Below are 52956 nucleotides of genomic sequence, written 5' to 3'. Positions count from 1 at the left end.
TAGTGCTTGATCATTTCTCTCTGGAAAGTCATAAATTATAAATTATAAGTTACGTAGGTAGTCTGAGCAGTATACCCACTCTTTTTTTGTCTGTTATTGGCAATGAGCCCAAAGCACGAGGGAGAACAAAGTTAAAACTGTGTGATAGTCAAGGCTGATATCTTAGGCTACTGTAAATCATTTCCTTCTGGTTCTGCATCTCCCAGGGTATTTCTTACTGTAAGGACTGTCTTTCATGAGCAGACACAATTGAATCCATGCTGCACCAGATTATTTGCTGCTTTTGTCCTAAAGACAGTTCTGGTCACTTTTCAGGCTGACTTATGGCTGTTTCTTGCATGTTAAAATTCTTGCATAGGCCAAGAAGTCCTAGCTTTCAGTCTGGGCTCATGAAAAGGAAAACTGTAAAGTTTGTAAATATTTTCAGGTAATACACAAAAGAGTTGGCCTGCTTGATTCAAATCAGTTTACATTAGAACTGTGGTCAAGAATGTGTCTTCATGGAGATCTCCTCCATTAATGTTGCCGTTTCCTTTTGTTAAAAGTTATACCTGAAAGCATGAGGTTAAGTTTGGTTTCAGCTCACGTTTTTGTGTTTTTTGATTCTTAACAATTTTTTTTTATACTGTATGACATATGTGGCTTTTTTTTCCTGGTTTGTTTTCTTCATATTTTCTTTTAGTTGTAGATAGTAGTCTGGGGATTTGATTTTTACCTCTTTTTTTTTATAAAGAATCTGTCATCAGCCTTTAATACTGTTGAACAGAAGGTTTTTATGCATTTCTTTTCTTTCCATGACGAACACAGTGCATTGTTGGCTTTGCGTGTTGCCAAGTTATGTGTATTTTGTTGCCATATAAGTAGTATTCCATTGGTAATTTCCACTCAGGCTAAGTGTCTTGCTTATGTCTCGGCTCTGGTCTCTTGACTCTGACAGCAAAGTGTGTGTGCGTGTATCATGGAGATGATAATGATTTTGGTGACAATGTATTGGTGATGCATAGAACGGTTTTCTTGTGTTCAAGTGTTTGGTTTCCTGAGGAAAGGAGACAGCCTCGGACATTTGCTGCATGATGTAAAACTGGACATGAAGAGCTGTAGTGCTATCTGCAAAACACATGCCATAAAGCTACTGGAGTTGTACTGGACTCAGTATATTATTAGAACAGTAGGACCTTACAAGGATTATGTGGGTAACACTGTTACAGAAGTATGACTAAGCCAGGCTCCTTAGGAAACTTAGCCCTGCTTTTCACCAAACTTAGCTGGTTTGTTGTGAAGCTTCCCCAAAGGCTTTTTGCACACTAGAGCAGTGACTGCTGAGAGCTTACTGGCTGGAACCTGGAGCAGATAACAAGGATGCTAATGTGTTCTGGAGGCATTCTGTTCAGTGCTGACAATCTGATTGCATAAAATAGTTTGTCAGTCATTAATTCAAGAGGTTCCTAAAACTTTCTCCCTTTTTCAGAGTCGGAGGCCATATGCGTGTTTTTCTGCTCAGTCTGTGAAAGCAGATTTCACTCGCATGAGGAACTCTTCCCAGTTACACCCTGCTGCCTGCCTGCAAATGGGGATCAATGCAGTGTAGTTTTCAGTCCTGTCTACAAAGAAATTCCTTAAGCTTATGTTTTCCAGCAGTTGGTATCTTTTTTGTTGCTGGCATAACAGAGAGGTGCAGGATGTGCAAGGCTGGGATTAGTGCAGGCAGTTTTGCACTATTTTTTGAAGTTGGCTGTGCTGTCATCACATCTTTTACTGCATTCAGTGATTGTGTTACAAGTGAGGCCAAGTAGACTTACTCCCTAATGTTAAAAATTTGGGGGTTATCGTTCTGATCCCCTTGATGCAAAATACCTTTGGTACAGAAATTGGTAGCATAGACAGTTAGGAATCTGTTTAAAAGACATGCAGAAGGGAAATTTTACTGAGCTTTGAAGGGTAAAATATTGTTTATGGAGGAAAATAAATTCTTTACACTGTAATGAAATACAGGAAACTTCAACACAAATGCTAGTCACAGTTTTAAAAGAAGTATTAAGTATGTGTGGAAAAGAAATACTGTAAAGGCAAATTAATTTGGAAGGCCTGATGCAGAAAAAAAACATTTGGAAGCTTTTGAGTTTGTATTTCCACAGAACAGTGTTTATCTGTGCAGAAGGTAATTTGATACTACAGTGTCTGATAGTTTTGATTACTTTCTTTCTCTTTCAGGTAGGTTTACTAAGAGGAAAGTGGAGTACCAAGATTGATTTAGCTGATTGAATTGCTGGATTTTCTTGATGCCTCAGAGTTTTCTTATTAGAATGGGACTGACAGAGATTGTTACCTAGCATATGACAGAGGTAGTATTTACTCACTAAATACTACTTTTAAATATACCAGATATAAACTTGGTGGAAAAGCAGGATTGAGTAGCTGCAGGGAAAAAAGTAATGATTGAAAGTTTTGAGGATAATTTGGACTTGGATTCTTCTATTCCATTTTGCAAGAAGTATACATGTTACAGTAGCATCACTAATGCTAATGCAGAATAAGATCATGCATGCCGTTAAGTACAAGTATCTTTTACATACATCATAGTGTGATTTAGAGACTTGCAATTGTGTGGTATTTGTGGTTAACTTTCTTAGCCTCAGTGAGGGTGAAAGAAGAGAGGAAGGATAAATTTGTGGTTTAAGTATGAAATTGGAAAATAGGAGATCTGTTTCTGATTTGATGACAGATGATTTGTTTTGTGGGAAAATCCTTTTCTGTTCCTTAATTTCTGCTTATGTAAATGGGAGAGTTACAAAAAGTATTGCCTGATTCTGCTGAATAGGGGACTTAATTCATTAATATTTGTAATGTGTTTTAAGACCAGAGGGAGGAAGTTAACATCAAAAAAATTGGACTTGGAAGAAGTTATTTAATGCCTCTCTCAAAAGTTAAATGGCAGTAGATTGCCCTCACAGAAACATGTTTTACTGGTGTGATTATGTCCAATTCATAGGTACCTGTAATGATGAAGGTAAATTTATAGTTGTTTCTGGGGGATTTCTGTCATATCTGCCATATTTTATCATCTACCATCTCTACTATTATCTGCCAGCCTGGCATATCTGCCACTTGTATCTTTTCAGCTCTTTTTTTCCTTAATATTGCCTGTCCAGTTGATGCCAGGGAGTATTCCAGAAAGTGGTTTTTTTTTCTGTTGTCTTTTTCCCCACACGAATGGTTGTAGCCACAAAATGTATATTATAAACCTGTATTTAGCCCTGCAGGTCAAGTTTTAAATACTAAGACCACTGGGTACAGTCTACCGCAAGTGAAGTAAAGTATTACTGTTAAAGAGGAACAGATCCCATGCATACACAAAAGGTTTATTTCACTGGAGAAAACAAGTAAGCTTCATTTCAACAGAACTGGGTGTCCTGTTCTTTTCGTGCTTTTTTTAGTTGATGATACTTTTATCAACAGTTACATATGTTACTCATGATATTGGTTCTTTAATGGAGTTTAGCACTGCTCTGTATTGTTCTTTTGGAAAAATAAGAGTACTGTGCCAAGTGGTATGTTGAACCGAGCAGTATGGGGATGGAGAAGAGTAAATAAGCATAGTGGAAAGGGTCACTATGTTTGCATGAAATAAGCAACTTTTCAGGCAGAATTTACTTTCCTACCCGCAATTGCTGCGTGCTTTTTGACTTTCATACACAAGGGCACAGCATTTTCAAAATACTATGTCTTCCTCTGTGTTTCTGCTTCACTGTTGCTAATTTGCAGCTAAAAACCTGACTGTCGTGTCACGCTCAACCTGCTGTTTCACCAGTGTCTTTGAAAAAGTTTTCTTGGATGCTTGTTTTTTTTGCCCATGCTCCACTCCATGCTCTGCTTGGGAGCTGGGTACATGGTAGTCATTCATCCAAGTGCTTGATGCACAGCTGCTAGACTTTTATTACTAATGTCTTGCTGAACATCAGCTCAGCCCATGATGTGGCTTCAAAATGTGCCAGGTTCTCATACTGCTTCACAAAACATAAGGCACAAAAGTGCTTCTAGTAATGTTTCCAACAACTTCTCCATCTCTGTCTTCTATGTGTTACCTTGATGCATACCCCCACAACACTGGGGTATGGAAGACAGTTTTATACACATTTAACTTGTCAAGAGATCTGGTTCTTTGCCAGCTTACTCAGTAATCCTTCTAGTGTCCTGAGTATGAGAAACTACCTCATTTAGAAAACACTACTGGCATTGATAAATGTTGTTAAAATAACTGATTTCAGAAATGACTGGATGTTCAATCCCATAGATGAGCATGGAAGTGCAATACATGATCTTTCAATGGCTGGTTAACTGTTTTTTTCAGGCTGAATGTTCCAAAACAAATTGTAAAGGCAGAAGTTTAACCAAGAGCAGACAATCATAATTGGGGTAGGCACCACATCTAACCAGTGCACTAATATTAATGTACAAGAGTGCCAAACAGGCTGCTGAGGAAATCCTAAATACTGAGTGCAGCCTGGAGAGATTAAACAATCTTGCTATCATTTATAAGTGTAGATGTTTTAAAGGAGCAGTTTATGCTTTAAAGTTGCTGTGTGCGTAAGTACCACTGTGCAGCTTTGTGAAAGGGATTGATTTTATGACATGTCCTTTTGGACATCAGAGGGAGAGTGTCAGGTTGCCCTAGACCTTAATTCACAGTGATGTTCAAATGTTGCTTTTGGCACCTGTCCTGAACTTGGCAGTGGTATAATTTTTTCCTGCAAGCTGGGGAGATGCAGGCAGGTGCTGTTATCAGAAAGAAACCCCTGTGGTTATCACAAATAGTATTTCTCCCCTTTTGCCCATAAAATCTTGACAGCATTCTGCATGGTCTGTTATCCCACATCACACTTACCAATAGGAAAAAAGTGATTAATCAGTCAGGAGCTGGAAATTGGCTCTGTATTTCAGCAGGAATCTAACCTGAGCCAGGTGCTCTCCTGTCTTTCCCAAATGCCACTTCGTGGTTGTCTTCACCGTTTGGCTATCAGCTTCTCATGTGAATGAAGGGAGTCAGGTTTGGTCCTTGGTGCAAACCTCTGAGGGGGCTTGCTTGTTATCTAAGCATAGGTAACGAGTACCTTGCAGAATCAGCACCTTGTAGCTCTTAACAGTTGTTTTTTCTCTCTGTCTGAAAAGTGCTTGGTTGAGGCTGTGGACAGAAAGCTTGGGGAATTCATGGTTCTGAAAAGGTGACAAAAAGAGGGGAAGGAGTATTGAAAGGGTCTTTCTGCTGTAGAAAGTGGTAAAACCACTCTGGGAAAGGCTGTGATTTTTCAAAAGCCTGCTGGCACTATTTGTAGTTCCCTTTGAGTTGTGTTACTTGAATTATCTGTGAAGCATTTTGAAGGTGGAAGATGCTCTGTACAGAACTACCAGCTCAAATCTAAAGCCTGAAGTTGCGTTTGGCATCCAGATGCTCCCTCCCAAAGGCATTGGCTTTGTGTTACAGCACAACCCAGAAGATCTTTGTTTTCTGCTTCGAAGCTGCAGCTAGACCCTTGTAAGTACAGCTGGTGAGCTTTAGCCTTGATACAGGCACAAATCAAATGCAGTGCTCGTCCAAGTTGTGGCCCCATCTGTCTGTAATCAGAGGGATCTCAAAGCAGTTCTGACACTAAATTGGTGACAGGATGTTATTAGAAGTGTCCCTCAGTAAGTCCTGAGAGCTGTAGTTCATAGAAATAAAACAAAGGTAACTGCTGTATGTTTGCATGTTGAGTACAGATGTGGTTGTCACTATTGGCAGCAGCGTGAGGATTTCGTTACACATTGCGTGTAGGTCATGTTTAAACTTGTTGATTCTTTGTTCTGGACAGAGGCTTGGGACACCTTTTGTCACGCATCTGAGAGCTATTAATAGGAGTGTTTGAGCCAGAAAAAACACAACATACACCTTGTCATTATTTCGAAAAGCTTTTTTCTGGGGGAAGTTCGGTTGGCACAGGAAAGTCAGATCTTAATGCTCTTGGCTTTGGTTGTGGACTGCTCGCAGAGAGCAGTGGGTGGCCGCCCTACTTGATGAGAAGTCGCAGCTCGAAGTGCTTATAAGAACAAAGCCCACCCATCTTCGTGTCTTCAGACCGCAGGTCTGCTTCCCCGGCCAGTGTCGGCAGGAGCGGGAGCTCATCCCCACCACCTCCTGCCCCGGCAGCTCACCCGCGCCGCTGGGTGCCCCTCAGCGGGAAGGCGGGAGGCTCGACCGCGGGCGCCTCTGCTGGGGGCGGCCGGTGCTGCCGCTCCCTGTGCGGCGCCTCCTCAGCCCGGCAGCGCGGCGGGCGGGCAGAGGGACGGGAGCTCGCCGCCGCCGCCGCTTCGGAGCTGTGGCAGCGCAGCCGGACCCCACGGCCCGCCTTGAGGGCGGCGGTGGGGAGCGCCTCCGCTACCGGCCATGGAGCTCTCTCTGCGGCTGCTCCTGGCATCCTGCCTCTCCCTGGGGGTGGCTGGCGAGTTTGACAGGAGGTAGGCGCCGGCTTCCGCGGGCGCTGCTCGGGGCTGGACGCGCGCTTGGTGCTGCTTCGGGCAGGTTGGAGCCCCGCGGGGCGAGCGGAGGGAGCCCGGGATCACCCCCGGCGGGGCGAGGGGCGCCGTCGGTAGTAACGGCACGCGGGCTCCTGACCGCCGGGGAGTGAAATGGCGGCGGGGGGCTCGTTACAGGTCCCGGGACCCCAGTCCCCCCTCCCGGCCCAGGAGCGGTGCCCGCGGCCGGCTGGCTGAGGGGGCCCAGCCGCACGGCCAAACCGCCCCCGGCCAAGGTGGAGGCGCGGGTCCGGCGGGACCTGGAGCCGCTCCCGGGGCTCCCCGATGGGCTGTTTCGGCCCCGCGCCCTCCGGCCGGTCCTCCCCGCGCGTTACTCGGCAGCTCAAGTACGGGCTGAGGTACGGAGCGTTTATTACTCCGGTGGGGTGGCGTCCTGCAAGGATTAAAACCGAAGTACTTTGCGTGCTGTGAAAATAAAATCAGTTTATTGACGCCTCGAGGCACTGAAACAGAATACGGTGAAGATCACAACTCAAGTTTTAACATGAAGCGAGGTGAAAATGGATGCTCGGAGAGCGGGTGCCTCATGGGTCGTGCCGAGCGTGTCAGGTGTAGGGAGCGGCTGCGAGGCGGGCCGGGGAGCGAGCGGGAGAACCCCGCATGGTGCTGCGGGGAGCTGGCGCGGCGGTTCTGTGTGCGGACAGATCGGGCAGCGAGATCCCCCCTCAAGGATTCATTCCCTTTGGGCTTCGTTCAAAGGCAGTGGGTTTCAGCTTGTCGTTAAAAAACATTAACGATTTATGGCAATACTTTGTAATTGCTTGGGACCGTGGAGTCATTTCCTTGGAACAAGGGAAGACTCGGCTCTTCTGTTGTATTTAATTTCTGTTCAACAGTTCAGGAAACTTTTTGTTTTGCTTTTTTTTTCCCTTTAATGTTTCAGTGAGAAAAGTTGGCCGTGTGTTGCAAAATAAGCCAGTGCTGAAACTTTCTGATGATGGTTTATTCCAGTTTACAAATCCTTTCAGACTTCTGGAATTATTCAATACCAGCCTGGAAGCGGCAGCAGTGAGCACACTGCAGAGCACGTCGGTGATTTCAGGCTTTTTCTCTCTTTTGCCTATCGTCGTTTACATTTTCTACACTAAACTATTAACAATAGAAATATCATATGCTCAGCTTAAAGCAGTTTCTATTTTGTTTTTGTTTTTTTTTTAACTTTTATATGTCTCTATGCAGGAGAGGTTTTTGCTGCTGTTTGTCTTTTGTTTTTTTTTTTTTAAATCTAAAATAATTTTAGCTACTTTGAAAATGTTTCACTAGACTTTTGAACTGTCTCGCTCAGGTGGCCCAGGCAAATAGTCTCCTCCACAGGACTGTGTCGGTTTGGGAGTAGAATTGACTGCTGCTGGGGCTGGGCCCGGTTGTCCTGGGGACAATGCCAACGTGAGTATCACTGTTGCTGGGGCTTTTAGTCACTTGTAGAGAAGGCTTGTACACATCCCATCACCTCTTTCACGTGTTCACATACATCCTTGCAACACAGGGCTTAGGCTTTTCACGTCTGAGCCTGACTGACTTAGAAGGATGTTGTCATGTTAAAATTCTGTCTATGATTAACAGCAGTACTGAAAATCATTGTGTTTGAGTAAGGTAAACTTTAGCTGGGGCAATGAGAATTTGGGGATTTCTGTTTGGTTTCCGCTTCATTTCGTGCTCTGGTCTAGTAGCCTGACGTAACACTACACTGTGTCATGTTACAAGCACTGCAGGGCAAGAATACTTGTGTCCAAGAAGGAAACCAAGCTGTTGATATTTCACTGAGAAAGTCCATGGAAATGTTTCAGTTAGTATTAAGTTCAAGCATTCTTTCAGTAACCCTAAATTAAGGGAATAAATCCAACTGACAGCATCCTTTTACTGGGTCACACGTGAAGAGAAACATCTCTGAGATTCTCACATCTGTCTAGAACCCTTGATATGATTGCAGCATAACTAAGGAGATAAGTCTTCATCATTAACTATATCTTCAAAAGGTGTTCTGTGGTGGCAGCTAGCACTGTGTGGAACTTAAAGTTGTTAGGAGTGTCATAGAGAGCTCAGCTTGTTAAAATTATAGCCTTTGATATGGGAACACTTGCTCATGTGTTTAACAGTGCACATATGAGTGATATCCCCTAAATTTTTGCAGGAGTGAACCTATAAATACTGTTCTTTTTTATTTTATTGAGATGCAAATGTCTGAAAAGTAGATAATTTTCTGACAAGTCGTTTTTTAAATAAACCAGGTATTAAATACTGTCATTGCTTAATCTGCAGGGCAGTGACTGCAGGTGCCAAATATTAGGCAAAAGATAGAAATAGCATTGGCAATTCAACTGTGGACTCTCAGCAAAGGTTTTGTTCAAATCTGTAAACAGCAAGACTGGCTTTTTTCTTCCCAAGTGTGTTAAAAGCCTACAATGTTTAATAGGTATATCAGATGACTGCTAAAAAAAGCTATGTAAATAAAGTACTTCTGGAACATAACATACCTGATACTGTTTTTTGATGCAGAGTTCTCAGGTTGGTATCTCTCAGGCCATACCATGAATCGCTTTGATTTTTAGGGCTCTGATTGGTACCAAGTAGTTGGTTCCTTGGGCTGAATGATTATAGAGAAAGAAGGAGAATGTGAAGTAGGTTTATTGAGGCTGCTCCAGAGCTGATAGCATATATGTCCATCTTTTGTAATGCAGTTTTATTTGAAAATCATTGAGCATTTAAATGTTTGAGGCTACAAAAGCTTAATTGGCAAGTATCAAAAATTCACATTGTTTAAAAACAAGACCAAATCCTCAAAACATTAAAAGAGTCTCCCTGTGGCCCTTTTGTTACACAAGTCGTTGCCTGTGTTGTGACCATAAATTGCAGCTGGAAGTCAATTTCTCGCTATTACCAAGTCTGATTTGAGGTTGCATTTTTTATGATCTTGGGAGACAGCAACAGCAAAAGTGATGCAAGCAAAAGATTCATAATTAAAAGTTGAAAACAAGACAAGTAATACTACACAAAAAGTATATTTTATTCTTTGAATTTTGTCAATGGGGTCATTTCTAGTGCAAACTTTTTTAGGTATCATAAATGCTCTTTTTGTTTTTTAAGGTTAAAGCTGGGTGAATTCTCACCTCCTTCCACTGCATTTTAGTCCATTATTCACAGATTTGCTTTCTATGCACATTTCGAAGAATTGCAGAGACGGATTTTACATGGTCATCTCCAGTAGCTAAGACCAGACTTTCAAAAGAATATGGTTATCACTTAGGTGTCTGAATGCATTTTTTTCCTATCTTTTTTTTCCCATAATGGGTGCTGATCATTTTTGAATCACTAGCTCAGAAGAGTCTCAGATATTTGGGCAAAGACTTTATCAAAAACTTAGAAGCTCCTTCTAGTTTTCAGATGGCAGCCAAACTTGTCAAAATAAAGCAAGAAAATCTTCCCCAGTTGTGGGTGGTGAGAATTCCAGTCATATCACAGAGCGGGAGATTACACTAAATGAAAGTGAATCTCTTTAGTGCTTGAAATGAATCTTTCTAGTGCTTCCAGCCAAACAGAAAACCTGTAGTCAACTCTCCACCTTGGGAATGTGGCATTCAGTATAAAAGATTAACCTGGCACAGAACACAGCATTCCTGGCCTCAAAGGAAAACTCGAGTGCTTTTACAAAGGGCCAAGTACACAATTAGTTCTCCCATTTTCTCTATGGAGAAAGGCATACCTCCTAGTCCTGTCCCTGAATTGGTGACATAAATACACGTCAGACTTTCTTTACTAAATGTATCTTTTCTTTGCCATTTCTAGAGTAAACTGTACTTGCACAATGAAAACGTATAAAGTCAGGTCTAAATATTAGTGATGAGACTCAGTTTACAAGTGAGTCTAAAAGAGAAGCTGTAAATACTCAAGCAATAATGCTGAGCTCTTCATTAGTAAGCTTGAACTGCTTTTCTCAAACTAGTTTGAGCCATCCTTGGTATGCCTCCAAGTGCTACAGCACCTTTGGACTCTCACCTGCTTACTCAAGCATAATTTACTATGTAGGCACTAATTACCTCTGAATTTATCTTTCTGACAACAAATGTAAGGTAAGAGCCATGCTGGAGCCAGAGTGTAGCAAGAACACAGGCTCTGGTACGTGATAGGTTTGTCCCAGTTTAGAACCACAATGAGCCATGGGGTGGTGATTGTTAACATACCTGAATACAGACTCTGCTGTCCAGCTGAGCTGCTCCACTAAACATGTGTGGGCATGCCTTCTGCCCACCTTTATTGAGAAAAAGGTGTGTTAGTTTAAACCAACTGTGAGATTTAAGGTAAAATGTGACAGACGTTTAAGCCTGTATATGTCAGCTCTTCACAGGGTAGCAGTGTGGCACAGCTGACGTGGTAACTCATTAAACATTGGTAACTCATTGCTCCTCATCCTCCATCCATAATCCATCCATACAGTTGCAAATGGAAAATGAACCGTGTTATCTAAACTTGCTTTTGTGAAATGTGGAGCAATTCCTTCTGTGTCAGTTTGACTGACAAAGGAGTGCACATAGACCATAATCATGCTTACTGCTGCTTGGTAACGCAAGTCAGCATAACTCAGCTATCTTTTCACTCTTATAAACATGTAGGAAGAAGTTGAGATCAGGCTTCTCCTTTAATTTATGCTCTTCCTTTAAAACATTCTCTGTGTCCTGTTGATAAATTACACCAAGACCTGTACATGTAAGGAAGTGCATATAGGTCTGATCTGTCTGTAAACTGTCAGCGTCAGCTGTAACATCTCAGCTAGTACAAATATTCTCTCTTCTGCGAGATGAAATTGACTTCCCAAATGCCCTTTCCAGTTCCAGCAAATGCACTTAGGTGTCCTTCCAACTGAAATAATCAAGAACTTTGAAGGAGGTTGGATGAGGTGGTTTTTTTAATTCTTTATTTCTTGCATGTTATGAACACCAAAGTGGGATCCAAGTTTTAGACAACTAGATCCACTTTGATTTAAAAATAGGCATATTCTCAAAGGGGCTGAACAAACCTAACTCAAATTCATTGGCATTTCTTAGTCCCTGTAAATTGAAAATCCATCCACACTTGTTTAATGGCCGAATCTAGATTTAGAACTGTGGATATATCTCATCACTAATGTAACAAAGTAGCTTTTCTGAGGTTTTGATCTGGTGTGTAAACCAGGTTTATTGGTTAAACCCTGAGTGTAAAAAGTCTAATTTGGAAGTAGCAGAAATGTTAATAGCAACAACTCTTAGTTTATGTAAAGTACCCTGCTCATCAGTAGAGCTGATCCTTTACATTGGTGGACTCACAGTATCAGTCCTTTAAAGTTAGATATTCAATATCCCAGTTGAAATCAATCCAAAATCGCATGTTGTAGTCCAGATTCTGGGATTTACTTGCACCTTAATAAGTGGTAGTGGGAATAATACGTGTGGGTGAGAGTAATCACACAAAAGCCTGCTTCTGTGAAAAATGTTATGTTGATAAAGTAGAGACATATGTAAAAATAGGGCTGTTGACTTCTGTTTTTTATGTGCTATTGTTGTGCACACAGCAAGACTATAACCCAGAGCAGAAGTGAGGGTAGAAAATTTCTTCTGGATTTCTTCTTTCTGAGTAGGGGGTTTTGACTTCTTGTGACAGAACGTTTTTTGGTAAGAGCAGAATATCAACGGTACAATTTTAATTCATAATTCCTTTTGCATTGTAAGGCAACTGCATCTGCGTACTGCGTAACCCGGTACCCAGTCAATGGATTTTAAAGCATACAGGGAAACCCAAATTGGGGCCTGCATCATTGCACACATCTTGCATAAATACACATTTCTGTGTGCCAGCAGAAAAAAAAAAATTGCCTTAGGGAGTGCATTCAACCATTTTTATCTTTTTTTTTTTTTTCTTTAAATATGTTATTCAGCATTAATTGTCGTGATTTGAAATATCTGCACTTCCTGCAGTGGTAGGGCTGGATGAGAAATGTCAACTGCAGAACAGAAAACAGTTGTGTCCATTCCTGTGTTCTAGCTACCATAGTCTAGGAGACCTGCTGAAGCCTGTCATGTCCTCCCCCCTAATGAGATGTCTTTTACAGCATTCCACTGTCAGGGATGGCTGTTTTCTGGAGTGTTTCTCAAGGAAAGGATAATCTGGGCCTTGCTGTCCAAGTGTCTCTGCTTGGTCAGAGGTGTGCCAAGCAGTAGGGAAGCCCTTGGGACCACTGCTGACCTACCCTCACTGGTAATCCAGTGTACAGAAATGAGCTGTGAATATATACCCACATAGTGAGCTCTGGAACTTTGTTAGCCTATCAGAACACTAACAGAAGGGATAAGAGATACACCCATTTCATGCAGAGACTTATGTGAGAAGTAGTGTGATGCTTTTCATTCTTCAGCATGAAAGTGGAAGTCCTTCCTTTAGTTTCCAACAGACCATGCTAGGGGTTATCTGAAAAATGGGGCTTTGTGGACATTTTTCTGCTAATCCATCTTGGTTTCCTGAAAGGTGTTCTTAGAACTAATGGTCCACCTGTCTTGCTTTTAGCTGGCTTACAAATATCTCTGTAGTTCTCTCAAAAACTATAAAAATGGTTTCCACATGTGTTTGTCTTTCATATACGAAATACACCTGCTTTGCACTTGGCTGCATGTCTGTTTTTAATTGATTTGTATGCTAGTTATATGTTGTCAAGGTACAAAGATGTAGGTGCCTTTTGCTTCAAAATTTTAGCTGCAGTTTAACAGCCAAGAACTGTAGAAAGAGATAGTAGTTTAATGTAGATTTAAAAGGTCAAGCAAAATTTTTTGCAGAAAAGCAATATAAACCATCTTGAATTCTCATTCTGTGTTACAGTTTGGACAACTCCTTTGCTAGAGGTGATGACAAAAAGGGTTCCTTTTGCTGTTTTCACGTATGTACAAAATACAAGGTTGGATCTGCAGTGGTTTTAAACGAATGCAGGTCTACTGTCAGATCCTCAGTTAGCAGAGGGTACTTTGAGGTTTTGTCTGGTGGATAGAAAGTTCAACCAACAGAAGATGCTTAATGGGAATGAAATCCCACTGAACATGGATTTTACAAGTAGTGATGTTACTTGATTACTTATTTCAATATTGAATTCTCATTAAACAATAGCAAAGTCAATAAAGTCTGTCTTGAGAGGGAATTGTGAAGATGAGTGCGCTCTTATCAGAGCATCCATCTGTTGTAACTCAATCTGGTTATCCCCCTGTACTGAAGTTTGACCTAGGGGAGCCAAACCAGAGTAGGTCAGCTAAGTAGTTTCCTGGCAGTTTAAACGATGACAATTGGCTTAAAAGCCCAAGGATAGAGCATTCAAGAAGGTATACAGTAAAATAGCCTATTAGTAAAAGTGGAAATCAAGCCGTCAGGTTACGGCTCCTCTTGGCAGTGCATCATTAAAAAGTGTAAATTGAAGGGTGTCAGGTTAACATTTAGATTTAGGTGAACCTAGTGGGAAGCACGTGATTTCAGGAAGTTTGTAATAGGACTTACAAGAGGGACAGGGGAGCTTGTACAAGCTGATAAAGCAAATGCAGGCATAACCAAATGCTTTGCTGGGAACTGTGCATGCTGCTGCCTTCTTACAACACTTGTGAAGAAACTTACAGTGTCTATGCTGCTGCTCCTCTCCTAGTGAGCTTAAAGACTATATATCTGTACTGTGCAGAGCTGTTTACAGAGATGCAAGGTGGTGGGAGGGGGAGGAAGAGGTGGCTGTGCTCTCACTGATGCCTAGGAAAAGATTTTGGCCAATGTTGATGGGAATTTACCCATATAAATCATCCCATACATCAATGGGAGGAGAGGCCATGAGCTGCTTAGGACTTCTGTTTCTTGCACGTAACAATGCTTTCAGTGGAAATGGCAATTCTGTATAGTCCAAGATGCACAAAGATAAACCATTATTTTGTCAATAAGGAGCAATGAAAACACTGGCTATCACAAAACCAGGAGGCTGGCTCAGTAGCAGAAACCTCCTTAAAGTCAGTAAGATTTTGTTACCGAATAAGTTTTTGTTACTGAATTTGTGGTTTAAGAATGCAGTCTGTATTAATGCATCATGTTGCCAGTGTTTAATTAATATTGATATACCGCATGTCTGCTTCTTTATAAAATTACCAATATTTTTGTGCATCACTGGTACTTTTCAAAGAAAAGATATTTTATACAAAATTGCAATACTGCTATGCAAGAAAATGAGGTTTTGCTATTTTTATTCAGTTTTTCTTTGTTTTCTTTCTTTTTTTCAGTTTACAGCTTTATGCTTTTAAAGCAGTTATGACTTTACTACGTTAAAGATACAGTATCCTTTTTCACTTCCCTACTGCATCTCTCCTGCACTGCATACGTAGAATAATAGTTTTACAGTCCATTTTTTTCCAAAGAAATCTCAGCCGTAACATGATTTGACTGTTCCCAGCTGTAGTGTATTTGTATTTGATGCTTCTCTCAAAGCCCTGCAACAACCTGGGAAGCCTCTCTCCCCTATAGCAAATGCTAATGTACTTCTGGTTAAAACTTATTTAAACCAATATAAGTTGCAAGCATAGCAAACTGCTAAGTGTTGGTTACATACTACTTAAATTACAAAGAGATACTGTTGATTAAGTTCCAGCCTTTTATAATAAGGCTGTATAGCGTAATGAGCTATGCTGCTAACATTAATTTTATTGGCATATAAATTGATTAAAAATAAGCCCAAAACATAAATCCATGTTTCAATCTTATTTAACTTTTGTAGCGTATCCAGTTTCATATGGTAATAACAGCTGAAGAGGTCTCTAAGCATTAGTTATAATTTAGGTGACTTTCACAATTTAAACATTATAAAAATGGCCAGTAAATTTATATGCCAGCATGTTTATTGGTTGCAGATGTTCAGACACTTATAAATGGGTGTAATTTTAATTACTCTCAAGTTAGCATCCAGATGCTAACCCTTTATGTTTGCTGTGTGGAGATGCAGCACTAATATATACCTGTATTTACATTAAAGGATACTGTCTCTTTAAGAAAAGCATTTATGTTTGGTTGATGGAAACATTGAACCTAAGCCATGAAACATGAGAATTTTTACAACTATGTACCAAATGAAACATGACAAAGTGTAACTCCATAGTTGATTGAATAAGAATAGCATCACGTCATTATGTTTAATTTCTCTTCTGTATCAGAATGTGTTTGTTAAATCTCACGATGAAATACTGATGTAAGGTATTTCCATTTTTAAATGTGTATCAGAATTTTCTTTATTTCAGAAAAGCTCTGAATGTTGAATGTGTGTAAGTCTCCAGGAATGTAACAAGTTGATAAAAACCCCAGCCAAGTCCATCCTCCTTCCAGAATAATAATAAAAAAAAAAAAGCTGGAATTTCTTTTTTTGGATATTTGTTTTGCAGCGTTCTACGTCTTAAGGCAGAGAATAGCCAGCCTAAGGTGCCAGCCCAAAGGTTAGCTGAACATATTTCTTCAAATAATTTTGGCAAGATTGTGACTTGGAGTTATGGCCTCTAAGTCGTAAGTTTACATGAGAACTATAATATGTGACAAGAAGATGTAGATGTTCTTTTGTTCTTTCTCTTTTTTTTTTTCTTCCTTTTTTAAACATTTGATTTGGGGAATATGAGATGGGGGAAGGAAATCAACAGGACTGTTTTATCCCAGTCACCTATCCAGTTAGATACTTTCTAATTTGCACTTTCCCCTTTTCACTCTCTTCCTTTTTTCTTTATTTTATCATCAAGTCCCAGGCAATATTTTTTCCTTCCTGAAAACTGTTTATACTCCCATCATCGTATTTACAACCTGTCACACTTAGGGGACCCAATATGCTTTCATAGTATTGGATCATATGCAGTGGGAGGCCAGTTTGAGATGACTGAAGCACTTATTGCCCCCCACTGTCTTTTTTGCACCTCCGCTGCAGGCTGTCATTTCCACAACAGGGAAACTTTACAGCCCCTGCTCTACAGCAGTGTACCAACTGGCATGTTAAAGCAAAATGAAATCAGCACTAGCTTACATTGGTACCCAGGGCTGTGGTTTGCTGCTGCTTAGGAATTGTCTTATGTCTTGTTTACATACCCCTGTGGTGGGAGTACCAGTCTTCAGAAAGGGAGCAAAGCAATCAGCTGTTCAACTGTCCCTGAAAGTCAGCTTTGTTATTATGATATGGAAGTTACTCTGCTGAAGCCAGTGGGTGTTATATTCTAATAAACAAAAGAGCAGTAGTGCCCAGTTTGTCTTCTACCACCACACAGAGACATTCATGCCAGGCTGCTTCTACCTGTTGGAATTCAGTAGACACACAGAAAGATGTGGGTAACAAACATGCATTTGAGATGATAGAGTACCATTCTTTAAGCAAATATCATGAAGCATTTGAAATGCAAACATTAAAAGGTTGGCGAAGCATGAAATACTACTTGCTTTTCTAATTTTGCATTCTGTTAGATCGAATTTTCACTGATTTTTAAAGAGTATTTAAGTGCATAAGCGTAAGATTAACTTTCACTGGCTTCATTAAGACCTATTGATTTCAGTGTTACCCATGCTTAAGTTATGCATGCTTTCAAGTGCTGTTCTGAATAGCAAGGCATTCATGAACCATGGTCTGTGCAGTTTAGAAACACATTTGGCAGCAGTCATAGACAAGCAAAGAATTCACTGCACTGAATAGCCCACACTGACTGCAGTTTGTCCTGTTAAAGTGCTGTTACCAGAATCGTGTGCAAACTGAGTTAACTGATTTACCCAGTCAAAGTTATGCATGAAAAACTGAGAGCCACTTATTTAACAGATCTGTACCTTTTAGATGGAAGCTCAGGCATGCATTTTAGCAACATTTGTTATCATGAATGTTACAAATAAGTAGAAGTAATTTATGAAGAAAGATACAGGCAATAGATACTGCCATTTTATCTGATAATATTATCGGTCTCTAGTTACAGAAGTTGGTTAAGGACATTTACTGTCTTTCAGAAAATGGAGTAAAGAATGTTTTGCATATGAAATTATCTGAAAATTAATACTCTGTTGCCCTAGTCAGGCTTATGAAGCTCTACAGAGATGTGTGCTGTGACTGCTGGTACATTTATTTGGGAAGCAAAGTTATTTTTTTCAAAAGTAATTCTGTAACGTGTGTTATGGGTATGACATGGTTTTACCACCTACCGATAACTGTGGTAGGTTAAGCTTCATGCATTCTCCTGTGTTTGTATGTAGTTGAACAAAAAGAAATATGTAACTCTGAAAGAGCTGCAATGATTTATTTTACAGATTAGCTCATACCTTTGGGATTGTAGATCAAAATCACTGTGAATAAGGCAGATTTACTTTCCTGAGTATGTTTATGCAATTGCATAATTTGCAAAGAATGGCAAAAATTAAATAGAGACAGATACGAGCTGAAGGGAGCTGTGGAATAGAAGTATAGAACTGGAGGCTGTGGTCTGTTAGCACTACAGGAAAAAGGAACCCAGTTTCAGGTGAAAGAGGAAGCGCAGAGGAAAGCTTGTTTCACCAACATGCAAGTCTTGTTATAAAGTTGGCACTGGGGGAATGTAAGTAGTGAGTTTAAGATTGGAAGTCTGTTCTGCATTCAGCAGTGTAAGAGGATCCAGTAAATGTTTGTGAAGCTGAATAGTATGTAATCATCTCTGAGCTAACGCATAAATTACTTTCTGTGTTTGGGCAAACTGAATTTTAAAGAGCTGGGATTTAGTGTCAGAGTAAGTAAGGGACTATATGTTGCTTGGGAAGAGAGGGCAGAAGCAAGGCCATTCAGGCAGAGGGTCAGCATAATTTGTTTAAAATACAGGTACTCTTATGCATATTTTTAGACTTCAGCGGGGTGAAAATGGAAGTTCAGAGGCAGGTTGGACATCTGCACTCTGGAATTTTGAGGCAGTTTTGAGCAGAGAGATGCAGAAAAAGCAATTAGACTTTGAGGAAAGCTTCTGTTAATGAAGCCCTCTTGAGGGCATTGTGCAAGAGAGAAAATGCAAGGAATAAGAAATAAGCAATTGTAATGGAACTGTGTGCAGGGAGAAAATACAGGTGAAATTTAAAAACTCAGCATTATAGACCCAAAATGAATTGATTGAATGTGTTTTTCATTTGTTGTATTTGTGTAACAATTAAAAACTAATAATTCAGAAAGGTTGAGTCATTCTCAGACACCACCAGCAGCTAGCAGGGGCTAGGAAGACTGGTGGCTTCTGGCTTTTACGCAAGCATAATGTGTGCTAACAGCCAACATGTGTTTCACCAGAAGTTCTTTCTTCCTCTCTCCCACACTTGAAAAAAAAAAAAACAAAAACCCAACCCTAAACCAAACTGCCCATTCATGTTTCAATTCCTTGTGTATTTTTTACAGGCAATTTAGTTTGTCCTGAAGCTTAAGTGAGACTTAAAATGGGGTATTTATCTTATTTTGGAGGAAAAAGTCAACCTTAAAAAAAAAGAACTCTGTTAGAGTTATGGTCAAATAAAGGCTTTAGGATACCTGCTTGATTCCATTGAAGTTGGTGGGAACTGAGAGAGAGCAAGTCTTCATATCTGGCTCAAAAAAATAATTTTAAATAATCAAACTGAAATGCGTAATTATGAGACCAGAGTTTATTTGCTGATGTTTCTTGAATGAATTGGGTAACAAAACTAAACGGAAAGTTTAGTTGTAGTTTATTCTGTGGCCTAGATGAATAAGCAGCGGTTGACTAAAGATGAAAATAGTTGTGCTTAGGATTTCTTTCTGTTTATCTCAGTCTGCATTACTGTCTGATGGGAGTGCCAGTTTAAATGCTTTCAGGGAGAAATCCTTGGAGGAATGGTAGGTCTTTGTTGATACTGATTCAACAATAAATTAGCAATGCAGGTTTAATGGCACTTGTCTATACAAGTGTACTTTTAATTTTTTTTTTAAAGCAATTACTATTATAAAGAGCCGAATGGTTTTGCTTCTTTTTTGGTAAGCTTTTCAGACTCCTATCTTCTAGACTTCATTGCCCTAAGTGTGTAAGAAGGGTACTTTCTCATCCTGGTGTAACTCTCCACTGTCTACATTTCCTGGTTCTTTAAGTGAGTGTTACGTAGCAGACTCAAGTCCATGGATGTGGCTTATTTCAGTCATTGTAAATGCGGGTTGATTACAGGGAAGTGATGTTCCATTGGTTGTTGTGGTTGGTTCTAGGGAAATATTTAAATTGTCAAGATGCAGAGGATATTACTTGACAGACTTTTTTCCCAACTACTTATGAGTCCAGTTGTGTTAAAGAAATGGATAAACTCCATGTGAGCAGAGCAACTAAAATACTGTATCTGGATTTTTGCAACAAAATAAGTAAAGTGGAAAATTGAAAGAAAAATACCCAGTCACATCAGCACACATAGTGTATGCTGAGACTCATACCAAACAGCTGAAATAACTGCCTGCTATTAAAAGAAATGCTGAAAGTTGGGCTCTACTTTATTTTTGTACCTGGATCTCATTGTTGACCATGTTCAAACTGAGTCCTTCAAGAGTCAGTGAGTATGCGTATCTCTGCTGCCGTGCAAGGGCAGCCTCCTGTCGAGATGGGGTTACTTGCAGGCAGCAGAGCCTTAGCCAGCCCACCTCTCTGGCCTGGTGGCTCTGGTAGAGGCCAGCAGGAAGGGCATATCAATGTTCCTGGTGGAACCACAGCCAGGTGTGCGGACTTGTCTGAATGCTTCTTAAGTCCCAAGCACCCTGCAAAGCCCTGTACAAGTTGATGGGAAGATACATAGTTTGGTGAGGGTGGCTTGGTTCCTGATTAGAAAAGCCTGTGGTGTTGGCAGAGCTACAGATGTTGCTAAGCTTACTGCAGATTGCTTGTCTCTTCTGTATGGAAATCCTTCAGTTGTAACACTGTATTGCGTTTCAGCAGCTGTGTATAAATAAGATGCCTAATGCTTAAGTAGCCAAAGTGCGCAGAATGTACTCTAATAAACAGGATTTCTTCAAGTATGGTGTTTGGCAGCAAGCATAGGTTTCTGAATGCCTGTTTAATGTGCCAAAAAAAAAAGGCATTTTGAGATTACTTTGGCTTTATGAATAGTGGTTGCCAATCATTAGGAAATTCTTCCTTGTGGCAGTGGAGATTCTTGAGCTGTAGACTGCTGAAGGGCTGAGATCTTCTTTAATGGAGACTTTTAAACAGAAAAGAGAGATCTGTTATGATTTAAGTGCATTTCTTCATTATCTTTTGAGACTAGGAGGTAAACTAGATGAGGATTTAGCCATCTACGTGTCATACATGACATTAAATATTGCACAGTCTGGAGCTATGTTGAGATGTATTGGACTAGATGATCGGTTGAAGATCCTGTAGAATGCTTGACTTAATAACATGGTCTATAGTACAAATTTTATATCTGTAGACAGTTGGTATACTGTTTGACAAATGCTAATATGTAGTTTTTGTTCTGATACAGTATCTGACTTACTTGGTTAACCAAAAGAATTAAGCAAAACATCAGATTCCCAGTACAAACCTATTTGACCTTCTGAATTAGTGGAACATTTTCATTTCTAAATGAAATGAAAGTCTTTATTTCATTACTGAATTCTATAGGTTTTTCATCTTCAAGTATGGGATTTTTTTCTCTCTGATCTGCTGCTAATTTACAATCTGTGCAATTGAGGGAGGGACCAAGATGTTGAAGTCAACTCTAAACTAAAATTGCCACAGGGTCAGCTACTGAATTGTAACACTTCACACCAAGTTGATCCCATGGTGCTACGTGTTTTTGGAAAGAGTAGTTATTACCTAACTGTATCCAGCTCCACAATATGTGTTTTCTCTAAAGCGCAGTTGAAATTTCATGGAAGCATTCAAAAACACATTGCAGTAATTTGTGTTTCTCTGTACTTGAGATCACATCTTTTTCTTTTCCCCCAGTGACTTCAAAGTTGTGAAGTTGGGTCTTCATAGTCTTAATTTTGCTGCCATCAATTCTAATTAGACTTGAGTCTGTGACGTGAGGAAGACATCAGTGATGATGAGCTCTTACACAAAGATCTTTGTTTTATTGTTTATAACTGTTGATTAAAAAAAGCAGTAATTGTTTCCAAGTACAATGTTCTAGAAGTTTTTCATGATGTGTCAGTTGCTCTTCAGTCAAATCTGTGTGTTACCCAAGGGGATACTTTTTGAAACATACATTTTACTAGTGTAAGCAGCCCCTTTCCCTAACCCTTAAACTGAGAGGTGTTTCTGAAACTGAATCCTGTTTCTTTACTTCTGGACAGTGTTTATTGGAGAAAAATAAATTTCTTGCATTAACTAGAAACATCCCCCTCTATCTTTTAAGATGTTCCCTTAAGATAGTTTTCAGAAAAAGACTGCACCATTGTGTTATGAAGATGCATCAAGAGCAGTGCTATAGATTTAAAACAAGGTTTTCTTTCCTCAGGGGATAAACCTGGCCATATATATATATATATATATATATATATATATATATATATCTGTAATGTTTAAATAAAGAAATGCCCTGATAATAAAGGGCACATGCAATCTGAAAACTGGAGCAAACGCCTATGCTAATAGATGCTTCCATGCATGTGTTTGTGGGAACTGCTGATTCTGGATGCTTTGAATTTTATGGAAAAGATTTTAGACCATCAGAGATGTGTTTGCATAGTTCTTCCACAACGAGAACTAATTTCTTCTTTGTGTTTTAATTTTGTTTAATTCAACCCTGTTGAACAACTTGGCTAGAATGCAAGCTACATTTTTGAGTGCCTTCTGGCAGTTTTCTGTTAAATGACATCCTTAATACATCCAGTTATATGATACAGCCTCTTGTCAGGTTAATTAATATTACAGCTGGATCTAGTTAGTTACTTTGCAAATTTCAAATGATACTCTTAGTTTAGAAAATGAACTTAAAGCCAGGGTAAATGGTAAGTCCTGATTACAGGGCATTCAAGTTATGCCACCCTCTGATTTCTGTCTAATTCATGTCCATCTTGCTTAAATAGTAAGCTCACCAGAATTTTGCATCTGTATTTTGTCATCTAGTGATAAACAACATTCTACAGCACAGTAAATGCTTTCATTTTCCAGTAAGATGAAACAGTACATTTAGCAATAGAAAGATATTTCTAATAAAAAAGACTTGGAAATGTTGTTTAAAATTTTCAGCTCTAAAATAGTTTCCGGAGTTATGCAGGATTCGTTGCACTCTGAAATTATTCCTGTTATCTAATCCTGCATCTATAAATACATTTTTACATGAATTGTATTTATTTAAAAGCAATGATTGTTTTATCATTAAAGTTTTAAAAGTTTGGTTTGAATTTTTGTGTTCTATTGGAAGAGATATCAAAAAATGGCTTCCTAATTATTATTTGTTGAAGTTCTGTATTTATGCTCCATTTGGGGAATTAGAAGTTGCCTGGCAAACTTGATTCTGGAAGCAGCAGAGACCATAACTTCACAGTCTGAGACTAGATCTCTACAGCAGGTTGGGTAATAGAGGCTTAAAATGTTCTGAGAAGTGACTTGGATGTGTGCCGTGATAAAGCAGCATATTACAGTCAGTGTTGCTTTCACTTTTACCCAGACCTTTTTGACTCCAAAAGAAAAAAGTCATTCCCATGCATGAATCCAAACACACAAAAGGGAGAAATTCAGGCAAAACTTGCTTAGTAAGGGGGTAAAGAGTGTTGCCTTGTAGTCATAGAAGAAAACGGTGAATCCTGGAATCTGTGCTACTACTGCCTGTCAGTGACTGAACTATGGCTTTGTTTGTATGTTGCCTGACATTGATACACACATTTTCTATATAGGTGGGGTATATTCCAGGTTTACCAAATTTAATGGCATGAGTCATAGTATATACATACAAGAGAGTGCAAGTGAAGGCACAGTGCCTGCTTGCTGATAAGATATTAAAAGGGTTTAATATCCCAGAAACAGCGCGATGTAGTATTGTACAAAATAGACTACTAGCAAGTATCTTGCTCTTCCCATGTGTATTGGGGTAGTGGTTATTTTTGAAAGAGCACCTGATGTTTGAACAGTGGTATTTAAAGATCATATAATGATGCTGAACGGAGGAACATAAATGGTATGATTCGTTAGGTCGTTGCCATTTGTTTCAAACTAAAGCACTGTCAGCCATGACTGGAGTGGACAAATAATGAGTCTTCCTCTGTTCACAGCTATATGCCAGCCAGGATGCAAACATGGTGATTGTGTTGGGCCAAACAAGTGTAAGTGCCACCCGGGATACACTGGAAAAACCTGCAACCAAGGTAAGAAAATGATGTCCAAGAAAGAGTTTTGAATATGTACTAATTATTTTAACAATATCAACAGGATGCTGTAAAAATTGCTGGAAGCTATGGTCTTGAACTAAACTCTTTGCTTTCCACTAAATGATAAGGAGGGAAAAGAACATGGTGATAAATGATTAAAGGAAGCCTTTTAGGCACTGTTGATCAAATATGCTTGCATGGTAGTGGTGGCAAAGTTGCCCTAGTAGATGTGCATGAAGTTTCTGAGGTGCCTGCTGACTGTGGTGTCCCAAATATACATCAGTTCAGGTGGCTATGGCCTATAGCTCTTATATTATCTAGTGAGACCTTTGAGCTGTGCCTGGGGTCAGGGTATGTGTTCTTGCTGTGTGCCAGTTCCATGTTAGGATGAGACCTGAAAGTGCAGTAATGGATGCAGAATTTGCTCTTTCCGGGGGGAAGTTCAAATTGCACATGGTAAGCATGACCTATGTTGTTATGTTGTACCTATTCTGTTCAGTCCATGGGCCATTTCTGTTCTAGAATAATAATTAGCAATAAGAGAAAGTAATGGTGTTGGCAGAGGAAATGTTGGAGTTTCCCTGCAGACATGTGAGGCTTTCTAAGCTGTGTGAATGGCGCTGGGCTGTGAAGTATGCTCACGTTCTTGGTGAAATGCATTCATAGAGTGCAAGCACTGATGAACAAGCTTTACATCTCATCTGTTCATGGGCCTCATGGATCAAGCTGTATTCCAGGGGTCAATCCAAGAGAAGAACCCAGCCTCACAGAACTGTTGAGCCCTAATGGTGATGATGCTGCTGTGGCAATCTAGACCTCCCTTTAGGTCACTCAGAAGTTAGCATTTGAGATTTTCATACATACATATATATATATATTTTATTGAGGACGGGGTGAGGATTTTTTTGTTTGATTGTTTTTTTTCCTTCTTAATGGTGAAATACTGCATATTACAAAGATCTGGTAATTTCATTTTTATTATGCCTTCTTCCCATCCTGTAAAGATGAGCAGCTGTATACAAGTCCACCTGGTCACAGCAGTGAGGCACGTCTGTTCCACCCCCTGGATCACGATGCAAGAAATATAGGATCAAGGGGTGAGATGGTGCTGTATTTCAGGCGGCGTGCTCCTTCTACCTGCACGGCTTGAGACACTAGTACAATTTCTTGCAAAGGGGTTGGACGCTAATAAACCGATGGCTGTGATGCAGAAGCTGAACCTGTAGCGTCATTGGCATGCAGAGCAAATAACTGTATTTCCTTGATGCTGTGTGCCTGTGTTCTGCAAAGGCTTGACTCTCCACCATACTCGTGGTTGTAACTTGCTTTTGTTTCTCTCCTCTGCTCTTCTTTCAGGGGCTGTACTTTTTGGTTTTTTTTTGAGTTCCTCTGTAAAGAGAGAGTGATGGAGATTGTTTGTCAGGTTAGATAAACACAAAGCTGTGATTTACATAAAGCTGGAAGTTGAAGAAACAAGGTTTGTTAACCTCTGCATTTGGCAGCTGTTGATTAAGCAGACTAAATGATGTGAACAAAACTCTCTCAGGGTGATACAAGTCTCTCAAAAGTTTGACATGGTAGTGTAATGATAGTCACTGGAAATGAAAGCCATACTGTTTATAGTATGGTGATAACAGTTCAATTTTTTAACTTGGTTTTTCATACCCGTTTTTCTATTTTCAAAGTCTGAGTGAGTTTCATATTGAACATTTGACTTCTATGTTGTCCAATCCAAGTTAGCTAGGCAGAAAAGAAGAAAAGATCCAAGTGCTGGAGTCTTCTGCAGAAACTAATTAAAGAAGACAGCTGAGTGTATTGCATCTTCCTAAGAATAAGCCCCCCATTGTTAGGTGTGCACTGAAGTCACTCATTATCAGAGATCATGTGTGGTGCCACACAGTAGTCAAAGAAGTCGCATCGAAATTTGCCAGCACAGCAGTCTTGTCCTTTCTCTGCATTCACATTTTCATTTAATTTCTTTAAAACTAAAATACTTGTGCTCAGCAGCATGCACTTATGCTGTAGACCTGCTTTCCATAGTGCCCACAACAGTCAGGTTACTTTTATGTACTGTCTTATGCTGGTTTTGCATTGACTGTAAACCTGTGGGCAACATGGGAATTTAAGTGGCTGAACGATAAAATTCTCAAATGTGGTACAGTGAGTGGACATTCCTGCAAGGAAATTAAATGATTTGGTTAAACTTCTACTAGTGCTGGGCCTTATATTTTAATTTCCAGTGTGAAGATGAGGGACTTAAAAGTTGTATTTTATTTAAGAGAAAAATGATGTAAAAATGTTATTACCCTTTGAGTGTATACATTTTAGATTTCAGGGTTTTTTTGAGGCAACTTCTGTTCTTTTCTTATTTCCTCTTTTGGCAGACAGACATTTATACTGAGGTGTCTTTATAGACATTGCTTGAAATACCTAATTGATAAGTGAACAGAGTGTTCAAGAGGTATGTTGCTACGGCTCATTTTTTTGACGGCTAACATTAGCCTGAACCTGTTCTTGAAAAAACAGACCTTACTTAAGGTATGGGAAACACACAAACTAATAGAGTACATACATAGCAGGAATGTTTCAGCACTCCCCCAGTCCACATGCAGTGCATCCTGATTCTTAGGGAAGCACGCTGTTAAAGATTATGGGTGCATGGGGGTGGATCAAGAGAGCTGTCAGCATTTTCATACAGGCCTTTACATAGAACTGGTAGGACCTAATCATACAATGTGCCTCCTAGGAAACTGAGTGATACTTGTCATGCAGTTTCCAAGTATGTACCTATCTGTGCTGGTGAAAAGAAGAAAAATTGCATTTTGGGGAAAATAAGATGGGCTGAGCAGTATGCTCTTAACACACCTATTTGCAGGCTGGCTTCTCTTTTAAGCAGCCACAGCACTGCCAGTATTTGTTTTCCTAAACAGTAGCATTCATTTCACTCTGTAAGGTTAAAACCAGCATTCTCTCAATAGCTCATTTCAAAGGCAAAATTGAAAACCCATGACCCACGAGGTTTAGGTTTAAGTGGTGTTGTGCTAACAGCCTATTTCTGCTGCCTTGCGACCTCAGCTTTCCGTTACCTCAGCCAAGGTTAAAACTTTTTGACTTTTTCATGGCACAGGCGTTTTATTTTCAGCATGTTTTTGAAGATGTGAATCAGAGTCAAAAGCTGAGGTAACGGCATTTGTTCGCAGGCAGAAATAGAATGAAACGAAGGCAATAGAAATAATTCAGTCAAAATGCCATGAACAGAAAGCATGTAATGAGGTATCCTGATACTCTTTAATATCAGGTTATTTTCAGAATATGTTACTAATAGGTGTCTATTTGTCAGTTCCACAGCTTTCATTTCTGTACTAAGAATATTTCATACCAGATGGTGGTGTAGTATCCAGAGTTCTATAGAAAGACCCAATTATTTAAGGCTCATAATGCAATCTATACTATATGCAAGACAGCACATTGAGAACAGTCATAAATTCTTATCAGTGTCAACTTTGGATCTGTGATTGTGGCTCTGGAAATAAGCACAAGACAGTTCTTAAGGGTAAAGTCTTCAAGAGTATCTAAACTTAGGAGCTTACATGCAGTGGGATATAAGCACTAGAAATTAGCCCAGGCACTGTTAAATTCCTGCTCTGTCAGTCCCTTTCCTCACTCTGTCCCTGCTTTTAGTTAAGTATTTTATACTTAGCTCTGTTACACATTTAGTTTGTAAAGTATCACTTGGTGAGAAAGTGCTTAACAGTGGAGATGGCTCTCTGGAAAATTCCTGGAAGTAACAGAGACTCCCTTACTGTAACAGACCTCCAGACTGCATTGTGCAATATTGGAGATGAGGGGTGGTAAAGCAGTTGTTTAAGTACTTGCTGGCTGGATTTATAAGCAGATTTATTATTTTCACCTCTTTTGGCATCTTTACTCATCAGCACACAAATAACAGCATACAAGTAACAAATTATTCTGGTTTATTTAGAGAAACCCAGCATGTATTCTTGGAAGAGAATTCTGAAGGAAATCCTCACTCAATCTTTACTTCTTGTTAGAAGCCTTGTCTACTAATAGGAAAATTGTAGGCTGAATATTTTCAATTTAAGTTGTGAACTCTGTATTAAATTGTAATAGCCTCCTTGACAAATATCATTGATACCAGGTGGTTTTTTTCAGTATCTTCTTGATGGTAAGGAATAAATTTTCGCTGTAAGATCATTTAAAGGAGGTTAGCATCAGCTTTCCTACCTTCCTCTGCGACTAATTTTGAAACATGATAGAGAATCACTGAAGCACTATCAGAGTCACTGATAGTGATTGCGGCAGTGACATTTGCTTTCTCCTTCCTCTTTTTCACAGTTCTGTCTGGTCCTGAACATGGCATCAATGTAAATAGTGGCAAGATGCTGGCAGCCTGAGCTTGCGCGTTCCTTAATGACACTTCTGTTGGTGTTTAATCTAATGCATATACTGCCATTTTTTAAAGGGTATCTGTGAAATAGAAAATACACTACTTAGCAGGAGGGCTGCAAAGTGCTTCTTGCAGGATGTTCTGGACACTTACTACCAGATGGACTGCATATAAAAAGCTCATTGCCATGTTTTTAATTCTTTCCTCAGGAATTTGAACTAGTAGTTTTGTCACACATACTTTGTATGTTTTCTTTTCCCACCCTTCCCCTTGTACCCTTCATTTTAGATCTAAATGAGTGTGGACTAAAGCCACGGCCGTGCAAACACCGGTGTATGAATACCTACGGCAGCTACAAGTGCTACTGTCTGAACGGCTACATGCTTATGCCAGATGGAACGTGCTCGAGTACGGCAAGGCTTGTTGCTTGCTTTTTTCCGAGCTCCTCAAGACCCCTGCTTGAGTTTCCCTGGGAAACTTTTATGAAATGAAGATGAGTAAAAGACTAATCTTGCTGGAAATTAGGTGGTTGCACAAGATGAACCTCTTTTTTTTTTTTTCTAATGAAATTAGGCTGAACAAAACAAGAGCAAATATTTTGATTTTATTAGTTTTATTACAAGTTTCCCCAGCAGCATTCTTCCGGGTGTAGTATTAGTGCTGTAAATCATGTTAATTGGCCTTCAGGGACAAGTGCTTGCAGTTTTCATTGCGGCAAGACATCTGCAGCTCTGCTGTACTATGCTCTTATGAATGTAAAATTATTAAAGCTGCAGATGTTGGTTGTTTGACTATAATATTATACTATCGTCTCACTGGAGATCAGGTTCCTACTTGCTCCCATGAAAGTGGATATTTTGAGTGTTTGGACAGAGAGAAGGGGAGGGAAATTATTTTTCGGTAGGAATACTCTTATTTTAAAATGGCAGTGTGGTCCAGGAGGCTTCATGTTCCTTATGGGGGATGCATTCCATGAGGAATATGCTACAATTGTGGTGATTTTATTAATTTTATTTCTTCCCCCTAGAGATGCAATTTGTGGGAAGTAGAAATTTACTAAGTATGTGTTTGCTCTTTAGAGCCCAAACGGATACCTGTTACATTCAACAAGCATTTTCCCACTTCTGTCGTAATTAAACGATGTCTTAATTCTCCAGAGTTTTCAGTCATTTTCTGGTACTGATCAGAGCCCTTATCTAAATACATTTTCCCCCAGATGCCCTTTCTTGCTTGATGGCAAACTGTCAGTATGGCTGTGATGTGCTGAAAGGGGAAGTGCGCTGCCGCTGTCCATCTCCAGGACTACAGCTAGGGCCTGATGGCAGGACTTGCATAGGTAGGTGATCTAATGTAGATTAACTTTCTTTTTTTTCTCCAGAATGTTTTTATCCTTACACTGAATGCAGTTCAAGAGAGTTTATCAGATAAATATATTTAGCATGCATCATACATGCAGTTTAAAGATACTATTAATGAGAACTGGGACAGGTATGTTGCTCAGGTGCTCTCAGGTGGTCTGTGTCAGGGATCACCAGTGCTTGCCTACAGTTCTACAAGTTTCACTGACTGCTTAAAACCCACACAGGCTGCTTGGTATCCAAGCTGTCGGCCCTTACCACTCTTATCACTGGGTCATTTTAAACTGTTTCTAACAGAGACTCCAAAATACCAGCCTGCATTAAAAAAAAAAGAGGAATGGGGAGGTCATTTCTCCCTCATACCCAACAGGGTGGTGCCTAGGCTCAGGGAGTGAACGGATTTGTGTTAATCATTGAGATTATTCTTGGATAAGGTGAAGGTCCATGCGCACTCCCAGTATGAATGGGATTGAAGCTGCTGTCTTTCTTCCGTACTGTGAAAACTCCAGATTAAAATAAACTCAGGAATTCAGACTGTCTGAAAGTGAAATGTTTTGTTCCCACGTTCATGAACATGGAAAAGGTGTTTATGATTAATCAGAGTGTATTGCGCCACACTGTACTATGGTCTGAAGAACGGTGTGATGTGATTTAATTAGTCATTAACTATACATCGTTGAGTGAATATGATGCTCCAGTGATTTTATTATTTATATCTTATGCAGTTCTACAGTTCCATAGCCAGTAACAACATTTGGACTGAAAGAATATAAGAGAATGTGGATGCCCTAATCATCTATGTCGATATCATGGCTGTCTGTAGGGGAGGTGGTGGTTCGCCAAGTGGCTGATGCATGCTGACCAAGAATTTGTTGGCAGAGCAAGGGACCAGTTCTAGATCTTCTGATGTTAGGAGCAGGTTCAGCTCTAAGTCAGAGGCTTTCTGAAGTGCATGTTTGGCACGTCTGTCTATGCAAAAGAAAGGGATAAACAGGAGAAAAAAACCATCATCGTAACATGCTGAAGGGATAGAATTGTGGTTAATCACTGTACACATTATGGCAGAGATTTTTGAAGAGGCCATAGCGAGATGAATGATTTAACTACAAACTCGAGGAAATTATATCAAGTACAGGAATTTACCAGAAAAATACTTGCAAGATCCTTTTTCTCATTTTTATATTCAGGCTAACTTCATACTTTGAAATAAAGTGTGCTTTCAGTGCTGAAGACTGCCACTCAAACCAGTCATGTGAAGCTCTTTCATTTCTTCAGTGTAGTTTTTAAAAGAATACTTTTTTTCCCCCAGAAAGGTGAAGAACCAGTGTATCCACATTTAGTTGGGTGTGCATCATTCAGATTGAGCGCATAAACTTGTTTTTAAAAGTTCCAAAAAAAGCTTCAGAGCAGCTTTGTACAAGGCAGAGAAAGTAGTCACAGCAAGAGATGTCTGACTGCTCTTCACGGGTCATAACATGATCTACTCCCCTTTTTTGGTAAGAAGCCACCATGACATGCTCCCTTTTTGTTCTCTCTCAAGTTTGAGTTGTAGTAAATACCACCAGGAGTTGAAGCTATCTGGGACTATTAACTGTGCCTTTTCCTCACATATGTACAAGCCCATCCCTGTTGGGGAGGTTGTCAGCTCCAGCGAGGATCTGGCTATTGCTGCAATATAAACAGAAGTGTAGATGATGGTAAAAAACCTGAAGTATGCATTGGCTGCAGCTCATAAAATCCTTGTTTGAGGAGAGTCTGAAAGACAGCTGGGAATGCAATGCTTATTTTTAGCACAGGTGGAAATTCCTCTAGGCATTATTCTATTCTTAGTTTAACCCGTGCTGATCTTTCTCTTGTTGACATGTTCCCTCGAGACAATCAGTAAAAAGCCACAAAACAACATAACTATGAAGGTAAGTCATATAAACTAAGTAATTAATTGAAAAATAATCCAGCGAAGTGTTGATTTAAGAAAATGGATTAACTGACTAATTGACACTTGAATCAACAAATCAGTCAGTGTTGTCAGCTTTTTGGATTGGGATTTTCATTTAATGAAATTAAGCAGTTTACACATTTTCAGAAGGTCTGAGATTATCTGAGGACTGAAAATAATTATTTTTACTGTAAAATAAATTCTTACTAGTTGTTTTGTTGGTGTAAAGACAAAAATATGGCTTTAAATTACTATATTAAAATCAATCTCATAGTTGTTTAATATTAGTGTTGGTAATATGGTCATAGTCACAGCAAAAGAGAAGCAAGACTTTGCAATTTGGCTTCTTTGTTGAACACTGACCATCACATCATTAGGTGCTGCCTGTATTATGTGCCTTTGGAATGGTTCCCTGGCTCTAAGTCTGGGCGTGCACGTCTGTGGTAGACCAGGCTGAGATGATGAGAATACAAATCACTCCTTCATGCCCTGGTTTTCTTAGGAAGCAGGTACGAGCCACAGCATGTTGCAGCAGACAAAACAGCCTTACACCATTTGTGTCCAGGTGTGAACTGGCATGGGTCCATTGACTTGAAAGAAGCTACAGTCACTGTATCTGAGAGTATCTGAGTATCTGAGAACTGCAGGAGACCAATTTGTAAACACTTGAATACCATCTTCTAGCTAATGATTGAAAAGTTTTTTTTTCCACTAGTAACGAGCATCCACACACCTCTCATAATAAATACAAGTGGTAGACTGTTCTGTTTTCCACTATTTTTTGTGTCAGTTTTCAACAGTGTATTGGTTAGCTGTTCAGCCTTGTATCTTTAGGATGTGTAACTGCTGAGAAAATTAAACAGTACCGCTAAAGTGCTCTTAGCATCTAACATACCTCTTGCCCTATGGGAATTTGCAGAAGCGTGAGTATGTACAGAGGGAAGACAGACAAGCTACATTTGGTTTGAAAGAACATAATCCCTGCCATGATGAGGTCTATTCAGCAGCTAATCTTTTTCTTACTAGATTGTTTTTGAACCTGTGGTTTAAAGAAAACAAAAGCCCCAACAAAGAACCCCAACTAAACAGTAATCACGAGTCTGAAATTTGCAGCCTTGAAGTAACATTTTAATAAAGGGTAGAAAATCGTGGCTTGTAAATCAAATGGCACTGAGAAACATCGTAGGATTTGTACAACTTAATAATGTACTCGAAGACTAAACCGTTAATAATAAATTCAAATCAAGAGGCAGTTTTATAGGGACATTCAGGCATGTGGAGAGATGCCCAGTATTGGCCTTGTTTTCTTTCTCATTCAGGCCTCTACCACAGCATTGCAGAAGTACTCTCTATGGAGAGTAAAGGAGAGCTACTATGTCAAAGCACCCTGCTAGGCCAGGAGCATGGGAGCTCAGGGAATAAATCCTTGCTGTACTCTGTAATTCTTCATGAAAAGTGGGACAGTGCCAGCAGGAGCCACTGGGCGAGCCCATCTAGCCAGTGATTCATGGCTTTAGGTCACTTCTCTTGGCTGTGGGAAACACAGCTTTGGAAATTTTGAAGCTACATCTCCCCTGTCTTGAGTAGCTACCCCTAAGCAACTGGCAGGTTTGTGGTAATGTTTTTTTCTCTGCAGTGAAAGAAACTCAGGCTTCTCTCTGCTTTGTTCAGGCCTCTTAAACAAGTAGCAGGGCATCAATCACTCAGCTTTGTTTTGCACTCTTGACACCTGCAGCTGAAGTGCTCCTTTTGGGAAAAGAATTGCATGGAGAAAACCTTGCTTCCGCATAGATCAAGAGCCTGATAGAGCTGCAGAGCAAAAGCTTGAACTGTGCCCTGTAGATAACCAACAGATGTCAGGAATGGCATGCATCAGAGGCAGCCGTGCATGTCAGGTCTCTGCCTCAGTGAAGAATTAGAATTTAAGCACTCAGCAGGCTTCAGCTCAATGTACAAGCGTTACAAAGTGAGTGGTAGCTCAAGCAGCTTTTGTCTATCAGCCTGACCTCATCTGAGAGTTTCCTAGATGGTGAAAGCAGCACTTGGTGAGCATCAGCTGTTCTGTGGGCCTCTGCTTGGCTTGTTAGTCAGCATGAAGAGCAGCGGCTTCTGGGAGATGAAGGGCACCAAACTTTTACTGAGCATCACCTGTGTCTTCCCACTCCTCTGTCCTTGCCTGGACGTTGCTTGCTGAAGCACTGCTTCAGGTCCTGCTGGGACCCACTGACAGGGCGAAGGGGAGCTATGTATCTCAGCACCTCAGAGAGGTATTAAGGTCACTTAGCCAACTTCTCTGTGAGAGAGGGGTCCACTACAGCTCAGGCAGTGTGCAGGGTAAGAGATTGCAAAAAGCATGTACTCAAAAAGCATTTTGCCTGTGGCAGGTAATTGGTAGGAGACTCAGAAATACTGCACCCCTGGCGTTAGTTTGAACTCTCTGTTTAGAGCAAGTCCTGAGCAGATGAAGATTTCCTGATAGGCAGGTCATGGATTACGGACACCTGAGATTTTAAAAACACGAACAACTTCCTGCTGCAGGGTGATGTACTTTGAATATGCCTGTATGATCTGTGCAACAGGAACAATATTCCAGGCATGTTTCAGAAAATGAATTACTGGGGTAGTTATTATTCCTTGCCTGTAAATCCAGGTGCTGCCTTTATAACTGGGCAGGGCTTGGTGGGACAAAAGAAAGCTATAGAAATAAAAAAAAATAGCTTTTCTTCAGACAAATACCATAAAAGTTTCAAGGAAGAGTGTTTAGAGGCTTTGAAGAAGCTTTTGTGCATTCTGTGGGGAATTGGAGAATGCCTCCTCTCCAAGGAGAAGTGTACCAAGATGGCAAGAACATAGAGCAAGCATTCCAAATTCAGTAGCAATGCTTGTTATACCAGTGTATCTCTTGTCACTCACAGTATTTGTAAAGGCTTGTGGCACTGGAGGCATAAAAATTTGAGCATGTGACCAAGAGCTAAACTGAGATGGCACAGCCAGAGGAAGTGGTGAGATATCCCTGCTGGCTGGCCACTGTGTAGCCAAAAAGACCTTATAAAAAATACTTCGCCTATTCTTTAGGTTTTCATTATGTGAAACCAGTTTAATTTAGACAGTATAGATTGTACTTTTACTGCTATTAAAAATAATTCAGTTCCTTTCTTTCCACAGATATTGATGAATGTGCTACTGGGAGAGTCATCTGTCCACAATTTAGGCACTGTGTCAATACTTTTGGAAGCTACATTTGCAGGTGTTATAAAGGCTTTGATCTAATGTACATCGGAGGCAAATACCAATGCCATGGTACTCACAACTTATTATGTGCATGTAATAGAGCTGCATATTCTAAACTGAAATAGAATGTTTACTTACTATGTTTGAAATGTTGAAGCAGGTTCTTTTAGTTTGCATTGCACCTTATTTTAGGAATGGGTGGATTATAGAAATAGTCCATGAAACAGAAAGCATGTATTTGGCCTGTGTATTCTTGTAACTGGTTCTCCTGTGGAAACTAGTGGGAGAGCAGAGCTGATGACCTCAGGAATTCCTTTCCAAAGGCTTTGTCCCCTCAAGTTTCACTGTGCACAGGCAGTTCTGGGTCTGAAGCAGCGTATGAGCTTAGGCTATGTCTAGGTATGTACACTGTTAACATGCCCCAAGATCTAAGATAAGATGAGGTGGCTAGAGCAGAACCCACCTCCTTCCAAACCTGGCTGCCCAACTTTCATTCCCCTGAACACAGGTGGGGAAGAGGCAGGGGCTGGGAAACAACCTGTCTTTGGACATGAGACTGGAATGCAGTTGGTGTATGACCTTCAACAAAGATGTTCCTAGATCCCATTGTCTTAGTTACCCAGTGCCTCAACTGGTTATGATCCTTTCACTGAAAAAAAGATTGTGTGGAGACAATGAGGCATTGCTTTATATTTGTTTAAATTTATTTTTTCAAGAGAAATCTCAGTGCAGAGGACTGGAATTTGGGGATTTTGCTTTCATCACCAACAACAAACATGGAAATGCCATATGAGATATTTCCAGTAGTTTCTACTTGATGTAGAAATATCTGCACAGATGTAAAAAGAGGAAGCATTTAATGAAAAAACAGTTTGATGCCTGTGTGATTAAGAACATACAAATTCTTATACTCAGTTTTTCTATGTCACCTGTAAAGTGTTTATTAAAATCATGATCTTCATGATCTCAACTGCAGTCTACCCACATAACTGAAACTGATGCTTAGATATAAGCTGAGCAATGCCAGAGTTGCACAATAGTCCCTTTTACCCTCACATTTGTATCACCACATTGGTTTGTGACGGTCTTCCTTTTCCCACTGGCAATTCAGTTTTATTAAACTTCTCAAAAGTAATACTATATTCCTAATGACCATACTACTGTCTGTGTTTCTGCAGGGGAAGTCAAGTTTCTTTGATGTAGATGATTTTGTATATAACTTTCTGTTGCAGATATAGATGAATGTTCCCTTGGCCTCCATCAGTGTGGTAGTTTTTCACGATGTTACAATATCCCAGGATCCTACAAATGCAAGTGTAAAGAAGGGTACAGAGACAACGGAACAAGCTGCATACGTACGTAATGCTCCTTTGAAAAGAAAGGAATTCTGAGAGTAAATGTGTCCCATGTTGTAATTCTTGAGATACAGCGCTATCAGGCTCAGTTTCTCTTAACTATTCTTAATACTTGATAAGGGGCCAGGGAATGTAGTCAGGGTTTTCTGAGTCTTAGCATGCTGTGTTAAAAATACCTTTCCCTGAGACATTTTCATAATTAGAAAGAAATTAACCTCTCCCTGTTCACAGCTGGATTCTAGAGATTGCTTCAGGATGAGAGCAACTGGGTAAGCAGGGTAGGTCTGGTCAAACAGTACATATTACTCATACTTTGTTGTTAGGTGCACTCTGCAACTGGCCCATTTCAGCTGCTCACTCCATCCACACCTCATTGCTCCCCAGATGTGAGCAGAGCTGAGAGGGAGGATTTCTCTGGATGAATTCCCTGTTGGAAAATTCCCTTCCTCACCTTTCTCTTGGGAGAAGCAACCACCCCTTTTGTACAGCTCCCCCACATTTGATATCCCTCCAGACTGTGCAGCTCTATGATATCTGCTTAATCTTTTTGAGAACCCTGGGTTCATACCAGGGTTTTGGTCTTTGGTGACTCACTGATCTCTTTGAAGAGCAGTACCACTGCAGACTTGTTTCTTTTAGCTATAGCTGTGTTATGGTGATGTGTTCTGGCTAAGGTGATTTTTCCCAACCTGAGTGCTTGCAATCGTATGTGGAGACACTTCACATGTGTTACTGGACGCAATCTCAAGATGCATTTTATATTTTAATGTACCATAATGTAAAACCTGCAGGGTATTCAAAAGAATGGTAATAAACAGGTGGCCAGAGAGAAAACCTTTTAACCTGCTATCATCAAACAATTAATCGTTCACAAACAGTATTTCATCATTTTAGCTGTGGGTTATACTTGAAACACTTGTACACAAAATACGTGACTGGAGTTCTTACTGGGGCTTTTAAGATCTCCGGTGAGGCATAAAGGCTTATAAGCAAATAGAAAATGATAAATAACAAAACAGATGTTCTTGTGTTTCATGTCTGCAGAAACTGCTCTTGTGAAACCAAGTTAAAATTTTTTGTCCTTTCTTTATGAAACGCTGGTGAGATGGTACTTTAGGCATTGTCACTGCTGTGTAGGTTGTATTCAGTTCACCTCTGCTTTGTGGAGGTTAAAAAAGTGTCATTTACTTAGTCTCCTGGTGTTTGGCAAATGGAAGGATCTAAATGAAGGCTATTGGGTTAGGTTTAATCTCTGTAAAATGATTAATGCTTACTGACAAGGAGAAAAGTTTAGAAGAGGTGGGGGGATCTGAAAGATAACTTTCTTAAGCCAAACCTATGCCCATCCATGACTGAAGTAGTTGTAACACTGGAGTCTTACTAAACTTGCCTCTGCTCCTGAGTACAAACTTGTCCAGTTTAGAGGGCTGCCTAAGACACATCTTCCTGTCCATGCGTTTTTACTAACAGTGCTTCTGGGTAAGTTTTGCCAACATTTCCAGAGAGTTGATGCTTGGGAGGAGGTGGGGATGGCTTTCAGCCATTCTAAATCATCCTAAACTGGTGTAATGAGAAGTGCTTTCTAAACAGATGTGATAATTCAGCAGTGCTGATGCCAAAGTATGTTTCTAAGTAGTGGAAACATTCAGAAGAAGAGAAATTATTTCAGCAAAGACTCTTGTGTCATAATGAAACATATTGCTGAGTTTCCAAAGCGAGAGACTCAGATGTCCATTTTGGTCCCATTTTGATTCTTTTTGCAGTTATTCCTAATGTTATGATTGAACCACTTGATCCATATCATATAATCAAGGGCAACAGCACGCTCCCTAAGGGAGACAGTGGTATAACCAATAGGATTCCTGATGTTGGAGGCACAAGGCAACCCCTCAGACCACCATATGTACCTGCTGTTGTTACAGAAAGACCGGTGATTAGACCGACTCGACCTACACCCCGGCCAACGACTCGACCTACACCCCGGCCAACGACTCGACCTACGCCCAGGCCAACGACTCGACCTACGCCCAGGCCAACGACTCGACCTACGCCCAGGCCAACGACTCGACCTACGCCCAGGCCAACGACTCGACCTACACCCAGGCCAACGACTCGACCTACACCCAGGCCAACGACTCAGCTGACAGCAAGGCCAACCACTAGGTATGTGCCGGTGACAACAAGGCCAGTGACAAGGCCTCCACCTCCAACAGCACCTCAACCTCCAACATCAAGACCTACACTACCAGCACAAACAACTCCCTTGATAACAGCTGAAGAGCCTTCACATATTCCCATTGAAACTACATCTTCCCAAGGAATTACAGATGATAACAGGATCCAGGTAGATCCCCAGAAACCCCGAGGAGATGTGTTCAGTAAGTAATTTTACATATCCTTTCATTTATCATAATTGTAGATGAGGTGAGGTGAAAGCATGCATATACTGTTTGAGGTTTTTGGAACACTTTATCAGTGAGAACAAAGACATGAAACTGAAAATGGTCATAAGGTAAAGCTGCACAAATGATTTCATTACCTGGCAAAAATGTGGGAAGAAAGTTCTGAATCAGTTCAACCAAAACTTTCATTTTTCTTTTCTTCCTATGATTATTTGTGAGTATATTTTCTTGTATAAGCAGTTAACCTGATTATGCCTGCAGACACAAGTTTTGGAGAAATTAAAGACGTCTTACTGAAGAGTATTGAAATGCAACATAACTCGTAAATGGTAAATGGATTAAAATTCAGGGATTGGGAGTCACTCTTGACATATTTCCTTACCTTTAAGAATGGTAAGAAGTGAGAGCGTATTTGATTATCTAAAGACTGTTATATCACCTGTAGTGTATAAATTCAAATAGGTTTGAATGTTTATGACTAGGCAATGGGAAAATTGCGTAAAAATAACAGAGGCTAATTTTATAGACCCCAGCTATGAAAACAGAAACATGAAAAGCTGAAGATAGTAAAGCTTTTCATAGCATGAACACATAGCATTTTAAGAGCTTCTCTGAAATCAGCAGCACCATTTCTACTCCAGCTTCAGTGCATACCACAGAAGACATTGCTGACATATGCAAGAGCTACACATATCTGCCAAGAAATACTCAACACCCGATTTCTGCCTCTAATTTTAGAGCCAGGGAGGGTGGCTGGATCAGTCCTTCTCCTTCAGCTTGTTGTACAATAAAGCTGCTGAAGTGATGTAGTAGGAGGAAAAGTTTGCTGTCTCAGAGCAGGTGTACTAGCAATGTGGGAGTGTTTTTCCGGTTGTTTTGGCATCTGTGCAGTAACTTCTTGGGCTATGTTCTTGTAGATTTTTTTGTTCCTTGTGAGAAACAGTTTGTTTTCCCTGTTGACATTTATCTATTGCAGACAGTTTGGTAAATTTAAAACAGAGACAGAAGCTGATGTAGAATTTGGGAAGATAAATCCTCCTACTACTCATAGGAGTGTGCTTTTGTTTTTTTCAAGGTTATTTGTTAAACAATCTATATGCAGTTAGAAGTATAAAAACATGTTTATGAAAGATTCTAAAAAGAAACATAGTAAAGACTCCTAAAACTCAACATAATGGGAACCAGTCATTAAAAATACAGAATTATGTGGCAATTATTCTCGACTCTAGTGTTACGCTTCCCAGGTGTCTCACATTGCAAGTGTTATCTTGAATTCTTAATCAGAGGGATAGTTTTAAGCTATTTTCATGGAGTTATAACAATCCCCTGTATAAAGCTTATCATGTACAATTAGTCTTTCTGGATTGTCCCTAGAGGCTAGATTTTAAAGCTAATGCTTTCAGCACATATGCTTCAAATACAGGGGCTTGGGAAGTAGGAAAGTGGAAGTGTTTTAAGTTTGGTTTCTGACTGTAAGTTTACATTATGGTATATATAACAAACATGGCAAAAATAATCTTTGCAAAGTGTTTATCAACTATTTAATTAGGTCAGCTGCCACCCTTTGAGGCTGGTGATATACATAGCTTCAAAGGCTTTCATGCACAATACAGAAGGATTTCATCAGGTCAAGCTCCAGCAACTGTTACTGGCCTCAGTAGGTAATACAGGGACAGGCAGCTCCTCAGATCAAGTCAGTAGATACGTATCATTAATCCCATATTATTTTTGCTATTCCCTGCTAAAGATATATATGATACAAACATATGTGTGACATAACTGTGTGACTAAAGGCATACTCCACTTGTGCTCTAGATTATAGGAGTTTGCATGATGTAGTAATGTGATCCTTAATGAAGCTGATGCCTTTCCTCCTCTCCCTTTTATCTCTTATTCTCTTCTTTCTGCTCTTTTTCCCCCTCTTTTAACTCCTGGCCACTTTGAAAGTATCATCTAGGTAGTCACTTAGTCCCCTCCCACTTTCTTGCTGGTATTTATATAGTGAGTGCATAAAATCCTTTGTTTAGGATGTGAAACCTACAGCTGGTTGCAAACCAGTTCTGTTCCAAAAGAATGTGCTACCATGTCAAGGAAAGCATTGCTTGTAGAGTAAGGTATTAATTCGTCCACTGAATCCTGTTACTGTAGGAGTTTGTGGGGAAGAGAAGTAGGACTTCAGTTTTGTACAATATTCAGAAGAATTATGGCTGCTTCCTCATGTGTTGCCAAGGGCTGTTGTGTCCCAGAGATACAGAGTTGTTGTATCACAAACAGTAGCATTTTATCACATAAGGATGGGCAAAACCCAGCACAGAGAGTACTGTAGCCAGCAACCACCAGCAGTTCTGATCCCAGCTCTCAGTATCTGCTGAGGACCTCAGTATTTGACGTTGTGGTTTTAAACCAGGTTATCTTATGATGCATGGACTTATTCCTTCCTTTTTTTTCTCCCCCAGGCTCTGAAGTCTTAGCCAGACTTTGATAAAGCAGCAGGACAGTAAATGCTGCGTTGTGTAGCGATCTGAATAGGTGCTACTTCTGTTAGGTAATCCATGGTAAAGGGGTTGTTCGTGCACTGTGCATTAGCACAGGTCTACTAGCACAGTAAACCAAATCCTGCAAATGTACTTGGTGATCTAGGACTGATCCACATCAAATCTCTCAAACCTTGACTTTTCATTATTTAACCTTTTTTCTGAGCTTACCCTTGGTGACTCCTTATTTTCTCCTTTGCTATTTGACCTGCATTCCCACACGCTGAGTAAACCTGTCCTAAGCATTCACTTCAGAGCACTCTTGAATGTGCTGCTCAGCTTGAAATCAGTTGAAATTGGTCTGTTTAGTGGCTGCAAAGAGCACAAATTATAATAATACCGATAATGTTATCTAAATGCCTTTGCAGTTTTTGAAAGTTACTGGGTTGTTGCTTTTCTTTAGATGCTTTACCCCTTTTCTAATGAATCTGCAGTGACTTTGGGGAGCTCCTTTTTAGAGAACAAAAAAATGAGTATTTTTGAAAATTGAATTCTTACACTTGGCCTTTGAACCACTTAGTCAGATGCAGACAGTGGAATCTGGCACCAAGGATAATCTTCTCCTGATATGAATATGGGGGGAATGGCAATGAGGGAGGAATGCAGCAACAGCTTAATATTTAACTATTTGAGGGCTGACAGAAACTACAGTGAGGTACAGAAGAATCTTTCCTGGTTACTCAGATAGATAAAGTCTCTAACAAATAGAACAAACTGCTCAATAAGACTATGAATTTCTGCTGCCATCAGGATTTGCTTGAGAAGATTGAAAAGCATAACTTAAAGCATAATATGAGATATCAGCAGACCAAGAACAAAACCCCTTATCATGGTTTGGCAGCTTTCCTTCTTAGCTACTAAAAGCTAAGAAGGAGCTAAAAAGGTTGGAATTAGGAGACTTTTCTCATAACAGCTATTAAAAAATTAAAGATTGGATTAAAACTTGATTCTTTCTGATCCCCTTTCAATAACTGAAAAGTCCTTAGTACAGTAAATACAGTTATGTGATTCTTGAACCTGTTGAAAAAAAGGGAAATGCTAAAAGCAAAGAATGTGAGGAGGTTTTTATTCAATGATACCATTAGAGTAGCATCATTTTACAATAGTATTTTATTTGTCTTCTATTAAAGAAGATATTTATGAAATAAATAATACATCTAATAAAATGTATTTGTCTTAATATTTAACCATTTAAGATGATAGGTACTTTGCTCCTATTTGTAATCTGGACCTAAACCATAAGATCTAGGAGTCATACAAATGACACCTTCTGTCAATCTTGCAGCTAGATCTGATACTCAAGCTTCTGTAGACTACTTATTTTAGCTGTGTTACCTTGGAACTCAGTTGGCACTTTCACACCTCCTGAATAGCTGCTCATAGAAAAGCACACAGGTTACTTTTCGGAAAATCTTCTGGAAAGATAAGTCATAAGATGTTTGGTTTAGGTAAAGTTAATGAGCCTTGTAACTGCCTGAGAAATGGTAAATTGGACAGCAGAGTGGTCGCACGCTAGCACATCTCCCCTTATGTGCAAATGGTACTGTAAAGGGTGAGTCAGTCCACAAAAGCCCTTCCTGAAATAATTCCCACTGCAGAATTAGAGCCTGTGGAGTTTTAGGCAACATATCCTGGACGCTGCGGGTGTCCAGATAAAATGGGTGAAGTGTAACTCTGTTGCCCTTTTTTTTAGCCCAGCATATCTCAGTGTCTTCCTTGGAGGAACACAGGATGTATTCTTGTTTACCAAGTCTGACTGACCTCTGGACTACCCTTCCTTTTAGCTATTTTCTGTTAGTTCCATGTGACATCTCATCCCTTGTGGGATTTTTTTTTTGGAAAGTGAAATTTAAAAACTTTTAATTGTAACTATTCAGAAATCTTTGTCCTTTTTTTTGCTTGTTTTTAACAAATGGGAAGCTTGTCATGATTCTTGCGTGGAATGGAATTGCGTAAGAACACAGTGATTGTTGTAAGGCAGAACACTGCATTCTTAATAGTTAATTAATAATAATTATTACTAACATGAAGCTGCACTGCACATTTTGTTCTGGGTTTGTAACACCAAAACAGTGCTTATTCTGTATTTGCAAATAACCTGACACATACACACTGTCTCTTATACCCCCAAACTGAGCAATTAGCAAGGAAATGAAACAAGAAAGTCCTACTGTTTTCCCAAAGGATTAAGAAACTGAAAAGAAAGCAGTCTTATGCAGTTATTAAGTGTTCTCCCCCCCGCATTCATGTGTCTGCGAAGAATTTAGCTCATGAACTTTGAGAATATGGTAGTGTTGATGTGTTGGCTCACTCAAAGCTTATAAAATTCTCCAAGAAAAAGAGGCCAAGTTTATATTTAACAAGCTTTATCAAACCATTGAAGTTAAGTGAAAAGCACACTGATATGCTATATAAAGTACACAGAAACGGCTTGGAAAGCTTGCAGAAAATAATTGAGCCAAATACTCTCTCCCACGATAGCCACTCAACATATTAGTTATTGCAGCAAAAAAGAAGTGTGCACATGAGTTGTATGTAGAGTCCTGCATCTCTCATGGTAATTCTTGTTTCGTATCGAGCGCACGTTCCTTTAATTGGGTCCGAGCACTGAAATGAGTGCTTTAAAGCTTTGCAACACATTCTTCTAGAAGTTCATAACAACAGTGTTTGGGGAGGAATTTAGGGAAAAGTTTTGAAGAAATATTTTTTGTGGAGCTTTAATTATAGGCAAATGTATCAGCTTTCATTTGGAGAATGCTGGTGTGTGTGCATGGATGTATAAAATAGCAGTGTATTAGAAATGAAGATAGTGTTTGTGCATGAAGGTACTGCACACGTGTAAGGTTTCTTCATGTTGATTTCAAAATTCTAATCCTTTAAGCAAAAACAAAACCAAATCACATTAAACAAAGCAGCAAAAATACTATTGCAAACAATTAACAGGCCGTTACTACCCAAGCCAGCCTGAAGTCCTTGAGGCTGTGTGAGCATCAATATCCTAGACTGCAAACAGACATAATCCAAAATCCACAAAGGATTAAAAAAGGAGATGTACTGATTCTTAAAACTACTATAATATTAAGGTGTTAAACGGTTTCCTACAGACTTCAAGCATTTTATTTATTTAATTATACAAAATTTCCATCCAAGCTCTGTAGCCTGTAGTATTACTTCTAAAATACATTAGCATTTAGTCAACCTTTTTATCAGGCTGCTTATTTTGTCCTAATTCCAGAAAGCAAGAAGGTCCTCAATTCTTATTTTTTGCTTTCCTCTGTCTCCTACCTGTAGAAGAGCTCTTGCAGTGGTGGTATTTCATGTTCTCCTGGTGCAAAAGAAGCTCCTTCTTACCTTTGATTTGATTTCCTGAAAACAAGTCTTTTATTTCAGCTTGGAATTGTAAATCATCTCAATTCTTGTTCTCACTTGCCTAAGGAGCCTATAAAGACATGAAGAGACTTAGTTTAGCAATGCAAATGGAAAATGTGTCAAGTTTTTAATATATATGTCACTTACAAATACTGTAGGTGCCAGAGGTGTTCGTAACATCTAAGGACATGCCTCAATTACTACGGTTGTTAATTATGCACTAGACCTGCCTCTAAAAGAGGAATTTCCAAGACAGCTCTATCCAGTGCTATCTGTTTGTCTCTAGTTGACAGCTGTCCATCAGGCATGACATCAGTTTGTTGTTTCTGGAGACGTAGCCTGATACAGGGTCTTCAGAAGTAAGTGGAAGTCTTTGCAATCATCTGACTTTGGCAGCCATTGTTCCCAGAAAGACCTCTTAAATTTCAGGCTGTCCTGGCTGCTGAATGCTGGGCTTGTTAACCATGGAGAGGTTCCTTCTCCTAGAAGCTTGAGAACAGCAGCTGAAGAGGCTGTGCTGGAAAGCACAAAGAATGATTACAGTTGAATTCCAGCTTCCACTACAGCCCCTCCTCCTCAGCTCTCAGTGCAATCCTGACCAGGATTTAGGGAGCTCTAATTCTTTGCAGCTAGATGGGTGTACCTTCAGCGGTGTACATGTGGGCCCCTCTAAGTACAAGCCTTTTGTTGAGATTCTCCTGTAAACACCTGTGGAAGGTGAGTGGATCAGAAGTTTGAATAAGGCCTTTAGTATGGCTTTATTTTATTGAGAAATCACTATATTTAAAGGAGCATTTGCAGAGGAATAGTGTGCTTCAAGGTTAAAAAGCTTTTTCCTTTCTTCTTCTTTTTTCCCCCGTTAAAAAGCCGCTCTCATTTGAAGAGCCTTTAGCCGGTTTGGAATCACCTTTAACAGTGCCAAGGTAAATGTTAGAATGTATATCATAAATCACATAGGCAGAAAGTTTATGAATCTTCATGTCAAATATAATTAAATGTATTGAATTCTCCATGAGAAGCACAATGCCCAGAGCTGCTCTGCTGTTTTTTATTGAAGATAAGGCAGTAGGTTACTAACGTCCTTTATCTCATTCATTTCTGAAAACCTACTTTTCTCACAGTTCCACGCCAGCCTGGAGTGAGCAATAATCTGTTTGAAATACTTGAAATTGAAAGAGGGATTACTGCCGATGAATTTGAAGCAAACGATGACCCAGGTAAAGATCATGTCTTGTGTTCAGGGCCTAGGGTTTAGGATTTGTTGAGGTTTCTTGGGGTTTTGTATGATTTTACAGGACTCCCACGTCTTATGCCACTTGTTTAAACTATGCTTTAATAAAAAGAAAAAACCCACCACGTACATGAACCTTTGTAGTTTTATTTCCTAACAGATTTAGCACAAAAATAGTGTGAATTGTTAATAACAACACTAACATCCTTTTTACTGTTTTAGTTTTATTTCTGCTGCATTTAATTTTCATTGCTGGTGTCAACCACAAATGAAATTGCTGTAGTTCCCCAAGCAAAACAGTCCAAATCGTTGTGTTTTGGGGATTTTTAGGGTGTTTTTGACTCATTTCTCTGTTGTGCCTAGGTGTGCTGATACACAGCTGTAATTTTGACAGCGGACTGTGTGGATGGATCAGGGATAAAGAGGATGATTTGCACTGGGAGCCAGTGAGAGATGCGTCAGGTAAGATATCTTTGTACAATCACATCCTGTAGTGAAGAACCACCTAGGCTTGGGCTGATGACAACTCTCGCATTATGATGAGTTCACACAGCTTCTGTTCCCTTTAATTCTAGGACATATTTCACATTCCCACCTCTTCTGTGTGTGAAAATCGGAACTGAGGATTCCCAACATGAAAGAGTAATTGAGAATTTACACTTTTATCATACCTGGTATCTTCACAACAGAAATGCCTCTGAAGGAATAGAAAATGTATTCAGTAAGAGGTTTTCTGTCTTAAAAGAATCAAAAAGAACAAAAATGTGGACTAGAGAACAACTTTTATTTACGGTGAAACAAAGCTTATTTTTCAAACCACCACGCAAACAGAATTATTTCCGTATTACGAACAAAATCCCAGAATGTGCTGGGAATAGTCTTTGTTCTGCTGCCAAATATAATGTTCTACTTCAACCTCTCAGTTTGATTTTATTGAATTTTACTCCAAGTTACAACAACATGTATATAGGAAAACTGTTGAGTAACTGGAATGAAGACAAGTTAGGTGCTAACATGCAGAGACTGGGTATGTTTGGGATGGTAAAAAGGGACCTTGCAATGAATATCAGAGGGAGTGCGTACTTGCCACTTGCAGTATAGGTGAAGCCAAAGCAGCAACCACTTGTAATCACTCACCTCTGCCACTGTAGCTGAGCAGAACTGCACACCTGCACTGCTGGAAGCTGGTTGTACTTTGTCCCCTGCTGATTTTACTGTATGGCACTGAGAGGTTGGTTGTCCCTGCCTGTGAACCCTCCCCCCAGCAGAGCTTGCCCCATAGTGCTGGGGATTAGACACACATCTCTGGCTCCCCATAATGATGGGATTACTTCATACCCAGAAGAGCAGCCTTTGAAGTGCACAATGCTTACATTATGCGAGGGGATGGCGGACTTCGGAAGGAAACGTGCTCTCAGGCGGTAAAACGTTACAGGTTAAGTTGAGGGAGGGTGAGGGCACTGAGAGCCATTTCCTTACGCAGCACCTCATCACAGATGTCTGCCTTACAGTGCCCTTGATGGCAGTCATTTGCCACCGCAGCAGGTGACCTGGCACCTTTTCCAGGCTGTTTAGCTGGCTAAGTGGGAGTGCTGTCTTCACTGACTGGGCAGGCCCCCGCCCCATCACAGGCATGCTCTAGTGTCTCCTGTGCTGCTTACAACACTTATAAAGTCTCAGGAATGGCTCAGAGAGCAGAGCTCCTTCCTCCTGCAGATGAGAGAACAGGCAGCTGTCTCCTGCGTGCAGGCTGGCATTTGTAAAGATCACATGTAATCCAAACATCTTCTTGGTAAATGGATTTAAAACCACTTTGAGAAGGTCACTCAAAGCATATACATTACCTGTGCTCAAAAGTTGCTGTTAATACAGTCCCAGAAGTATGATTTTTAACTGGCTTTTTTTTTAGCCTTTTTTTTTTTTTTTTCCCTCCTGCGCTGCTTCCCAGCCAGGGACAATCCCAGCTTTTTGTTTCCTGTGTATGTTCTGCTGCTGTTGACATAACCTGTTAAAACTAGTCCCTTGAAGTCACCCACCCACACCCTCCTGTCTGCAATACCTTGTTGCAAGGATTTATTTTCACAGCTTGTTCCTGAGTGTTTGCTTTCACCTTTCAAAGTTTGCTATTTATTGGTTTATCAGAATGCATTTTGAAAGGTGCCATGCTGAATGAAGCCTTACAAGCTTATCTTGCATGCAGAAAATGCTGATGTGAGGGGACCTTTTCCTGCAGGCGTATGTTGGCTTTGTGCTTACCTAAATCTGTTTCCCATTGATTGGGTTTGGTCACTGTAACTATCTGAAACAGATGCAGTTAATGAGTTAAGGCAGTAGTTTTGTAGTGATAGAATAGTATCTACAACAAACAGGTGCAGTTATTTAAACTCTATTATGCTTATTTTAGCAGTTAGTGACCTTGAGGCAAAACCAATGCATATTAAAAATACCCACAAAAAACAACCCACCGCCAAAAACTGTAACAGCTCCTTGGGCAAATGGATCCCATTTCATGCCCAAATACAGATCTGGGGGCTCAGACAGCACTATAATACTTTGCTTTATTAAATCTCACAAAGACTGAAGAACTTAAAACCCTATGTAGTAGTAGGGAATTGGAGACAAGGTTGGCTCTCCTTTTCGGTGTGCAACAAGCCCTTGGTTCAGTGTCATTAAATCACACCTGAGGTGTGAGGTGGCTTTCAAAAAGAAGTTTTCAAAACCATAAAGCTCTGGTTGAGTAGTAGCAGGGTGACAATTTAAATGAAAAATATTTTTCTATCCTATAATTAAGACTGTGTATAGCAATACTATTACAGCCCCCCCCAGGATTTCTATGTCATTAGTTTCAACTAAGGAGCCTAACTGCAAACTTTAACTTAAGTTCATTAACCTTAGGTTTGTTGGATGCTGCCATTCCTAGGATCTTCTAATTTTCATGTTCATGTTCTAGGTGTTTTTATGAAGGCATCTTTATTTCATACATGATCAGAGATAATAATATAGTTTTGAATAAGTATGGATGTTCCGTGACAACTTACTGTTAGAGAAGACTTCAGGGAGTGTATCAAGTTAACAGCCATTTGGAAATCAATGTTATTTCTATCTTTCTGTACGTAATCCAGATTAGGAGTTTAAATTATGGTTAAACAAAAAAGCTATCTGTGTTTGCAAATGGATATGCTTTGAGACTTAACTTGTTAATACACTTCCCAAAAAAAGGGACAGAACCATAGCTCAATTACATGGTATCCTTTATGCTGGCTGCCTCATTCATCTATCCCGTAGCAAAAAACTGCAGTTTACAAGGTGCGTAAAAGTTCACAGTAGCTTTAATGTCACTGTGGGTTTGAAACCATGCAGTCACCAAGTTGTTGTCAGAAGTGAAGTTTCCATTTTCAAAAGAGGTTTTACTTGCTTTGCAAAACAGAAATTAGATTGGTAAGACCTAACCTGATACTAATGTAAACGGAAGAGCAGCTCTGTAAAAGCCTTACCCTGCAGAAGGCAGGTGCATCACTTCTGGTTCGTGTTCCAGAAACTCTCTGCCTGTTTAAGGCTCACTGGACCTTGTGGAGCCCTTTTTCAATGTTTTGCTTTTTTTAGTGACTCTTGTGCATTTGGTCCCGCAACACAGTAGAATTAAAACCCTCCACTCACCACAGCTAACTGCTTTTTCTTTTGCAGGGGGGCAGTACCTTACCATCTCTGACCCCAAAGGCAAAGAAGGAAGAGTAGCGCGTCTTATCCTGCCATTGGGACACATGGCTCAGACCAGCGACTTGTGCCTGTCGTTCCGGCATAAAGTGTCTGGGCTGCATTCTGGCACCCTCCAAGTCTTTGTAAGGAAAAACGGTGCTCACGGACCAGCTGTCTGGGGAAGGAATGGTGGCCATGGCTGGAGACAGACACACATAACTTTACGAGGACAAGGCATCAAGAGCGTGAGTACCAATGCAGGAGCTGCCTTTTGATTTTTTACGTGAGAAGCTGAAGACACTTAAGATGGGTGTAGCACTTGACTGTTTGTCTTCTGGATCCAATTTCAGCCTTTAATCCCTGCCAATGTAATCACATGAAGCATAAGAGAGTCGTGCATTTTTCAAATAAGCTTTATGCAGAAAAAAAATGTCCTACCTGTAGCAATAGACATATGGGAAATGACAAATTATCTGTATTGATCTACCTCATGAAGTTGGTTTTAAGGTATTTGCCATGTAGGGAAGAGCAGTCTAAGGATAATGGCCTGGATTAATGTTCCTCATGAACAATGCTTTAAATAATGCAGCACCATGAAACAGGAAAAATCATCCCCTGTGGAGTTGTAACTGGCCAAACCAGGGCAAAGATACTGAAAATGTCAATTTTGATAATGCTGGGAGGTTACATGTGCAATCTCCCAGTTTTTTGCTCTTCAATATACCTGCAGCAATCAAATGAAGCTGTCTCTTGTGTGTGTCTTATATCATGGAGAATCTTATAATACATGGAAAGCTTAGAAACACTGGGCGATAAACCAATATCAAAACCTTAGCATTTTTCTTCAACCTCTGCTCAGTTTTGAAGGTAGTTTCTATTTCAGATCTGAAGAAGGGACTTGGGTGCTTCAGGAACTGGTTTGCTCTGACTTATATATGAGGTGCTCTAAAAAGCTCACACATCATAATGTTCACTGTAGGAGCAGGCTACAACACACACTATTTAGCTCCAGAATTTATATTAGGGCTGTAATTACCACAGATAATTTTCTAAAAACTTCACCTTAGCAATCATTACAAAGAAACAGAAAAACCAGGCAAAATTCTAAGCAAAATGAATGGGCTTTTGTGAGTCAGTTCTGATTGCCTGGGCTTCCTTGCTGTTGAGACTTATCTTGACCAAAGCTACTTTCATTTTAATTTATTTTTGCATTCAAATCGTTCTATTTCTCTTCCCAGGTTATCTTCAAAGGGGAGAAAGGGGGAGGAAGAATTGGGGATATTGGACTAGATGATGTGGTCTTGAGGAGAGGACGCTGCTCTGAAGATCATTAGCAAAGACAATGGACCAGTAGTCGTTCTCCTCTAGCCCTTCTTGTGCTATTCCTACCAGGCTTTGAAACAGAACTGCATGAAAGAGAAGAAAAAGTTGAAGAGTTGACAATTTCACAGTGGTCTGCTAAGTGCAGTCTCACTGAAAAACATGGAGAAGCATCTCCCAGGATTCAGGAACTCCATTCCCATCTGGTTGTTTCTATTAATCCTTACCCCTAAATCATATTTTATATGTAATAACTTTATCATCTGTTAAGCCTGGTGAGCACTCACGCAAAGAGCACTTGTGAAAAAGGGAGAATTACAAATGGTGGTGAAAGAAAGCTCCTGCTCAGCAAGTTTTAGTGTTAACTGATAGTCTTTATCTTCCCTCAGTGCTGCTCTTTCATTGATTAGATTTGGCACAGTGGGATTGATCTAGCTTCGGAGTTACCTCAGATTAATGGGGGCTTGGACCTGAACTTTGGCTTACTGCCACCGACCTTTGAAGAAGGGTTTGCTTCATATTTAATAGCATATATTTTGGTGTTGCATCGGTATTAACAAGAACCGGTTATAGAGAGTAGGCTCTGCGTCCTGTAATATTGCTACTGCTGTGTTTTGTGTATATGTGTATGGTCAAAACATATTTATGGTTTTAATATTTACAGACTCTAGTTGCAAGGTAATTGGCAGCTGTGCTTTCTTATTGTACAAGACGGGAGTTCAGCATGTTCTTTGATCCCACTGGTCATGCCAATAGTTACGTTACCAAAGTCAGTTAATGGTGCTCATTGAAAAACGCTGGTGCAGTTTTTCATGTAATATGCTGAAGGCAAAAAGACCAAACCCTTAGGTGTAAACCAGCATCTGATTAATGCTGTACAGGTTTGCATTTAGCTCAGTGGCAAGTCACAAAGGGCTCTCAAGCCTGCAAGAAACTCCTGGCTCAGTTGAAAACTGAGCAGCCTGGAGAAGATAATGTGCTGCGGCTTATAAGTCCTCGCCTGTTGACCCCACCAGAAATGTTCCTTTCCCATAGGTGACACAAGCCAAAAGGGCAGCCACATTAACAAACACTCCGTGAACAATTCAGACCATGAAATGCCTTCAGTGATCTTTGTTAAACATCCGTATTCCACCCAACCCTTCTGTACATAATAAACACTTTAGAACTAGAATAGTTATTATACCTAGCTGGGACTAAATATTTACCAGAACTTTGGACTAATTTTTTAGTTATGTATCATGCATGTGGTGTGCAGTTTCCCAGGGTATTCCGCTGTTTGGTTTGGGATATTTTTAAATGAGGATCATCACTATCAATCATTGCTGCTAACAATTGAAATTTGACAAAGTAATTGTAACATTGAAGAAAATGATGAAAGATTGATAAAATGTTGTTTAGTGGTGCAGCCTTAAAGCTTCAGAACTAGGTGATCTTAGGGTCCTTCCCAACCCTAACTATTCTGTGATTCATATTGTATATATAGAAGGAATGAGTCTCAAATCTTTTAAATACTTAAATACTATATAAAGTAAATACCACTTTCATATCATGTTTTAAAATCATAATGAATAAATATTCATGTTAAGCCTTGCACAAAGTCCACAGAGACAAAACTGCAAGGCTGTTAGAGGTTGTATTCCCAGCCCCTAAGTACTGTTCTGAAAGGAATACTGCAGTTTGTCCCCTAGGACAAAGCACGGTATGTACAGCAGAAGTTTCTTTGACCAAACAGCCTGCAACAGTGTACCAGCAAACATTTTGAAAAGGAAAAAAACAATACATCTGTAAACATTTTTGAACTGTTTTGCTTCAAATATGATTGATTGTGATCTTTTTCTTATGTTACTTTGTAATATGTCAGAAATATTTGTGAATAGTTGAAATACCTTGTTCTTATTATAAAGTAATCAGTAAAGGAGGCTGTTACTTGTTACTAACTGGCAATCTTGTTTTCGTTTCTGGGTCAGAACTCTCGTTTTTACTGCAGTGAAATGAACCAACAGACGACAAGTAGCTCTTGTTACCAGATTTAAAAATAAAAGTGTATTTCACTGTTTTCACTGTAATACAAAAAAAGCATTATATGTAGTATTATAAGTATTATCCAAGAGGAAGAATGACAAATTTCAACCTACCTTTTTTTTAGGAACAGTCTCACAAGTAATTTAAGAGCTTCTGCAATACAGATTTTCCATTTTAGAAGAAGCAGCAGCTATCATAGTTCCACACACTGCTCCACAAACTGTTCCA

At 39.9% G+C, this 52956-nt stretch overlaps 1 protein-coding gene across 3 annotated transcripts; it reads left to right on the top strand.

Moving 5' to 3' along the window:
• Positions 1-5866: 5866 nt before the first annotated feature.
• Positions 5867-52643, top strand: NPNT (nephronectin). 3 transcript variants are annotated; one of them, XM_057404582.1, is made up of 14 exons: positions 5867-6489; positions 7853-7953; positions 15978-16028; positions 23768-23860; positions 24868-24960; positions 28560-28679; positions 29488-29607; positions 34731-34865; positions 36029-36151; positions 37915-38529; positions 45578-45673; positions 46051-46149; positions 49372-49628; positions 50622-52643. In XM_057404582.1, exons 1-14 carry the CDS (start codon positions 6419-6421, stop codon positions 50715-50717), a joined length of 2070 nt encoding a protein of 689 aa, XP_057260565.1. In that variant the 5' UTR covers positions 5867-6418; the 3' UTR covers positions 50718-52643. The 3 variants fall into 3 exon arrangements, with proteins under 3 accessions (XP_057260565.1, XP_057260566.1, XP_057260567.1); XM_057404583.1 differs by lacking the exon at positions 24868-24960 and having other exon boundaries at positions 5871-6489; XM_057404584.1 differs by lacking the exons at positions 15978-16028; positions 24868-24960 and having other exon boundaries at positions 6192-6489.
• The last annotated feature ends 313 nt before the right edge of the window (positions 52644-52956 follow it).

The sequence above is a fragment of the Pezoporus wallicus genome, unplaced genomic scaffold (genome assembly GCF_028554395.1).
Source record: "Pezoporus wallicus isolate ANWC-B61680 ecotype Strahan unplaced genomic scaffold, APGP_CSIRO_Pwel_v1 contig_1583, whole genome shotgun sequence".
Lineage (NCBI taxonomy): Eukaryota > Metazoa > Chordata > Aves > Psittaciformes > Psittacidae > Pezoporus > Pezoporus wallicus.
The sequence above is the reverse complement of the archived record's forward strand: the minus strand, read 5'-3'. Positions and strand labels throughout refer to the sequence as shown.

Excerpts from the sequence above, each read along its gene's own strand:
- NPNT (XM_057404582.1), top strand. The coding sequence starts at position 6,419 with ATGGAGCTCTCTCTGCGGCTGCTCCTGGCATCCTGCCTCTCCCTGGGG. Across the intron at positions 45,674-46,050 it reads TGAAGCAAACGATGACCCAG|GTGTGCTGATACACAGCTGT; the intron begins GTAAAGATCATG and ends TGTTGTGCCTAG. Across the intron at positions 46,150-49,371 it reads GCCAGTGAGAGATGCGTCAG|GGGGGCAGTACCTTACCATC; the intron begins GTAAGATATCTT and ends TTTCTTTTGCAG.